A 72,089-nucleotide genomic window follows, 5' to 3' on the forward strand; every position below is an offset into this window, starting at 1 on the left:
TTGCTTTGAAACCTGTGTTTCCTTAACTTGTTTCTTTATGAACTGTTCTGTTTTGTCATGTTTAATCTTACCATCTTTAAGATAAAAAACAAGTTTGTAGAACAGATAAGCATATTAATAAGTTTTTGTTGGATCACTGAGGTGAACAGTTTGCACTGTCATTATTTGAATATCACTTTGTATGCTTTAATTTTGTAACTTGAACTTTTACTTCTAAGATGACAATATGTAACTAATCAACTAGTGATTTCTTATTGTTTATTTTTCAGAAATTCTGTATTATTTCTACACTTTTTGGTTTTTTTCTTTAAATAAAAATAATTCACAAAAATATAAAAATTAAGGTTTAAAGACAAAATATTAAGTACATAGACACTATCCATACTTGAAAGTGAAAAGCCCATTTCAGTTTACCATGTTTAATTACAAGATGTCATGTTGAAGCACAAAGACACTTTAAAAAATCTAAAGAGGTATAAGTGATTAACTGCAAACCATACAAAATATGTACTTGAGTAGAGCACCATTTCAGATTTGTCATTTCTGGAAAATTTGTGAAGAAATATTGACATCAAACTTCTGTATTGATTATTTCTTCAGGTTTACTTGGAATTTTTAAAGTAAACTTAGATTTAAACTGTCTGAAGTGTGCTGATTTTTCTATGTATTTAACAACAAACATGGATTGCCATATTTCTCACATTGTTAATGCCCATAGGATAAAGTGAGCTCTTTCAGATATGTAACAATGATCATGTGTGCTGAGAGTATTTTCATAACACATAGGATTTATCTCTTGTGTGAGCTTGTTCACGTATTTCACTTGCAATCTGGCTGCTGAAAGTGTCTCCACTTGCTTACGTAGCCAGTGGTTCTTCCCAGTGTGAATTCTTTCATGTGTTTTGCAATGACTGTGGTAAAAGCTTTGCCACATTGTTATATACATAGGTTTTTTCACCAGAGTGGAGTCATTTATGTATTTTACAAAATCCATGTGTGGTGAAAGCTTTCCCACATTCTTCACATAAACAGGGTTTCTCAACATTGTAAATTTTTTCATGTATTGGACAATGAGCATTTCTGCTGAAACCTTTCCCAAATTCCTTACATATATAAGTTTTCTGCCCAGTGTGAAGTTTTTCATGCATTATGCAATATGTACTTGTGCTCAAAAAATTCTCATGATGCTTATATACACTGGTTCTACCATTGCTTACATACAAAGGGTTTCTCTCCAGTGTGAATTCTTTCATGTATTTTACAGTTTGCCCGTGTGTTAAAAGCTTTCCCACATTGCTTACATACATAGGGTTTCTCTCCAGTGTGAATTCTTTCATGTATTTTACAATTTGCCCATGTGCTAAAAGCTTTCCCACATTGCTTACATACATATGGTTTCACTCCAGTGTGAATTCTTTCATGAACCCTACAATATGCACGTGCGTTAAAAGCTTTCCCACATTGCTCACATACATATGGTTTCTCTCCACTGTGAATTCTTTCATGTTGCTTACAAGCTCCATGTTGGGTAAAACCTTTCCCACATTGCTTACATATATAGGGTTTCTCTCCAGTGTGAATTCTTTCATGTATTTTACAGTTTGTCTGTGTGTTAAAAGCTTTCCCACATTGCTTACATACATAGGGTTTCTCTCCAGTGTGAATTCTTTCATGTATTTGACAATTTGCCCGTGTGTTAAAAGCTTTCCCACATTGCTTACATACATATGTTTTCTCTCCAGTTTGAATTCTTTCATGTTCCTTACAACATCCAGGTCTGGTAAAAGCTTTCCCACATTGCTTACATATATAGGGTTTGTCTCCAGTGTGAATCCTTTCATGTATTTTACAATTTGTCCGTGTGTTAAAAGCTTTCCCACATTTCTTACATACATATGGTTTCACTCCAGTGTGAATTATTTCATGTTGCTTACAATGTCGAGATTTGGTGAACCCTTTTCCACATTGCTGACATACATAGGATTTCTTCTCACTGCCATATTTTTCATGGATCTGAACATTGTGGTGTGTTTCTCCTTCTTTCATATTCACATTACCTTCTGGAGTACAAAGGAATACTTCTTTACACTGATTGCAAGATGTATGTCCATAGGATTTCCCTACCTTGTCATTTCTGTAAAAAAAAAAAAATCACATATCGGATTGATAAACATATTACTAAGTTTTTATTGGAGATTTGAACAAAATTGTTTGCAGTCTCGCTGTTTGAATCCCCACAACATATGTTTCACTTTTGTATTTTACAATTTGCCCATGTGCTATTTCATTAACTATTTCTATGAGCATCATATGTAATCACTGTCTTTAGATTTCTTACTGTTTATTTTCACTTTGAAAGTGGTATCATTTCTACTTATTTTGTTTTTTTAGTCTTTCCTTACATTAAATAAAAAAAGAAACGTTCACAGTGAAATGGGTCTCAGTTTAATGACTGCATTAATGTAAAGTTCTGTTTTTAAAGCCTGCTAAGAAACTCTGACCATGAAGTAACAGAATGGCCTTGTAAGACATGTTGAAAACAAACATTCCCAAAAGACTGGTACACATTTAGAAATCTTAAAATTTGGTACCTTTTGAAATGCAGAATCTTTATCTTCACTTTGGGCATGGGTACATATTTGTATCACATACAGATCATTATGATATGTTTCCCCATCACAATCTCCCTTCCGCCCTTAACCTGTAGTTCCCTTTTCCATATGGTCAGTCTTACTTTTCTCTATTAACACTTTCATTTCATTCCACAATTTATATTTTGGTTTTTCATCTAAGAGAAGCCCTGTGAACTTTTAGGTTTCATAGCTGAGCTATTTCACCGAAATGATGGGAGAAAGAACCACCTATTTCTCATGGCAAATGACATTACATTCTTTATTTTTTGACATTATATAATGCATTTTTTTCTTTTCCATGCTGGGAATGAACAACAGCTATTACCATAAAATCTATAGCTTTTTAAATGTGTTTTAAGAGGTTTTCACTGATCATTAAGCTGTGACATTTGAACTTGAATTTGCAATTCTGCAAATTCTGATTCCTAGTGTGCTGGATTTACAAGAATGCACAATCACAAAGAGTCTATTAAGATTTTCCTTCTCCACAAATCCAGTGATAGATAGCTAAGCTTCTTCAAGGCCTGATCTATTATAACTTGATCTGCTTTATATATGAGTAAGCATGTATCAGTATTTTATGTGAATTTTGAATTTTTAAAAATATATCCAGGAAAAGTATGAGGGGATCAATTTCTAGAGACAACTGCACACTGATATTCAGTATGAGTGCAATTAACATTCTACCAGCCTTCTAAGAATTTTAGTCAGAATGGCTGATTCTTCAGAGCATGGCTTGGAAACACAAAAACTCTGTTTTATTTCAAATTCTATTGCAATCTTAGCAATTTTTAGATGATGAATGTGTTATATTCACATATATATATGGGTAGAAAAACTGAAGAGAGAATGTCATAACTCAAAGTGTATGCCTTTCATACACATCTATATGCAATGCCATACATTTTCTTGATTAAATCCACTCATTATATATACCCTAGCTTATACGTCTTTGGAGAATATTACTGACAATAAATTGAATGGTGCCTCATTTATTTGGTGGTATTTTTCTGCTGACTCACTAATTACTCAGGAACATTCCTTCTCTTTATGAGTGCGAATTACCTTAAGTATCTCCAGTAAATTTTGCATTTGTTTTCAGCTTCCTGGATATCCCCAAGTCCTCCTGAATTGTAGACATAGAAATACCAGTGCTCATTAGAATAATACATACATATTAATAGATTTTGTTTAGAGTTATGATATAATGTGTCCAGGTCTGAGCTATTTTTAAAAATATTTTCACATTGTTTTTAATGAAACAGCGACATACAACATTCTGACAGCATGAATGACAAAAGTATTTTGTCCTTACCTATTGCAGTCATGTTCCTAAAGGTTTCGCCCATTACATCTCTGTAGAGGTTCTTTTGGGATGGACTCAGCAAAGTCCACTCCTCATTGCTGAAGTTCACGACCACATCCTCAAAGGTCACCACCTCCTAAAGGATCATACATATATTTCTCACATGAAGGTTGAGACACCAGGTTTGGGATATCGTAAATTCTCTCCTACAAATCTGAATCAAAAGCAAAGTGTTGTGGTATATATCTATAATGCCAGCACTCAAAATGCTGAGGCAGGATGGTTTCAGTGAGTTCAGGGCAATTCTAGGCTCCATAGGGTGTTAAAATTTAGCTGATGTACATATAGAAAGCTTGTCTCAATAAAACAAAACCAAACTAAACAAATACAACTAAACAAAACAGCTGAATGAAGACTGATTTCTTCAAATTTAAATCCATGTCTTGGTCATTAATTTTGTGTATATACACATTTTTGAAGATAGCAAATTTGATGATAGATTGCAACTCACTGCTAATGTAAGAGTGAAATAGGAGCACTGATTCTTGTGCTGAGTCACTGCAATAGTCCCTTTGTACTGTCTCTAATGCAGAGCTCACAGTGAGAAGCCTGCAGGACCAGCATCTACAAAGCACAGAGGCAGATAAATATCCCCTCAATCAACTGGGAAGCCAAGCAAGCACCTCCCTTCCCTGGTAAGTGGTGGCAGTGTGGTAGACTGTGGCCCATCCAGGGGGAAACCAGCAGCAGCTCCTGAGATCCATGCCATGCTGGAATATAGGACACTTGGAAGGCAAGCAAGCACCACTTCTCCCTGGTAAGTGGTGGAGGTCTGGCAGAATGCTTCCCTTCCAAAGGGAGAACCTGCAGCAGCTCCTGAGATCCATGTCTTGTGGGAACTTAGGATGCTGTTAAACAAAGCAAACGGCCTGTCTCCCTACTAAGCAATAGTGAACCTACTGATGAACGGCCTAGAATCAAACATCCCACTTTCCTACCCCTCTTCTCCTGTCACCCCCCCATTAGCAAATGTGAACCAGAAATCTGAGTGTCTCCTGGGAAGCAGACCATAACAAATAAGGGGGACTTCCTTCTACTATCTATTTGAAGGCAAATATATTTATGACTGTTTTGCTCTTTTTTGATTAATGGTATTGCTCTATTCAATATTCTGTTTTGATAAGTACTATAATGTTCTGTATTTCATCTCATTTTGATATACGTGTTTGAAAGAACAACTATTGGGGCTGGGGATTTAGCTCAGCGGCATAAGCACCTGCCTTGCAAGCAGACAGTCGTGGGCTCGATCCCTGGTAATGATAAAAAGGAAAAAGAAAAAAAAAATGAACAACTATTATAAAGATAATAAAATATACTGTGATACCTGTTACTGTTATTGCAGTGACCAGTTGTGAAGTTGTGTACCAATTTCACTGTATAATCTTAGTTGGCCTTATTCTGCCTTGTTCTGTTGTATTTTCCCACTTTCAAAATTTAAAAAAAGAAAAAAAAACTCATCAATCTCTTTGATAGGCTGCAGATAATGTCTCTTCAAATCTCATTTAGGCCAGTGAGAACTTTTTTCTTAATATACTTCAGCAGCATTTTGAAACATGAATTTGGTTTCATAGAACAAAACATAAATAACATCCAATATGGTACACAAATAATAACTCAAATGTTAGTGGAAAATGATGTTTTTAAAAAATAAGTATATAAAATGGAACCAGGCCCAAGCTGTAATTTATAGCTCACTGTCAGCAAGTGTTCACTTTCAATTCAGATATAAGGAATATATCTTGTGAGGCTGGTGAAGGACTTCTTCCTTGAATTTGGGGCTATCATAAGTTACAGAGCTGTCTAAAATAGAGAAACCCTGACTGTGACACCCCACAGACAAAGTGAAACTTGAAAAGAGACTGCATAAGACACCTTTGGTTTTTTTTTATAAATTATAGCCATATAATATGGAAAAATTCCAACAATATTCAACACTTTCTGGGAAACAACGTGGATATCTTCCATACAACAAAGAAAACACTTTCAGAGTTGTGTATTTAGCTCAGTGGCATGAATGCCTGCCTGGAAAGCATAGGTCATGAGTTCGATCCTTGGTACAAAAAAATCCACATTTTACCTTCATGACACTGGGGCATAATTAGAGATAATCCAAGTTAGATCTCAAGTATGGAACAGAAAATTCATGGGTTGACAAGGATGTGAAATACTGATTGTTGACAGAGCTGGTGTTGATCACCTCAAGGAAGCAATCAGAACCCAACTTTAACTTCAAACTTACTCTAAGATCTACCTGAATTTCAGTGAAGACCTTCTCTGTTGTATGTCCTGCTATTGGCTTCCTGCATTCTTTGAGTCACTTGCACATCCTTTCCACGCTCCTCTGATCCATCCTCAGCAGGAAATCCTTCATGCCTACCTATTGATATCACTGCAAAATTTCTGTTTAGAGCTTCTCCTTTACACCACTTAGTAAATTCCACTGCAGAGCATTTCCATATTTAAACTATGAACAACCAAGCCACTAAACCAGCTCTTATTTTCAGAAATGACACACCTGTTCCTTTCCATTCAGAAGGATATCACGTGTATATGTACATGCAAATGCCTAAATTTCAGCATTTTTCGATGAGAATTTAACAGGTAGCCCTTTCTGGAATTTGTCCTTCACAAATTTTTACCTCGTCGTTGATAACACTTTCATATTTGCTTCATTTTTCTCAGACTTCAAAACTCTATGGCTGTTCGCACAAACCTAGTCTGTGAGCAAGGGTGCCACCTAAATAATTAAGTGTGTTCAGAAATTGTTTTGCACTGATCTGTATAATACACAGGAGTTCACGAATTGTTTGGGAAGCCTTTTTCCACTGAGGCACACTACTACACATCTTTGCATTCTCAGGAAATTTGCCACTACCTGTCATGAGGTTGGAAATAGGAGAACATAGTATAAATTGAGGAGATCACTATAAATAAAACAAAGCCCAAGTTTAAGTTGAGCCATTGTGGCTATGAGGCCCTCCCTTACAGACATTAATAAACTCTGGACATTCTAGATCTGCTACTCTGAGGAAAGGGAGCAGAGACCTAGCTCATTACTGCTCTACAAGCTACAAAAAGCATCATAGTCAGGGTCTTCCCAAGCTCCTTCCAGTGCCTAAGATGGTAGAGTTACCAGGCTAGCAATGAATTTCAAAGATGATACTTGAGTCTACTGCTGTCATAGTGAAGCCAGGGTACTGGGGACCCCAAATCACCCTTGCCAACAGCAAGAGACAAAAGGGCCAGTGAATGACCCAAGGTCAATGCTTGAGGACCTCAGGAGCTGAAGCTAACTAAATACCTGGAGCTCCAGACACCAGAAGTACTCCTAAATACTTGTAACTGGTTTCACCGAATCCACCCTACTTCTGGGCACCCATCCACAAACTCACTATTCCATGGTTCCAGGATCTCTCAGGATCTTTGCTAATCAGGCCACAGGACATCAAAAGTACTAAATGAGATCCAGCAAGCATTTTGCTACCATTATTATACCCAGAACAGATAAATCATCCTGAGACACTGGAAGAGACAGAAGTCACAGCCAGCAATGGCCCACCTGATTGGACAGTTCATATAACCTGCCCTTTCATCACTGATTGACTCCTGCTCTACTGCCTTCCTCCTGAGTCAACAATAAACAGGGAAAGGAACCCCTTCCTGCAAGAGAGGATCCCAAATGATAGACTGTCTTGCAGAGACTTCTGGAGTTGCCATTCTTCTACAGTGGTGAACTGAGCTAGACAGAGGAGTGTTTGTACTGAAGAGCTTTACCTCAGGCTTTTAATTTTCAAATCCATTTTATTTCAAGGAAAGAAGAGCACATCAACTAAAATTGAATTTCAAAACATGTCAATCAGAGGGCAACACTGGTATATAAATTGCACATTGTCATCCCCAGATCACTCACCCAGAGCACAAGACATCTCTAATCAATTTTCAAAAAAGTACTGTTACAGGCACCTGAGTTACTTAAATACTCTTGACATGAACCAAGGCTAGGTCCTCCAAGGAGCTAATGCAGGAGACCAGATACCTTGCAACTATGGGGAAGACTGACACCTCATGCTCTGGGCCAAGGCTCAAGACAATGATAAACAAATTCATCCACATCCTAAGGATAGATATTCTAAATAGTTCCCTAGCACTCTGAGGAAGTTAGGAGACACCATTCAAAGAAATGTATCCTTATCCTAAAGACTGACATTCTAAATAGTTCCTATCATACTGAGGAACTCAGATATCACCCTCCCAAATCCCTAAGGGAAGAGTCACAGCTGCTTTCTATGTGACTCCCTTCCCCCTTTGCTCCCAATTTAATCAGCTATTCCTCAACTTAATAATCCTATTGGGTACCATAGCTCTGACCCATCTTATGCCCATCTGCATTGTGAGTTCCTAGTTTTCCCCACCTTAAACTCACTTCACCACATGATTTTACTCGATAAAGGTCCCTAGAAAGGACAGTGTTTAGCAACCTGCTCAGGACCCCTTATCACTCTCAGGCAGCTTTCTTTCTCTCAATAAGTACATTCATTATTTTGATTTCTTCATTCAAATCAAAGGATGTACTTCAAAGTGTTTTACCCTAGAAACAATTACAGGACCTCATGGTGGTAGTTCAAAGTGGAAGAAGGTGAAATCAGGGATGCTTACTCACATGGCCACTTCCTCTATTCTCCTTAATTACAACTTCCTCTTTCTTTCCCAGGGGCCTACTGAAAATTCCCATCAGCTCTCCCATGACATCAATCTCCCCTCAAGCACCACATCCAGTCAAAGGTCACATATACCCCATAACCACATAGTCAGTTGGGAAAAAAAAGCCAAACCCTTGGGGGCTGTGTGCTCCTCTCCACATTCTTTAAGTAAAAGGCCACTTTTACATTTCTTATATTCTGCTTCTCTACTGTGCTAAATTATCTCCTCAGTAACTTCAGTAATCTAATCCATTTTAAACCTATCTCACCACACGATTTTATTCTATAAAATTCCTAGAAAAGACAGAGTCCTTTGCTACCAGCTCAGAACCCCTTCTGTTTCTCCCAGACAGAAACTTTCTGATAGGATTTTTGGTGTAGTAAAGAAGAGAATATTAAGTCAAAATGGCCTTTATTCTAAGAATATGGAGAGAATCCCATGACTACTGGGTGTCTGGCTTTTTCTTCTGGAAAAGTGTGGGTGGCATACAAGTAGTTTTTGACTTGGTTGGTGGTTAAAGTTGTCATTGCTGATATGCAAGTAGCTGACTGAGATTCCTTCCTTGCCACAGGTACCTTGAATAGGGAAAAGGAAAGTCACTTCAAGGTAAAAGTCCCCTGGTTCCACCTCGACTTCCAAAATATACTATTTAGAGCAAAATATTATCACTTTCTTTCTCTCAATAAATATATTCTGCTCTTCAACTCTGTTGTTCCTAAAATTCATTCTTGTGTTTTACAGAACACAAGCTCATACCAGACATAGAAGGTCAGGAACTTCATTCCATTTTATCACGGTATGGCTGCCTGTATTTCTAACTAACTCAACTGCCTGTAACTTTAAGAATTGTTTATCAATTTGACTTGGAGCAATTGTAGCAAATAAAATGTTCTTAATGAATATAGGGAAATATATCATTAAATTGAAAAAAATGATTATCACAGTGTTTCTAGTTAGCATCAGCCAACATTTTCAACTTTCAAGTTTCTGGGAAAACAAAAAATAAAAACAATGCAGAAAATAGCAATCCTATAGGGGACAGTATATCATTCACGGTAGTTGCCATGTTATCTGCAGGTATTCCATAGATCACAAAAGAAACATTGAGCCAATTAAATACCAGGTATTAGTTTCAATAAATGTGCTCATAGCACTGCATCATTGACAACTGTGATTTTTTTTTTCTGTATGAGGGATTGAACTCATGACCTTGTGCTCTCCAGGCAGCTCCTTGTATCACTGAGCTCAATCCCCAGCCTCAACAACTTTAGATACTAAATATGACTATTAACAATGTTTAATTTGCCATTGACGTATTTAGTATAAATTTTGTAAACCTACATTTTCACAAATGCAATTATTTTCTCTCCTTGCAGTTTAAATTACTTTTTTTTTTTAGGTACTAGGGATCAAAGTTATAATCTACCACTATCCAGGCAGGCGTTTCTGCCTGCTGAGCTAAATCCCTTGTGTGTATTAATGAGTATTTCACTTTATTCATTCAAATAGTACTGTGATTTTAACAAAGGTTTTCAATGTAGACAGAAATTGATATACAATCAGAGAGGAACTGGAACCTCAAAGAGTCAATGCAAAACACTAAACACAAAAATCACTGCTACAGGCACAGGCGAAGAAAGCCAGACCTGAAAGTGAAGATGCAGTGACCATGTCTACATGCTCCTGAAAAGAAAAACAACAGCTTGAAATGTACTAAAGTTACCATCTCCTCCAGGAAGTTCAGATAGGCATCAATTACCATAATCAATGACCAAAACAACTGGACTATTGTTCGCACAAATGCCTTGGCTCTTTTCACATATCTTTTCTAGCTGACTTGTTCCCCTGATGAATAATATTAGTTAAGCACCTACAAGCTTATAGATTGATTGTAGTTTGAGACCTACAGTTTGCCCACATTGTGACTATCCTGTATAAATGACCCCTGACAATATGACTGTTGCCAAAACACTGAAGATCACTGCTGAAAATTCAGAGCTATTCTCTCTTTTTTTCTAAGACAATTTTTGAACTTCTTTTGGTTTGTGACTTCATTTCTCAGTGTTGTCAGCCATTAAATGATGCATTTGATATCAAGCAGGGCCGGGTTATATTTCTCTTATCTCAATTTAAATATGAAATGTCTGCTAAAGACATTGTTCCAAAGCCTGAATTTCAAGCTCTTTGTTTGCCCTGAGTTTAACATTTCCATGAGCTTTTAGAAGTCCTCATTCTAGGGAACTGCAAATGTATTGGAGGAAGGAGGTCACTGCTGTGCTGTAGCACAATAGGTGCCATTCCTAAGCCTGTGTTTGTCACTGCCTCCTGAATGCCACTGCATGCCACTACCTGGCCTTCTTTCCTCTGCCAGCATCATTCAATAATTCCCATTTTACATAAGTCAAATTTCACTCAGCTCTATTTTTGTTTGTTTTCAATAGTCTTTCTGTCTACTTTGTTGTTGTTTTTTTTCATTTTAGTTTTTTGATTTAAAGACATGGCCTCACTTTGGAGTTCTGGGCAGCCTTGCACTCACTATGCAGGTTAGGCTGTCATTGAACACAAGCCCATTCTCCTGTTTCAGCTTCTTCATTGTTTGGGAAAATAGGTGGGCATTATAGCACATAGAGTTTGTCTTCTTTCTCCTTTGTTTTTCACAATTATTCTTTCATTTCAGTGGCACTGTCATTTAATCCTGAGGTGTGCTTGTGTCAGTAAAGGTTTCTGCAGCTTGAGTTGACTTTGGGAACAATAATATAGGAAGCCAATATAGGAAGCCAATTGAGAAATGTGGAATTTCATAGCTGATCTCAGGACCACCTGTATACAGAACCCCCAACCCCATATCAGGATCTAAACAAGAGTCTCTGAACTGGAAAGTTACAGATGTTTTAAAAGATAGAATCACAAAAAGATCCTGTTGGAAATCATTTAGCTAGAATCTTATAATAATGGTTGGATGACAACTGTATTCTGCTTCTTTTGTTGAGCAGGTTAATTTTTTTCTTTGGGTACAGCTCATTTTGCTTTTCTCCTGGGACTTCAACACTGAGTAATTTTCCATTTTTCTGGGTGAAATACAGGGCACTAGTTAAATTCAAAGCTCAAGATGGCATCTATTATGCCAAGCTACAACACAGCTAAGTTACAAGCCTCAATATTTTCTAGGGTAAAAACAAACATATCTATAATCTGAACACTCAAGAGGCTGAGGCAGGAGTGCTGTTTTGATGTTAGGGCAATTCTGTTCTCCATATAGGGTCCAAATCTAGCTGATATACATAGAGAAAACTTTTCTCAATAAAACAAAACAAAACTAAACAAATAAAACCAAACAAAACAGCTGAATGGACACTGATTTCTTCCAATCTTAATTCCACGTCTTGGGGATTAATTTTTGGTATATACACATTTTTTGAGACAGCAAATTTAATGCTCTATTGCAACTCACAGCTAATGTAACAGCCAAATAGGAGCACTGATTCTTATACTGAGTCACTGCAAGAGTCCCTGCACACTGTCTCTAAAGCAAAGCTCATAGTGAGAGCCTGCATGACCAGCATCCATAAAGCACAGAGGCAGACAAATATCTCATGAATCACTTTGATGTATTAACAATGATATCTCTTCAGATCTCATTTAGGCCACTGAGTCCTTTGTTCTTAATATACTTAAGCAGCATTTTGATATTTAAATTTGGTTTCATAGAACAAAACATAACATCAAATATGATACATAAATAATAACTCAAATGTTCATGGAAAACTGCTGTATGTAAAAAATGTATAAACAATGAAACCAGGTACAAGTTTCAAATTATAGCTCAGTGTCACCAAGTGATCACTCTCCATTCAGATATAAGAAATATATCTTGGGAGGCTGATGCAGGAGAACTTCCTTGAGTTTGGGGATAGCCTAAGTTACAGAGCTGTCTGAAATAGAGAAACCCTGACTGAGACACCCCACAGACAATGTGAAACTTGAAAAGTGACTGCATAGGACACCTTTGGTTTGCTTTAAAAATTATATCCATATAATATAGAAAAATTCCACAATATTCAACATTTTCTGAGGAACAATGTTGATATCATACACAGTACACAGAATACAATTTCAAAGCTGGGTATTTAGCTCAGCAGCATGAACACCTACCTAGCAAGCTTGAGATCATGAGTTCGATCTCTGTTACAAAAAAATTCAAATTTCACCTTCATGACACTGGATCATAATTAGAGATAATCAAAATTAGATCTCAAGTGAAGAACACAGAATTCATGGGTTGACAAGGATGTGGAATACTGATTCTTACCAGAGCTTGTGTTTTTCACCTCAAGGAAGAAATCAGAAGACAACTTTAACTTCATGCTTACCCTAAGAACTACCTGACTTTCAGAGAAGACCCTCTCTGTTGTATGTCCTGCTATTGGCACACTGTGTCCTGCCAGTCACTTCCACATCCTTTCCATGCTCCTCTGATCCACCCTAAGCAGAAAACACTTCACGACTAAGCTATTGATATCCCTGCACAATTTCCATTTATGGCATCTCCTTTACACCACTTAGTAAAGTCCACTGCAGAGCATTTCCATGTTTAAACAATGTATATGATCAACCAAGCTATTAAATCACCTCTTCATTCAGAGATGACATCCATATTCCTTTCCATTCAGAAGGATATCACGCATATATATTCATGCAAATGACTAAATTTAGGCATTTTTCAAAGAGAATTTAACAGGCAGCCCTTTCTGGAATTTGTCCTTAGCAAACACACTTTACTCTGCCCTTGATGACACATTTATATCTGCTTCATTCTTCTCAAAATTTAAACCTCTATGTCTGTTCTCCCAAACATCGTCTATGAGCACATGTGTCACATAATGTATGTTCAGAAATTCTTTGCATTGTTCTTTATAATACACAGCAGTTCATCCAGTGTTTGGGAAGCCTTTCTCCACTGAGGCACATCACTACACATCTTTGGATTCTCAGAACCTTTGCCTCCACCTTTCATTTGCATGGAAATATGAGAACATAGTATAAATTTAGGCGATCACAAAATACATAACTGCATAAGTTTATGGAGAGCAGTTGTGGCTATGAGGTCTTGCAGCACAGACGTTTATAAACTTCTGGCTTCCAGATTTGTTGATGACAGGAATGAGGGCAGAGACCCAGCTTATTACACCTGCACCCAGCTTGAAACCACATTGGAATCAGGGTCTCCTCATGCCCCTTCCTGGGCCCAGACTGTTGGAGGAGCAAGGGCAGCAGGCGATTTCACAAATGGCATTGTGGCCTGGTGCTCTCACAGTGGCGACAGTGTTCTAGGGACCCAGAACTGTCCTGGCACCAGCAAGAGGTAAAAGGGACAGAGGATGACTCACTGCTAGCACTAGACGACCTCAGGATCTGAGGCTAAGCACACAGGCTCTAGACAGCACAACTGCTTCTCACCACTTCTTTTTTTTTTTTTCTTTTTTTTTTTTTTTTTTTTTTTTTGGTCTTTTTCCTTTTTATCGGTACCGGGGATCGAACTCATCACTGCCTGCTTTTAAGGCAGGCGCTCATGCCGCTGAGGTAAACACCCCCCCCCCCGCCCATTCTCACCACTTCTAACTAGTCTCAACCGGATTCCACCCCATTTCACTGCTCCCATCCCATAACATCACCATTGCGTAGTTTGGAGGTCTCCCAGGTTCTTTCTAAGCAGTCCACAGAGAATAGAAGCAAAAAATAATGGTCTAGCAAACATCTGGCGCTCTCTTTTTTGCCTTGGTCTTGCAATTGACGCCATGACACTGAAAGAGACCGCCTACCTTGGCCCGCCTGATTGGACAGTTCTTACAGCCAGTCTCTTCATCACTGATTGGCTCCTGCCCCCCTGCCTGTTTTCCCCACCAAGAATAATTACAGAAAATAAACCCACCCTGTAAGTGTGGGTCCCCAATGAAACATGGTGGAGGCTTCTGGAGCTGGCTATTTTCTGGAATGTTGACCTCAGCTCGTCTGATGAGTATTTGCACTGGAAGTCTTTACCTCAGTCCTTGTTTTATCTCCCAAACCCATTTTATTTGAAAGTTAAAAAGTTAAAAGTTAAAAAATACCACCAACAATGGATAAAGGTTGCTTTTCCCCCCACAACCCCTCCAGCATTCGTTATTGCTTGATTTCTTGACAGTGGGCATTTTTTCTGGGGCAAGGTGATATATCAGTGTTATTTAATTTGCAATTGTTAAATGACCAGTGATGCAGAACATTTTGTCACATATTTATTTGCTGTTTTTATTTCTTCATCTGAGAACTGTGTATTTCACCTCAGATGCACATTTTTGGATTGGGTCTTTAAATCTGGGAAGATTGAAAATTTTTAGTTTTCCGTGCTCTCAATAGTAATACTTAGTCTGAGAAACAGTTGGCAAACATTTTCTCCCACGTTGTGGGTTGTCTCTTCACTCTGTTAGTGATTTCTCTTGTTGTTAAAACGTTTTTCAGTAGGGTGAGATTCTCAATTAATTCTCTTTGATTTTTGCTGTTCACTCCATGTTTTCTTCATAAAGTCTTTGCTTAAATCAATGTCTTCAAGAGTTTTACTTACTCTATCTTGCAGCAGATTTAATGTTTCTGTTTTAATATAAGATCTTTCATCTATTCTGATCTTAGCTTAATACATGTTGAAAGATAATACTCAGAATGTATAGAGCCAGTTTTTGCAGCACCATTTAGTAAAGAGGCTGCTTTTTTTCCAATGACTCTGTTTGGCACCTTTGTCAAAGATAAGATGATTTAGTGGTCTGGGGTTGTTTCTCCATCTTCTAATTTGTTCTTTTGATCTTTGGGTCTGGTTTTGTTTGGTTTTTTGTCAGTACCACACCTTTTTTTTTAAATGACCACACCTTTATAGTACAATTTCAAGTAGGGATTTTGATGAACCCTGTCTTTTCTTTGTTGGCCAGGATCACCTTTGCTACTCTATGTCCCTTCTGGTTCCAGATGAATTTTAGGATTTATTTTGTGTAATTCTTTGAGGTATGCTATGGGGTTTTGATTGGAATTGCACTGAATCTGTACAATAGCTTTGGAAGTATGGTCATTTTCATTATATTGAATTTCCCTATCCAAGACTATGGGATAGTTCTTCATTTTAGAATATCTTCTTCAGTCTCCTTGTTGAAAGAACTGTAGTTTATAGTGTAGAGGTCATTTACATCCTTTGTTAGACTGATTCCTAAGTATTTCATTTTGTTGGATGCTATTGTAAAAGTTATTGTTTGCTTGATTTCTCTTTCCATGAGTTTTTTATGCTTGTTTATGAAGTCTATTGAATGTTGAGTATTGCCTTTGTAACCAGCTATATTACTGAATTTGCTTCTCAAACTAGAAGTCTTCTGGTGGAATTTTTAGGGTCTTCTAAGTAGAGTATCATGTATTCTGCAAATAATGATAGTTTAATATTTCCTTTCCTATCTTTATTCCTTTTATTTCTTTCTCTTGCCTAATTGCTCCAGCTAGTTTCCAGGACTACATTGAATAAGAGTGGAGATAGTAGACATCCTTGTTTTGTTCCTGATTTTAGAGTGAAAGCTTTCAGTTTTTGTCTACTTAGTATGAGGTTGACTGTTGGTTTGTAATAAAAGGCTTTTATCAGATTGAGATAAAGATCATCTCTCCCAATTTTTGTAGGTTTTTTATTATGAATAGGTGAGGGATTTGGCAAAATCTCTGCATGTATTGAAATGATCAAATGATTTTTGCTTTTGGATTTGTCAATACCATGTATTATATGTATGGTTTATGTTTGTTAAACCACCCCTGCATCCCAGGAAATAATTCCACTTGATTGTGGTGTAAAATCTTCTTAATGATATTCTGCAGTCTGTTTGCCAGTATCTTATTGAGGACTTTTGCTTCAATGTTCACTAGGCAGAATGGTCTGTAATTCTCTTTCTTATTTGTATTGTTCTCTGGTTTTGGTATCAGGGTAATGCTTGCTTCCAGGAATGAATTGAGAAGTACCATTTCCCATTCGATTTCATTAAATTTTGAGAAGTGGTGGTGTTAGCTCTTCTATAAATTTCTTATTTATGTCTGCCATTTCATGGCTACCCCTGCTTTATTTCAAGGATCAGTGGATTCTTTCCATAATGGGCTGCAAATGTTTTCAGGATTCAGGTTCAATCCTCCAGGAATAAAAAATCCACTGATGTCAGAAAAATATTCTGAGAACAGGCCAGGACAGGACACAATAGAACAGAAATTCAAAAGTCTGTGTTAGAGGCAGCAGACTTCATTTTCATGATTTTCACTCATTTCTATTAATTTTCCACCTAGAAACCCAGTATGTGAACACAAAAGGAGCACAGTTACTGTGTAAAGTGAAGACATTACTTTTAAATGATATTAATGGTCTGCAACAGAGTAAAGATGAAATAAAAGCAAGCATCAGTTCTCCAAGACAAGCTTGCTATTCATCCAGACTCATAAAAATGCTGAATTCTGAAAGTGATCATATTGCCCAGCATGGGGGTGACAATTATTGCTGAAATGGAACCAAATTCCTAATCCAATTAATCATTTCCTTCTGATGAGGCAGGGACACCGAGGACTTCACACTCTAAGTTCTCCTTGCCGAATAGTTCCTGTGTCACTAATTGCACTTAACTCTTCAGGATTTTAATATTACTAGAAGTCATATATTTCCTAAAGCCTGGTGATCCATTTGTTAACACCTTTTTGGCTGCAGAAATATGTAGGATATTACTAGGATCGCTTCTATATGTAGACACTGCATCCATGTGTGTTGGAACCCATGAACCAAATCTGGTTCCTGGATCCTTTCTCTCAGGTTCTGAAAATGCTCTCTGGCTCCTTGACCTCATAAAAAATTTACCTTTCCCTTTTAACTTTTTTGCAAGATATTTATGCTTTAGAAATAGTGAAAACAAAACTTCCCTCATGGAAACAATGAGATTAAGAATATATTTATATTAAATTCTGTAAGTCAGGTATTTTGTACCTGTATAACAGTAAAGAAATAAATATCTAATATAATTCAGCTAGCTGTATGTTCTGAATAATCTTCCAAATGCATCAACTCATTCTTCAACTAATTATGTAAATGAGTTTTTAATCTATGAAAACCCTGACAATTTTTTAGCATTTACCTGTTTCAGTTTGACTCGAGCAATTCTTTGGAGATCAAAACCACTTAATTTCCTGTACAATCCATTCTCTGCCAAGCAGGCATAACTGGCATCTGGTCAGGAATGCATGGTTAAAACAAATGAACTGCTAGAAACACCGAGATTCATGTTACATAGTACTTAGCAAGTGGATGGAGGCCTCCTTTATTATCTACCAATTTCACTTATAAGTACTGACTTAGAAAAGTTATGCAGAATAATCACAATGATGTATAGAGGTGTATAATCATGGTTTCTGAGAAACCACTATAATACTCCTCAATATGTTAATAAGGGAACATATGTTGATAAGTTAGCAATATATTTGTTGATAATAACCCTTCCATCTACAAGTAAAGAAAATTTACATGAAACAAAATTTTCAGGAAACTTACAGTTATCCTATCTGGAAGTTAATTTTCTGTTGGGGCCTATGCCTAAATATCTAGCCCCCCAAAAAGTGCATAGCAAAGGACCAAAACAATGAGAAAAGTGCCATTGTCTTGAGGGCAACATGAAGAGTGTAATCTTCTTTAGAACTCATAACTCTGCTAACCAGCCAGCCACCTGTCACTAGGCACCCCATATTTAATCAGAACAAGCAAGGAAGTGAGTGGATAATGGTAAAAACCTGAGCAGGCCCCTGGGAGAGGTTCAAGGAACCCACAGAGCAACAAAAGATTCTAATTAAGAAAAACTATCCAAGAAGTCTCCAGGTGGCCTTGGCTGTGGCCTATCTTGTTCCTTGCGGTGTCTCCTCATTCTCAATTCAATTGCCCAGGCCACACCACAGGCCTGCACATGTATTCATCTTCAACTCTTTCCAACAACTCTCTCTTATTTTGTTTTGTTGACTCCCAGGATGGGTAGCCAGCTTAAGGTGGGGAAGCATTGAGAACTCCAATTTAAACTCATCATAGTCCATCAGTTCATAACAGTAGTCATTTACCAGTATAGCCAGCAATTGTCAGAGGATGTTAGTGATCCTAGCTTCCCCCAGAGCCAAGTGTTTACTTTGCACTATATCTTCCAGAAGCCAGACTTTCCTATAGGCCATCCAAAGCCAAGCTAACATGAGACCTGCATTAACTACTGTCTTAGTTATTTTTTACTTGTTTCTGAGACAAAATACCTGAAGCCCAAATTGAGAAAGAAAAGGTGCATTTCTTCAGTTTATGGATGTTTCAGTCCACACTCAGTTGACTCCAAGGCAGGTGGGCATGGCTGGGCCTCAGTTCATGGCAGCTGCAAACAGCAATCAGGAACCAGCAAAAAGCAAGACACACTTTCTTCCTGCCATTATATTACATCCTGGCTCCACCCCTATGTGGGTGTAGCACTAACACCATCAATCCACGTACTACACAATGAACCATCACAAATGCACAATGCAAACTCATGAAGTCTGGGGGACACAGACATAAACAATGACATTCCACCCCTGGCCCCCAGGACTCATGTACATCCATTATACAAAAGACATTTAGTCTACTTCCAAGAGTTGCCAATGTCCTATGTTTCAGCATTGCTGAACAGTCCAATTCCCAAGTCTCCTCCAAGATCTAAGGCAAACTCTTAACTGTAACCCCTGTACAAATGAAACAAGGTCAAACATTTCTCAAATGCAAAGGCACAAGGTAAACACTACCATTTCAAAAGTTACAAGAAGGGGAATATAAAGCATTGGAAACAAAAGAAGTACAGCAGGGTGAACATTAAGTCCTCGAATTCAATGTTCAACATCAGAAGCAATATGGTTACAAACTCCAAAAGGCTTGGGTAGTTCCACCCCCATGACAATTCCAGTGATATTAACTCCCGCAGCTTTTCTCTTAAATCTTCTATGCACACTTTTTTCAGCTTCCCTTGGAGCATCCACATTCCTGCCTTTTCCAAACTTCTGCAGTCTCCACCACACCTTTGGCTTCACCCTTACGTCTTCACAAATTGCTGCTTCAGGGGCACACTTTTTGGCCTCCCAGGCACTTTGCAATTGAGGTGGATGCCATCTTGCCTCAGAATTTGTGCATTTTCCTTGCATCTAAAATCAGCACCTTGTGGATGCCACCAAGGTTTGCTGCTGACAGGAGCAGTACCTAGGATTTTCTGTCTTTTGGCTATAGGGGTCAGTTGCCTGGATTGCAGGCTCTGTTTACCTGATTGTGAGGAAAGCTTATCTAAGTTGCCACCGTTCTGGAAACTCAAGTGGCCTCTGTCACCATTCTGGAACATGGCACTCTGCAGCTTTTCCCTCTGAGCAAATTCTTTCACTTTTGCAGTGAGGCTGCACAGGGTGGGGACCGCCTTTCTATGATGTCCTGGGGCCATCTTCTTATCTCTCTGTTTCTCCTCAGGAATCAAAATCTCAACTCTGTCTTTGAAATCCACAGTCTTCCTGAAATTTTCCTTCTGGCCAAACTCACAGCATTGTACACTATCCTGCTGATCTCTTTGCTTTTGATATGCAACATAAATCTGGCTAAAAGCCCCCAAGAATAGTGATGCCACAACCTCGAGGTTTGACTGCTTTTTAATTTCTTTTTCAAGATTAATCAGTCCATTGCCCTTTGTCTCAGTCTCAGGAAATCTCTGGGCAGGAGCAAAATGCAGACAAACCTGCTGCCAAGCCAAAACACATATCACGTGGAGTCCAACAACCAATGAAGGCCTTCTTCCCAACAGAAACCTCCCAAGCCTGGTCTTTACTATCAGGCCCTCTATCAGCCTTCTGGTCTCCTGAGCTCTGAGCAGAATCTCCTCTACAGAAAAGCCTAATCTGTTCCAGCTCTACACATCCAGGCAACATGTCCAAACCTTTCCAAACTCTGCCCACAAGCCATTTCCAAAGCCTCTCGAAAAACATGGTCAAGTATAGTCACAGCAAATGACCCCACTCCTAGGTACCAAATTCTGTCTTCATTACTTTTTACTTGTTGTTGAGACAAAATACCTGAAGCCCAATTTGAGAAAGGAAAGGTTTATTTCTTACAGTTTTTGCAGGTTTCAGTTCACACTCAGTTGGCTCCAAGACAGGCAGGTATGTTTGGGCCACAGTTCATGGAGGCTGCAAAGAGCAAGCAGGAACCAGCAAAAAGCAAGACACACCTTCTTCCTGCCATTGAATTACATCCTGGCTCCACCCCAATGTGGGTTTAGAACTGACACCATCAGTCCAAGCACTAGACAATGAATCATCACAAATGCACAATGCAAACTTACAAGGCCTGAGGGACACATGCATAAACCATGACAACTACAGTCAGTTACTTACTTCCTACCAAGGTCACTTAGGTCTTCTCAGGAGTTATCTTAGAACCATACATAACACCTCATGGCTCTTCTGTCAGTGTCAGCCACTAAGAAGAGTCACAGCCATTGCTTGACCACATCGCTCTCTGTGAAAACTTGGGAGATTTTTCTCCTGGTGACTCTTCTTAGGCACACCTTGCATTGAAGGTGACTTTCTTTTGTGGTCTCATCATCTTCTTGATGAGACAACCAGGGATTCACTGAATATCTTAGGATGATGCAATCAGAGGTTATTTTATATACTGGGTCTCCACCACCCTTGAAGTGCTGGGGCAAATATATATTGGCTATACATTTAGCCCATCTGTTTCTCTAAGTTTTGGCTTCCAATCCTTAGCTGTCAAACATCCAAAAGAAGATTTTGTAACAATAGAGTATATTAGAGGCAGTAAGTTTAACATTACTATTTTATCTAAACAAGAAACAACTTAGAACATTAAATGAACCCTATTTTCTTTTTTCCATGGACATTTTAGCATGTGAATACCTACAGTATTAACAGTTGCATATTTTACATAATATATCAGGAATGAGAACCATACATAGTATGGCATCATGACAATCATGAGATTCTTGTAATAATCTAAATTTCTGTTTTGACATAAAATATCCCTTTTAATCAATCACCCTCATCTAATACACAACGAGTTTTTTATGTATTATTGAACAACTTATTGATCTTTAGTTGAATGTGAATCTCACAAGTCTTTGTGATCAGCAAAGGTGTGCACATGAGACAAAAATCTGTTACCATAAGTAATCCCCATTTTACAATCATAGAGTCTTATGCATCCAGAATTATGAATATATGCAATACATCATATAGTTTATTACAATCAAATGTCATAACCATGTGAAACATTTATACAAGCATCATCAAACCAAAAATATGTATTACTTCATTTGATAAATACCAATGTGAACATTTAGGAATGCATTTCATAAATTTATGTGAGGTGTCTCCTATAAGACTCTGGAGATCATTGAGTTCTCTAATCAATGGACAAAAACTGGTTAAAAATGTTACCAGACAGCTGCTTTCTTAGTTATCAATCAGAGCTTGTTCCACTAATCTCGCTGCTAAGGGACTTTGTTTATTTATTTATCTTTATAAATTTATTTTTATTTAAAGAAAGACAAAACAAAACAGAAAGCAGGCATAAATAGCACATACATTCAAAGAAAAGAATAAACAGTAATAAATCACTAGTTTATGTTTACATATTGTCCTCTGACAAATAATTGTTCAAGATACAAAAGTGGAACATATAAATAGGAATTCAAACAGGGAGACTGCAAATAGTTCTGTTCAACTATCTAATAAAAACTAAGTAATATGGCAATCAATCGTATACATTTAAACATCTATGTATTTATTCATATATTCATTTATGTTGAGTTTAAACAAACCAAAGCAGATTAAAATCACTCTAATTGAAGATTAATCATATTGCTTGATTTCACATCATGACACTATGGAATCAGCACTGGGTACTGTAGTCCCCTTTGTTCTCCTTCAAAGTATTTGTTCATTTCATCATGTGTCATAAGATCAGTTCTTGTAAATTGTTGATAGGTTTTATGGAAGCATGCATCTTAACATGTGTTACTATTCTTTCTATATTAGAGGGAGAAACAGAACAAAGCAGGACAGAGTGAAACATAATCCTAGAGATACATAAAACTAAAAAGACATATAAAACTGCTGTAAAAGGAGTTCTACCATGGTTACTGTGTTGTCTCTTGTTACCATCAATAAAAATGGCTACATCATCAGATAAAGTATAATTGAATATATCAGTGCATAACAGTATTAACAGAAATAGAACTTTGTAGACAGTGTAGAGCTACAAAAACACATATTAATCAAATCACAATGGGTATTATAGTGAATCATTGCTATTTTCAGTATAGTTGTCTACACTCTGATGATACTATCAACCTAACGGTTTTCAATAAAATAGTCAATAACAAGAAGCAGTCAAACAAATCAGATTTAACTAAAATCAGCAATGATATAACAGTATAAGTTATAGAGGGATCCAGTTTAAGTTAACAGGAAATTAAAGTTGTTACTGTGGTATATCCTGATATTTTTGGGATAGCTCTCTGTGCCCTAAGATCTAGTGCTTATATAAAAACTGGGAGGGAATAAGTTCTATCTAAGCAGAGTGGTACAAGTAATATGGGTTTTAATTCCCAATACACTTATAACAATATCTCCTTCTGTCTTTTTAAAGACTATTCTTCCTCTTTCACTCCCCAGGGTGTACTGTGTATTTTTGGGTCTCCCCAACACCCTTGGTTTTATATTGTGGGGGGCAACCTGCTATTTATCTAAATGTTTCTGAACTTTCTCATTCCTGGCCTGTCGATGTCCGCTCCCGGCCGGCAGGAAGGACACACGACATAGTCTGGTAGTGGACAACCTTTTCTTTTTATTTTCCTTCTCCGTACAGCCTGCCCTGGGTTCTCCCAGCTGAAGCCTCCTTTGGTCCGCTCCCCGCGGCTCCTTTTGTGCTTCAGTCTGCCCCAAAGCCTCTACTGGTCCGCTCTCCGCGGCTCCTCTACTTCCGGGCTTCTACCTGGCTTCTACTTCCTCCCAGGGGTGGCACCGGTATATATACGGGTACAGTGTCCAATCATGTTAAAGTAAGCAAGGCAAGCTGATTGGCTAACATCATCAGTTGCCAGGCAGACTATATTGTTGAGCGGGTTGTTTACGCGGTAAGCAGGAAACTAACATATTCGATGGGAGGGGTAATCTACCTCAGGCTTCACTCTTTACTACAGGCCGCACGTCCGCCAAGTAAGGCGACCGGGCTCGGGGCTGCGGCTCCCAACATCTCCCCCTTTTTTATTTTTTATGAATGTGCGCATCGTAGCCCTTCCTGGACTGGGTGCAGAGGCTTATGCCCTATGCGTAGGCCCACCGTAGGTCCTTGGCTTAGACCCTGGTCGGCCGTCCCATGGTCTGCCAAGGCCCTGAGGCCCTCGTCCTTTTTCTAGGGCCAGGCACAAACTGGACGGAACCTGGATGCACACAAGCTTGCACTCATTTCCTCTCCGTAAAGAAATCCCCTCGGAGAGAAATTTAGACCTGGGCAGCATCTAACAGTCCAGCGGCTTACGTGCAGGATGGGGTAGGGCCTGGCTTAGGTCGAGTCGTGCTGGGGAGGCACGCTCTTACCCGTCATTGACTCACCTACCCTGCTGTGTATTGTCACCTTATGGAGGAGAATGAGGGATGCCCGCCATATCTAGACTCGGTCGTGGGCCAATCGAGCAAGCCATGCATATGCCTGAGGATCTTCTTGTCCATTTCGGGCTACCGCTATTTCTATTCATCTTGTTGGTTGGTCTGTGATGGATCTCCAGTAGGGCAGGTCTGATCTTCAGTCGAGGGCTTTGTTGCCCGTGTCAGTCTCTCCGGTATCCACAGTGGTTCTCGTCCCGATTCCTGCAGAAAAACACAAACCGCGCCTCGGTTCCAGCTGATTACCGGATCCGGGCCCATCCATTGTCCTGTCATAGATAACCGCGCCTTTGGAGGCAGGCCTTGGCTTACTCCCCCTTTTTGTTTTTGTAAAATTTCTTTGAGGCTTCTATGAGCCCTCTCAATGATCCCTTGACCTTGGGGATTGTATGGAATACCATGTTTTAATTGAACCTCCATCATTTTGCAGAACTCATTGAAGGCTTTGCCTATATAGGCTGGTCCATTATCAGTTTTTAATATTTTTGGTTTGCCCCATGCGGCCCAAGCTGCCAGGCAATGATTGATCACATTAGACACTTTTTCACCTGTTTCTGCTGTTGCAAATATGACGCGAGAACAGGTGTCTGTGGAAACATGAACATATTTAAGAGTCCCAAACTCCTGTATATGTGTGATGTCCATCTGCCAAACATCACCAGGGATCAAACCTCAAGGGTTTACTCCCATCGGTATGGCAGGTTTGTATGTGGCACAGGAGTCACATAGTCGCACGATATCTCGTGCATCTGCTCTGGAAACATGGAAATGGTTTGCTAGTGTCCTGGCATTGACATGAAACTTATCATGGAAGGCACGGGCTCGCTCGATTGGTGTTAGTAAGGTAAAAATCCATAACGGGCGAGTGGCAGTGTCAGCAGCCGCATTCCCCTGTGCCATAGGCCCTGGCAGGGATGTATGTGCTCTTATGTGGGTGGTGAAGACCTTATGGTGTCTGTTCTGAAGCAATGTCTGGATAGACAGGAACAGCCCAGCCACTGTGGAAGTGGATCTAATTAAACCGGCAGTCTCAAGCATTTGCATAGCATTGACCACATACCTAGAATCGGAGACAATGTTAATGGCCTCTGAGAACCGTTCAAGAATCATTTTAACGATCTGCAGTTCCACCACCTGAGGCTGATCTGGTTCAAATTGTATGGTAACCGGGGCCTTGCCTAGGATCACATAGGCGCCTATCCCCGTCTTGGAGCCATCTGTATATATTGTAGTTGCTGGGACTAATGGCTCAGAGGCAGTAACCTTTGGAAAAATTATAGGGTGCTGAGTGACAAATGACAAGATGAACACCCATATAAGTCTGGAGACGACACTGAGGTCCACACCTGCTGACCCAGGGGTGGCCCTTGTTGAAGGCTGCCACCCTGAGCTGTCCTGTCTCTGGGGCGGGGGCCCGCCTGGGAAGGGGGCCCCCTCTGGCCGTTTTTTGGCTCTCTAGCATCTTGTCCACAAATACGGTTGCCCTGAGCATCAAAGACCGACCTACACTCCTCAGCTCTGTGTGATCCCTTCTTGCATCGCCCACAAACATATGGTTCTTCATTCCTAGGACGAGGCCTAGCATCTGCATTGTTTGGGCAGTGACGTTTAATGTGTCCTGGCTCCCCGCAGGCAAAACACCCTTTAGCCTTACATTCCCCTCCTGACCCGCGAGGTCCCCTCTGCTGTACAGCCGCGGCCAGGAGAGCAGCCACTCCCGGATCAGAAAATATCTTATCGGCAGCATCTTGCATTCGGGCCACAAAGTCAACAAATGGCTCTGTGGTACCCTGAATTATTTTTGAAAGACACAAGGAGGCTGTTCCGGCACCACTTACTTGCTTCCAGGCGCGGAGCCCTATGGCATTAATTTGTTCATAGACAGCGCCGGGGAACTGAGTCTGGTCATCAGCGTGCCGACCTTCTCCCATAAGCATTTCTTTGTTCCACCCCCGGTTTCCCCGATTGGCGTTTCTCTCAGCCTGCTCTGCAGAGAACTCTGCATACCAGGCTCGCCAATCCAGGTAACTGCCCGAGGGCAGACACGCCTTTGCCAGCTGAATCCAGTCCGCGGGGGTGAGGGGCCCAGAAGACAGATTCTCCAGCATGGCAATGGTGTAAGGCGCAGTCGGCCCAAAGGTTGTAACTGCATTTTTAAGTTCTCTAATCTGCTTTATCTCAAAAGGCTCCCATGCATTACGTCCCTGGCCCATAGCTACTTGTACAGGAAATATCTCGTAGGGGCCACTATCTATCCCAGGTGGTGGGTGTACCTCATGAAACAAATGTCCCCCCTGCCAAAGCCGCCTGTAAAAATACCGACCCGCCGGCGGTGGAGCATAAGACGGCGGCCGTGATTGGGCGGAAAATGGGGGCCCGTGCATCACTTCCTGTTCTGGCGAAAGGGGAGGGAGCTCCCAGGCGGCCGCCTCGTGGCGAGGAATCGCCTCCGGGAACGGCCCCCAGGGTGGGGCGGAAGGCTTCGCCTCCCTCCCGCGCCGGGAAGCGTTCAGGAGCTCTCTACTCCTCCGCAGACCAGGTTGAGCAGAGCGCAATTCGCGGGGCAACGCTGGAAAAGAACCCTGCGACTCCTTATTGAGCGACTTAGGCTCCTGACAGCTGGTCTCTTTGGCCTCCCTGCCATTCAACTTTCCCTCGTCCTCGGAGTCAGACGACTCCGAGGCTAGAGCCCCGTCCTCCTCCTTAGCATCCTTGTTCCCCTTGACAGGCTCCTCTCGGGAGCTCCCTGACTGGGCCTGCTCAGAAACCCTGCGTACTTTTGTAAGCTCTTGAGAGCTTTCTCCACAACCACCCTCGCTCTTAGTGTTGCTACCTAGCATGTTTCCCATTTTTTAATATGTTACTCACCGCGTGAGGCCCAAGGAATCCGCCACTTACGCGTGAGCCTGAGGGGAGTCTAAAAGCCCTGTAGGTGCGCGCCACCCAGAGCCCAGGCTTATCCCCAACTCACCTGTCTCGCAGCTCTGTACTGGAGCGTTGTCCACTTCCACGTCTCGGGGGTGATCAGTCCCCGGGCGGGCCTCCAAATGTCGATGTGCGCTCCCGGCCGGCAGGAAGGACACACGACATAGTCTGGTAGTGGACAACCTTTTCTTTTTATTTTCCTTCTCCGTACAGCCTGCCCTGGGTTCTCCCAGCTGAAGCCTCCTTTGGTCCGCTCCCCGCGGCTCCTTTTGTGCTTCAGTCTGCCCCAAAGCCTCTACCGGTCCGCTCTCCGCGGCTCCTCTACTTCCGGGCTTCTACCTGGCTTCTACTTCCTCCCAGGGGTGGCACCGGTATATATACGGGTACAGTGTCCAATCATGTTAAAGTAAGCAAGGCAAGCTGATTGGCTAACATCATCAGTTGCCAGGCAGACTATATTGTTGAGCGGGTTGTTTACGCGGTAAGCAGGAAACTAACATATTCGATGGGAGGGGTAATCTACCTCAGGCTTCACTCTTTACTACAGGCCGCACGTCCGCCAAGTAAGGCGACCGGGCTCGGGGCTGCGGCTCCCAACATCTCCCCCTTTTTTATTTTTTATGAATGTGCGCATCGTAGCCCTTCCTGGACTGGGTGCAGAGGCTTATGCCCTATGCGTAGGCCCACCGTAGGTCCTTGGCTTAGACCCTGGTCGGCCGTCCCATGGTCTGCCAAGGCCCTGAGGCCCTCGTCCTTTTTCTAGGGCCAGGCACAAACTGGACGGAACCTGGATGCACACAAGCTTGCACTCATTTCCTCTCCGTAAAGAAATCCCCTCGGAGAGAAATTTAGACCTGGGCAGCATCTAACAGTCCAGCGGCTTACGTGCAGGATGGGGTAGGGCCTGGCTTAGGTCGAGTCGTGCTGGGGAGGCACGCTCTTACCCGTCATTGACTCACCTACCCTGCTGTGTATTGTCACCTTATGGAGGAGAATGAGGGATGCCCGCCATATCTAGACTCGGTCGTGGGCCAATCGAGCAAGCCATGCATATGCCTGAGGATCTTCTTGTCCATTTCGGGCTACCGCTATTTCTATTCATCTTGTTGGTTGGTCTGTGATGGATCTCCAGTAGGGCAGGTCTGATCTTCAGTCGAGGGCTTTGTTGCCCGTGTCAGTCTCTCCGGTATCCACAGTGGTTCTCGTCCCGATTCCTGCAGAAAAACACAAACCGCGCCTCGGTTCCAGCTGATTACCGGATCCGGGCCCATCCATTGTCCTGTCATAGATAACCGCGCCTTTGGAGGCAGGCCTTGGCTTACTCCCCCTTTTTGTTTTTGTAAAATTTCTTTGAGGCTTCTATGAGCCCTCTCAATGATCCCTTGACCTTGGGGATTGTATGGAATACCATGTTTTAATTGAACCTCCATCATTTTGCAGAACTCATTGAAGGCTTTGCCTATATAGGCTGGTCCATTATCAGTTTTTAATATTTTTGGTTTGCCCCATGCGGCCCAAGCTGCCAGGCAATGATTGATCACATTAGACACTTTTTCACCTGTTTCTGCTGTTGCAAATATGACGCGAGAACAGGTGTCTGTGGAAACATGAACATATTTAAGAGTCCCAAACTCCTGTATATGTGTGATGTCCATCTGCCAAACATCACCAGGGATCAAACCTCAAGGGTTTACTCCCATCGGTATGGCAGGTTTGTATGTGGCACAGGAGTCACATAGTCGCACGATATCTCGTGCATCTGCTCTGGAAACATGGAAATGGTTTGCTAGTGTCCTGGCATTGACATGAAACTTATCATGGAAGGCACGGGCTCGCTCGATTGGTGTTAGTAAGGTAAAAATCCATAACGGGCGAGTGGCAGTGTCAGCAGCCGCATTCCCCTGTGCCATAGGCCCTGGCAGGGATGTATGTGCTCTTATGTGGGTGGTGAAGACCTTATGGTGTCTGTTCTGAAGCAATGTCTGGATAGACAGGAACAGCCCAGCCACTGTGGAAGTGGATCTAATTAAACCGGCAGTCTCAAGCATTTGCATAGCATTGACCACATACCTAGAATCGGAGACAATGTTAATGGCCTCTGAGAACCGTTCAAGAATCATTTTAACGATCTGCAGTTCCACCACCTGAGGCTGATCTGGTTCAAATTGTATGGTAACCGGGGCCTTGCCTAGGATCACATAGGCGCCTATCCCCGTCTTGGAGCCATCTGTATATATTGTAGTTGCTGGGACTAATGGCTCAGAGGCAGTAACCTTTGGAAAAATTATAGGGTGCTGAGTGACAAATGACAAGATGAACACCCATATAAGTCTGGAGACGACACTGAGGTCCACACCTGCTGACCCAGGGGTGGCCCTTGTTGAAGGCTGCCACCCTGAGCTGTCCTGTCTCTGGGGCGGGGGCCCGCCTGGGAAGGGGGCCCCCTCTGGCCGTTTTTTGGCTCTCTAGCATCTTGTCCACAAATACGGTTGCCCTGAGCATCAAAGACCGACCTACACTCCTCAGCTCTGTGTGATCCCTTCTTGCATCGCCCACAAACATATGGTTCTTCATTCCTAGGACGAGGCCTAGCATCTGCATTGTTTGGGCAGTGACGTTTAATGTGTCCTGGCTCCCCGCAGGCAAAACACCCTTTAGCCTTACATTCCCCTCCTGACCCGCGAGGTCCCCTCTGCTGTACAGCCGCGGCCAGGAGAGCAGCCACTCCCGGATCAGAAAATATCTTATCGGCAGCATCTTGCATTCGGGCCACAAAGTCAACAAATGGCTCTGTGGTACCCTGAATTATTTTTGAAAGACACAAGGAGGCTGTTCCGGCACCACTTACTTGCTTCCAGGCGCGGAGCCCTATGGCATTAATTTGTTCATAGACAGCGCCGGGGAACTGAGTCTGGTCATCAGCGTGCCGACCTTCTCCCATAAGCATTTCTTTGTTCCACCCCCGGTTTCCCCGATTGGCGTTTCTCTCAGCCTGCTCTGCAGAGAACTCTGCATACCAGGCTCGCCAATCCAGGTAACTGCCCGAGGGCAGACACGCCTTTGCCAGCTGAATCCAGTCCGCGGGGGTGAGGGGCCCAGAAGACAGATTCTCCAGCATGGCAATGGTGTAAGGCGCAGTCGGCCCAAAGGTTGTAACTGCATTTTTAAGTTCTCTAATCTGCTTTATCTCAAAAGGCTCCCATGCATTACGTCCCTGGCCCATAGCTACTTGTACAGGAAATATCTCGTAGGGGCCACTATCTATCCCAGGTGGTGGGTGTACCTCATGAAACAAATGTCCCCCCTGCCAAAGCCGCCTGTAAAAATACCGACCCGCCGGCGGTGGAGCATAAGACGGCGGCCGTGATTGGGCGGAAAATGGGGGCCCGTGCATCACTTCCTGTTCTGGCGAAAGGGGAGGGAGCTCCCAGGCGGCCGCCTCGTGGCGAGGAATCGCCTCCGGGAACGGCCCCCAGGGTGGGGCGGAAGGCTTCGCCTCCCTCCCACGCCGGGAAGCGTTCAGGAGCTCTCTACTCCTCCGCAGAGCGCAATTCGCGGGGCAACGCTGGAAAAGAACCCTGCGACTCCTTATTGAGCGACTTAGGCTCCTGACAGCTGGTCTCTTTGGCCTCCCTGCCATTCAACTTTCCCTCGTCCTCGGAGTCAGACGACTCCGAGGCTAGAGCCCCGTCCTCCTCCTTAGCATCCTTGTTCCCCTTGACAGGCTCCTCTCGGGAGCTCCCTGACTGGGCCTGCTCAGAAACCCTGCGTACTTTTGTAAGCTCTTGAGAGCTTTCTCCACAACCACCCTCGCTCTTAGTGTTGCTACCTAGCATGTTTCCCATTTTTTAATATGTTACTCACCGCGTGAGGCCCAAGGAATCCGCCACTTACGCGTGAGCCTGAGGGGAGTCTAAAAGCCCTGTAGGTGCGCGCCACCCAGAGCCCAGGCTTATCCCCAACTCACCTGTCTCGCAGCTCTGTACTGGAGCGTTGTCCACTTCCACGTCTCGGGGGTGATCAGTCCCCGGGCGGGCCTCCAAATGTCGATGTGCGCTCCCGGCCGGCAGGAAGGACACACGACATAGTCTGGTAGTGGACAACCTTTTCTTTTTATTTTCCTTCTCCGTACAGCCTGCCCTGGGTTCTCCCAGCTGAAGCCTCCTTTGGTCCGCTCCCCGCGGCTCCTTTTGTGCTTCAGTCTGCCCCAAAGCCTCTACCGGTCCACTCTCCGCGGCTCCTCTACTTCCGGGCTTCTACCTGGCTTCTACTTCCTCCCAGGGGTGGCACCGGTATATATACGGGTACAGTGTCCAATCATGTTAAAGTAAGCAAGGCAAGCTGATTGGCTAACATCATCAGTTGCCAGGCAGACTATATTGTTGAGCGGGTTGTTTACGCGGTAAGCAGGAAACTAACATATTCGATGGGAGGGGTAATCTACCTCAGGCTTCACTCTTTACTACAGGCCGCACGTCCGCCAAGTAAGGCGACCGGGCTCGGGGCTGCGGCTCCCAACACTGGCCTTGATCTCTAGTTGTATTTCTTTACTTACTAAAGCCTGTGTTTCCAACCTACCCATAAATACTGGACCAGTTGCCCCTATTACTCTCTCATTCCCTATCACATTGAGTTCTATTTTCTTATATTCAATTTTGGTCCAAATATCCTTCTTCAGGTCAATTATAGTTCTTATAAAGAGCATCTCAGTTGGCCCTATTTTTTGATCCACTCTGCCTGTGATTTTCTCTTTTTTCCCTTAATTTAGTGTATATAGAACATCTGCATTAGAAATTATATCCAACTTGCCCTGTCTCATTTCTGTTGTTCTCTTTTTCTGTCATCAGTTGTCTATTTGTCTTCTTCACTTTGCTTTTTGCTCCATTCATTGTGGCCTCTCTACCACTGTTCCTGAAATCCTGGTGATTTTCTTTCTCTTTAGAATGTCCTATAGTATTCTCTGTAGGGTTGGATTGATGGTTGTGAATTCTCCCAGTTCCTCTTTATCTCAGAAGCATCTTGTTTCTCCATTAATTTCTAGGAAAATTTTTCAGGATACATTAATCTGGGCCATAGGTTATTTTCTTTCACAACTTGGAATGATTCACTCCATTTTCTTCTCGATTTGACAGTTTGTGCCGAGAAGTCTGATGTAATTCTGATGGACTTTCCTTATAAATGATCTGTTTCTTGTCTCTGACAGCTTTTAATATTCTGTTCTTTCATTGGATTTCTGGGATCTTGATTATTATATGCCTATGTGTAGTTCTGTTTTGGTTTAGGTGGCTGGAGTTCTGTACACCTCATACACCAGAGTATCTTTTCCTTTTCCAATGCTTGGGATGTTTTCCTTATTTTTGTTAATAGCCTTTGTAGTTCCTTTGTTTGTACTCCTGCTTCTTCATTTACATTCGTTATGCTTAAGTTATACATACTTTTGTCATCATCTAGCCTTTGTATTTTTACTACTTGTTTCCTTGTTATTTTTAAGAAATTTTTCCTTTCATGGTCCCACAGGGCAAACCTGTCCTCTAGTTTGGATAATCTATCCTTAGTTTCTTGCAATCAATTTTGCCAGCTTTCAAAGGAGCTTTTAAATTCATGGTTGTCTTTTTGAACCAACTTCCTTTCTTCTATCCTTTCTCTATTTTCCGCATGAAACAATTCTCTCCTTTTTGTTTTCTTCCCTTTTTACATGTTTTTTCTTGAGAGGTGCTTAGCATTTTTAAAATTATTCTATTTATATCTTGCTTTTCTTGGTTAAATACTTCACCTTTCAAATTAGCTATGCGTTCCTGAATATATTGCTTTATGTTTACTGGGCCCATGTCTGATATTGCATGCTTACTGTTCTCATTCTCCTTTGCTGGATCCATGTTCTCATGATTGGGGAATGGGAACCCTTTCTTGTTGCTTCCTCTTATTATTTTTTGTTCCTTCCATATAGGTGTATATGGGAGGTCCAGGTTCTTTATTTGTTGGTTACAGGTTGTCTGAAGTGCTGATTGTATGTTCCCACCCAGTGCAGTGTACTATGTAGATACAGACCAGGGATGTCTATGCTGGGCCCACCCCTCTGGATTAATCAGCCTGGTGAAGGCTTCACGGCATTAGGGTGAACTGACAGGCATCAGGACTGGTATGGGCTAGCCTATTGGTCTCAGCCTGAGGCATGACACAGGTCAGGTCCTCCCCATCAATCCCACTTGAGAAGGGAGAAGCTGACTGAAGTCACTTCAGCCCCTTGTTCTGGCCAATTTGCCCCATCCCAGAATGTCATCTCTTGGAGCTCTATGGAAGGGGCTTATTCCCGTCACTCACCACAGGTCGATGCAGGGTTCCCTGCCATCTCAGCTTGTCATTTAAGATCACCGGCTCCCACCTTAGTGCAAATGCATCTCCAGTAAGATTAAAATGATGAGCTTTTGTGTAGTTCCATAAATCTTGGCTGCATGAGATCAATTGTAGGAGTGGCAGCAAGTTCAAGTGGCAGCACCGAGACTGTAGCTGTTTCAGGAGAAGCACTAGGACTGTATTTTTAAATGGTTTCTCTCAGCTTAATTTATTCCAGGCTTGGGAGGGTCTGTCTCCCTCTGCCTGGGTCTCACTATGCTGTATTATTTTTGGAATCTAAGTTAACATCTCAGAGAGTCTCTGTAGCCTGCTGTTACCTATCCACCATCTTTTCTCCTCCAGGACTTTGTTTATTCATCGTAATAATATAATTTCTAAATAATGAGACTATAAATCAGTGTTGAATAACAACATATTGCATTCATATACCCAGTCTTTGTGACATTTCGAGCAGCTGGCAACCAATGTGAATCCATGCCTCATAAATTCACAACCCAAATATGTCTTTGATCAAACAATGCAAACCTGGAAAAAGAGAAAAGTTACTGAGCTTAAAATGAAAGTAACAGCTGTTTGCAGAGTGGACAAAGGGACAAACAGACAGATGATCAATGTGGATTCAAACAAGCACAGAAATCAGCACACAACTTGTCGGGGTCTGTGAGAATATTTAAGTTCCCCAAAGCCCATTTATGTACTTGTACCATGCCTTTTCGTTACACTAGCTGCCCTCTTAAACCCCATGCTCCCAGTGCTGGAACACCTGTTCACCTCAAGCATTCCATGCCCTCAGCATGTTTCCCAGATGTTCTGTGCCTGTATGGGTATTTTTGCTTTCTGCTTTACAGCTATGAACAATGACTAGCTCAGCAATTCCCAGCAACTGCTTAAAAAGGGACTGGACAAACAGGCAACTGATATATGGACAGATTGATAAACATCTTATGAAATTGGAGTGCACTCAAGCATATCCTTAATCAAGCCAAATTACAATACCTTCTTACAAATTTCAAATCTACAACTATGAATCAACCAAGTGGATTTGCTTTAGACCAACTAGTAGAGATCTTATGAAAAGGATCAAAGGCCTGATTCAGGGAGATTTGAAATGGTGGAATTGCATTTTGTAGCCTGTGATGCCAACTCATTCCATACAGGGCAAACAAAAGTAGCAGAAATCCACACAAGACCTTAGCAAAAACACAGAGGATGTCCCTTCCCCAGATCAACAGAGGCATCAGCTCTAGCCTACATTGGCCTTGGGGAGTTTTGTATCATACAAAAGCGTTTGTCAGAGGTATATACTGGCAAGAATGTATTTGAATCAGAGAAGAAAACAGCCTCATTGAGACAGACAACTGACCTAAAGTAAATAGCACCATGAAGAGAATAGTAAAACCAGTGCATGAAGTGCATTTTTCTTTTTTAATTGTTTAAAGAGAGGAGATATTCTTTTCTTATTTTTTATTTAAAATAGACTAAACAAAACAGAAAACAGGTAGAAAAGATATACGCTTTGAAAGACAAACTAAACTATAAGAAATCACTGGTTGATGTTTACATATTGTCCTCTTACAAATAAGTGTTCAAGCTACAAGAGTGGATTATATAAAATGGGGATTCACATGATTCCACATTATGTGGCCTTGAAGCCTTACAAAATTTTCACTTATTAATTGGAATGGCTTTATTCTGGGATGCTTGATATGGAAATATTTGAAGCTATAGTATATTAAATTATATTCAAATATTTCAAGGAAAAAGACAGACACTATGGTAACTACTATTAAGTCAGGTTATTTGTGTGAAGCACTAGGTTGCTGAAATTGTCATGCTTTGACCTGTATTGTTATGTTGTTATGTTCTCTTTTATCTCAATCTCTCCCTTATTCATTAAAAATATTATTTAGTTATTTTTTAAGATTTTCAATTCAGGTGAACTATTAAAAGAAATTAGCAGGATATATTATAGTAATTTTTGGATTTCCTATTAACTTGACTTGAAGTCCTGTAATATTCCCACTATCTTGTTTTGACTGATTAGACTCTGTTCCGTTCTGTATGATAGTATCAAGTTTAAGAGTATAGGCAACTACTTAGAAGGCAATAAGATTCATTAAGATGCCCATTCTGATTTGACTATTATCTCCTTTGGAACTTATGTAATGTTTACAATGTTTAGGTTTTATTGGTCTTATTCTCTACTGTTTAGTTCAACTTTGTAATACCTAATGAGATAGACAATTCTTTTTAAGGAAGCAAGAGGCATTATGGTAACAATTTTTGATAAGCTTTTACTCTGTTTTTACATCATGTGCTATGTCTATCCTTGGTTTTGACTGACAGCTTTGTTTTGCTATATTTGACTTTATTCTCTTCCAAAAAAAAAGTAATAAGAACTAAGGAGTAATAAAACCCAAATTGTGTAAATTGTGTTGTAAAAAGAGAGGGAAAAAAGTGGTCTAAAGGATACAACTGCAAGTGTGTTCAGGGATGTTAAATAGATGACCGTATTAATATTTTTGGTTGGGTCATTGAAGACAACTGTTTACAGTCTCACTGTTTGAATGTCCACTTTGTATGCTTTGATACTGTGACATGTGCAACTATCTCTAAGATTATAATATATAATCTATTAACTGGTGATTTCTTAAAGTTTTTTTTTTAGTCTGTATTACTTGTACACTTACAACACTTTGTTTTGTTTTGTTTTTTTCTCTTTTTCCTTTTAAATAAAATTTTTTAAAAAGTGGGGATTCAAAGAGCAATGGATTAAAATCATGACTGTGCACTTGCAAGGCAGGCATTAATGCCACTAAGCTAATTCTACAGACCTGTGTTTGCAATTGGAACAGCAGAGGACAGCCAAAAGGAATAGTAAGCCTTGGTAAGTGGCAAGATAGTAGTGATTAAATCAATTCTAAGGACTATAGGTGTTCCAGTACATCTCAAGAGATGAGAGGGAATAGCATTGACAATGGAAATAAAATATCACCAAGTTAGTGAAGTAAAAGAGAAACATCAGCTCCAGTAGCAAACTTGAAAAGGAAAGGTGGTCAATAGTTAAAGAGAGGCTTTGGCATGCATCTCCTATGGGAATAGCATCAGACACCAAATTGCAGTCAAATCCTTGATTTCCACAAATAACATGACAAGCTCTAGAGGAGACATATGACAAGACAGTTGAGCTACAGATTCAGAAACATTTAGCTGAATGGGTAAGAGAGATCACAACTGAATCAACAATATGCCTGTATAAGCATCAATGACATCAGGAATCACAAGAGTGGCTGATTTTGATGCATGTGAACAGGAAACAACCAGGCCAGCTGTCGCAGGAGGTAGGGAATCATGAAAAGTAGTAGGGACCTTATAAAACTTACCAGGGATTTCCAAAGTAGTGTCAGGTTTCATAGAAACATCTTTCAAAGCATTTTTGTAGTCTGGGTTTGCATTTTGTATGTTAATTGAGTTCAGATAGGTATATACTGTTATCATAATTATTTTTGGGAACTTAGGTTGTGCATTCTACATTTTTCTTCACATCAGAACATCAGTAAAAGACTTGAGAGACTTTCAAATTATTTTCCAATGAAAAATTACTGCCTCTGTGAGTGCATCCTTTAGTGACAGTTTAGGTACACAGAGGCCAGACAGTATAGGTTGCAAAGGCTCATGTTCTGGTGACTGGCAGCACCATGCAGGTTCCTAACACACCTATTTCTTGCCCATGCAACACACAATGTAATGGCTTGATAGTGCTGGAGAAGCTATCAACAGTCCTGAAAATCAAGCTATTGATATAGCTGGGTTTCTCTTCAAGAGAAAAATGGCATATAACATTAGGTAACTAAAGAAATTTCTCCTGTCTCAAAAATGTCACATCATATCCTTTCCCATCTGTTATATTCAGGGTTTGCGAGGAAAGAAACTTAACATGGAATTTATAATTAATAAGATAATTTAAAAATATTTATCCCAGAATGTCAGATTTAGAGAGATGTAGAGCTTTTCAGATTCTAGAGACCAAAAAATCCAACTGAGTACTTGAAGGCTATGACAATATCCAGCACAAGTACAGCTGAAAAAATTGATCCCATGGCAAGGACAATCAAATATTTACCTTGGAGACTTAGCGGCACTTACAATGTGTCATGAAAGTCTCTATTAAGGTAGTGCACTAGGAAGGCTCAAAGTTCAGTGTTGGTAGCTAGAAACTCTGTTCCTTTGGTCATAGAATCTATGCCACAAAGTTGAGTGATCATTCCTGGAGCCAAGGCATGAAGCTCAAGGTAAAAACCAGAGATCTGCAAAAGAGGATAGTAGCCATGCACAGCAATAATGAGGACCTGAGCTTCTTTGATGATGATGATGATGGCTGAGATCATATCTGGAAAACCAGTGCTACCTGCTTCTCCATGAGAATCAACATCCCACCTCCTTTCCCTCTATTTCTCCTTTAATGCTCTTTTAAACAACCCATCAATGGATATTCTGTCCCCAAACCATGAAGACTTCATTCACTGGGTAATCCAATTTGACCATTACTAAGCAGGCCACAGCACCAGAGCAGTTCTTTAGATACTTAAAATCCAAACAGGCTTTATATCACTTCATATATTAAAGTGATCATCTGGTCTGCTTCACATAAACAACAGTGAGAAAACCTGAGGCTCATTCTAATGAAATAATCAGGAACACAAACCTTCACAAAGTATTTTTTACATCTTCTTTGACAAACCTCTCCCTGGAAATATGTGATATGTTTCTATCTGTGTGTCCTACACACTACATAACTGGGGCATTTGAATGAAACTATAGTCAGGGTAATTGACCCTCTGATTATCCATGGAAATTTTAAAAATCTTTTCTAAGGAATGTATAAAAAGAAACAGTTATGTATGCCTATGTTTCACTGCACTACACTGACAGCACTGAACCCAGGAGAGAATGTCACAAGGCTGGTGGTATGCACATTACCACCTCAACAAGGCCGAGGTTTCTCCAGATGCTGGAGGTAAAATAGTGGAAATACTTTAACAACAAAAACAATTGAAGTAAAATATACTGAATACACTGAATATATCAAATCTAAACTAGGCCTGGTGGCACATGCATGGAGCCCATTAGTTGAGACACTGAGGGAGGAGACTTCTTGAGACCACTCTGGTTTACAAAGTGATCTCAAAGCCAGCCTGGACTTCATAGCAACATGCTTACTCAAAAAGATAAATATATCAAATCTAAGGAACATAATAGTGTACTAGTGATTGCCTTGTGACATTAGCATGACTATCATGTTTATACTGACCTATTGCCTACTAGGAAACCCTAACTTACAGCCCATTTCACAATAAAATATCACACCATTTACCAAATGGAGTACACTGGTGAGTATTTATTGTTCATCGTTGATATTTGGTGGTGATGGAGCAGTGCTTGCTGCTGCTCTCCACAGAAAAATGACTATTGCTGCAGTAACAGGAATCTGCATGCATCACTGCAATATGTCCTTAACTCTTTGGGGAAGAGACCCACTAAAGGAACCACTGCACTAATGAGAATTACTAATTTTAGTCTTTTGAATACTTTAAAAACTGACTTCGGTAGTAATTGAACTACTTACCTACACTTCCACCAACAAAGTTAAATAGTTGCTTTACTCCTGCAGTCTCATGTATGTTCCTTCGATATTGTGGTGATTTGTTTTCTATGCAATGAGATGATGTCCCTATTTGAATTTCTCTATTGGGCAAAAATGCTCAATAGTTAGTCAGGTATTTCTTGGCTAGTTGTACATATGCTGATAAATGTGTGTTCCTTTCAGGTTCCTATTGGTTTTACATGTTAGATATCAGGGTGTAACAGGTAAAATTTCTTTCATTCTGTAGTTTATTTCATCATTTTGTTTGACTTTTTGTGGCTTCTATGTTTATGCAGCAGAATTAAAACCTTACAAAGTCCTTTTGCTTGCTTTGTCACCCTATCTTATTTTCTACACAAAACAGCAGCAATAGCATTAAAAAAATGTTTTTTAATACCTCTATGTTCAGAACATGGAGTGTCTGGCTATTTCATGTTTCACTATGTTTTACTCTAATAGAGGCATATTTGAAATTGCTACACAAATTTCAATAAAAAGTATGCTTCCTGAGTGAAAGTAAAATCAAAATTAGAAGTAGTGATTCTTTTGTTCTATCATACATTTATATTCTTGACCTCAAAATTCTTGTTTCCTTAATCTTCAAATGCAAGGATTAAAACAACTGCTTCACACTCTGCCAAATCATCTAGCAGTTGCCTCCCAAAGTCAGCTTCTAAGCCATGATTATCCCATCTCATTCTCTCCTGATGCTGGGACTAAAGAAGTCTCCATTAGCCAAACTTTATAGGTAACTCCTTACCAATGAAATTATTTAAATACAAAATGATCCAAAACTGCGTACATTTTGTTAGTTTTTATAAAATAACAAGGAACATAAAAGTGACAATTCTACTGTTTTCAGTACAAGAATGGGTTAAATTCACAACTGCCCCAATGATGCTCAGGATGGTCACTACATAAACAAATGTGCTTCCCAAGTGATTCTTGGGGATAACTGCTAGGTGGCCAAGTGATAAAAGGACAACTATTGATATGTAATTGTGAGTATTAAAAAATGTTGATGCTGCACAGGAAAGGGAAGAGTACTAAAGCTTTTAGCTACATCTGCAGAACTTGAAAATATATTTTGAGACAGGGTCACACTAATTGTGTAGGTTGGACTCAAATTCCTCTTCCACTAACTTAAGCCCCCTGAGGTGCTAGGATTACAAGCATGCATCAAAAGGACCAGCAAGATTTACTTTCATGATAAAATGAGAAAGTGCATGTACTCAGTATATATGTATTATAGATTCAGTCTTCTATTATTAGCTGTAATATAAACTCCAAATTTTCCCACTGATGTAAGCAGAAATGTGCTGCAGGAAATCTGGCTACCTGCTGTAGTGCATAGAGGCTAATAACGTACTTCAAAATGTCTTTTACTTTGTGAAGTATGTCAGGAACTTCAGGTACAAAATAGATATAGTTTTAGTGGTGATTACCCAACAGGTGAGCAATGTATTCTTCCAAGGATAATTGAGATTTGGGCAAGTTATCTTCACTGGATAGGGGTATTTAATGCAATGCTCACATGTGTTTTCATGACACAACAGGTTTTAATAAAATAATTACATTGGAACTTAAGCAGATGTTGTATTCAACAACACGCATTAAACACTTTACAAATTACTTGAATGTTAAAATGGAAGTGAAAACCACAGGCCACAGGAAACCAACTGGGACTCATGGCCCAGGGTATGTGTTTAAAAATACTCGGCACACACCACAAACATCAGGCACTGGTCCTTATAAAGAGATATACCATTGTATACACTCACAATTCAGTAAAACAGAACACAATCTGAATCTTAATTTAGCAAATGTATTTTTACTGTGTTTACAGCTCAAAATTTAGGTTTCCCTTCATGCCATTACTTCAGTGTTTTAGGAAAAAGCAGTAATAATTACAAAATATATAATGCATTCACAGCATCAAGGAATAAAATAAAGACATTTGCATGATACATCCAACAACAATATTTTCCCCCCAAAAAAACTCCAGATTTAAGAAAAATTCATTTCAAAGTATGGTTACTCATAAATCATGCCGAATTTTATAATTTCTGGAGATATTAATATATTTTGTGATGTGCCATTGGAGACAAGTTGTGGTTCTGTCAGTATGGGGCAATCAGAAATTCACAGTAGTATGGTTTACTTTTGGTACATGTGGGGATACAATACTAGCAAAGTAAAGATGCAATAAAAACATAACAGGTAAAATTCTGATGGTTAGAAAAACAATGGTGTATTTAAATGACAAATATTGGCACCACTGAGAAAGAAAATCAGGCACCATAATGTACATGGTATGATATCCAGTGATGCTAGCAAATCAGCATGTATCTTATCTCAGCACAACATAGAAAACATAACATTCATTAATGTACAAGTTATGTGAAAAGAACACAACTTTGTCAAAACCACACGCTCCAAGCCTCTATAAATGTATATCTTAATGCCAAATATTGCATCAACTTCAGAAACATCATTTATGAAAGAGAAAAAGAAGTGTGTGCATTAAAAGATTAAAGCAAATGTAATTTTAAAATTACAATTCACCAAAAAATAAGAGACTTAATATTATTGCTCGATTTTATATCACAATGCTACAGAATTTGCATTGGGTTTCTTAGTGTCTCTTCTTCAGAGTATCTGTTCATTACATCATGTATTATATAATTTGCTCCCATAAATAGTTTAGAAATTCTTCCCATGTGTTATTTTCTATGTTTATATCTATCCTTTCTGTATTATGGGGAAAAATAGATCAAAACAAGATAACAAAACAAATTCCTAGAAAATCATGATATGAAAAAGACATATAAGACCACAATATTAGGTAGTGTAAAGTACTTACTATGCTTTCTCTTGTTATTATCAAGAGAATTGTCCACATCATCAGACATTATATAGTTAAGCATAACATTGCATAGCTATTTTTATAAAAACACAACTTTGAAGATATTGTAGGATGTGAAAGCAGTTAATAATCAAACCTGAAATGGATATCTTTTATTCATTTATGTTTGTGGTACTGGGGATCAAACTCAAGACCTCACACTTGCCAGGCAGGTGCTTAATCCACTGAGCTAAATCCCCAGGCCCCCAATACTTATCTTTTACATCTTGTCATCTTCAGAGTAGTTGCCTCTACTCTTAGACTTGAGACCAGCAAGCTTACCAAATGTGAATAAAATCAGTCAAGGCCAAATAGCATTCAGACAAAACAGCTTCAAAAAAGATCAGTCATAGTAAGACAATATAAGTATCACAGGGCTTCAGTTTAAGTTAATAGGAAATTAAGGATAGTTACCATGGTATAACCTGATATTTTTGGGTTATATCTCTGTGCTCTCAAATGTATTATGAGTGGACAGACCCGGAACAAAATATAATCAAACTAAACAGAGCAATAAGGCTACTATAGCTTTTAAATCTTGACACACTTTTAACAATGTCCTCTGCCTTCTTTTTTTAGGCAATTCCTCCCCTTTCTCCTTCTGCGTATACTATTATTCACTCTTCAGAGTGATATTAGTCTAGTCTCTTATGTTCAAATTCAGCGTACATAAACATAAAGATGGCTACTATGAAGAGAATGGAAGACATTATTGTATTTATTATGAACTTCCCCAAAATCAGTTCTTGAAGGTCAAAAAGCCTTCATCATCCTGTAATTATTTGATTAGTTCTATAATATTCAGTATATATTCAATGCATGTGAAAACAGGAACAACTAATTGGAAGAAAACTAGAGACAATAAGATAGACAGTGAACATCTCCAGTATACTTGCTTTGAAATCTGTGTTTCCTTAACTTGTTTTCTTATGAATTGTTCTGTACTGATTTGTCATGTTTAATTTTACCCTCTTTAAGATCAAAAATAAGGGTGTAGGACAGATAAGCATATTAATAAGTTTTTGTTGGGTCACTGAGCAGAACTGTTCACAGTGTCATTATTTGAATGCCACTTTGTATGCTTTAATTTTTTAACTTGAATGGTTCAACATACACAAATCAATAAATGTAATCCACCATATCAATAAAGCCAAAAATAAGAATCACATGATCATTTCTATAGATGCAGAAAAAGCCTTTGATAAGGTCCAACATTTATTCATGATAAGAACTTTACAGAAAATTGGAATAGATAGTCTTTACCTCAATATAATAAAGGCCATTTATGAAAAACCAACAGCCAACATCATACTAAATGGCCAAAAATTGAAAGCCTTTACTTTAAAATCAGGCACAAGACAAGGATGTCCTTTAACACCACTCCTATTTAATAAAGTACTGGAAGTACTAGCCAGAGCAATTAGGCAAGAAAGAGAAATAAAAGGGGTAAAGATAGGAAAAGAAGAAGTTAAATTATCATTGTTTGCAAATGACATGATACTCTACATAGAAGACCCCCTAAACTCCATTGAAAGACTCTTAGATACAATAAATAAATTCAGTAATGTGCCTGGATACACAATCAATACTCAGAAATCAATAGCATTCCTATACACGAACAACAAAATCACAGAGAGGGAAATAAGAGAAACAACACTCTTCACATTAGTAAGCAAAAAATGAAATATTTAGGAATTACTCTTATGAAAGAAGTGAAAGACTTATACAGTGAAAATTATAATACACTGAAAAAGGAAATTGAGGATGATCTCAGAAAATGGAAACACATCCCTTGCTCATGGATAGGAAGAACAAACATTGTGAAGATGGCCATTCTCCCAAAACTGTTATACAGATTCAATGCAATCCCAATAGAAATACCATCAACATAGCTTATAGATCTAGAGAAATCACTCCTAAACTTCATCTGGAACCAGAAGAGACCGAGAATAGCAAAGGCAATTCTAAGCAGCAAAGACAAAGCAGGAGGCATCACAATCCCTGACTTGAAGTTATACTACAAAGCAACAGTAGTAAAATCAACATGGTATTGGAATCAAAACAGAGCCGAAGATCAATGGAATAGATTAGAAGATACAACCACAACTACAAACACACTCAACCACCTTATCTTTGATAAAGGAGCCAAGAAGGTTCATTGGAAGAACGACAGTCTCTTTAATAAATGGTGCTGGAAAAACTGGCTCTCCATTTGCTGAAAACTAAAGCTAGACCCATGTCTTTCACCATGTACTAAATTAAAATCTAAATGGGTCAAAGATCTGAATATTAAAACAGAAACACTAAATCTATTGGAAGACAAATTGGGTAGAAACCTTGGAGACATAGGAGCAGGTAGAGAATTCATGAACAGGACACAAACCGCACAGGAAATACTTCCCAGAATCAATAACTGGGACCACTTCTTATTAAAAAGTTTCTGCATGTCAAAAGAAATCTCCAGCATAGTGAAAAGAAAACCCACAAACTGGGAAAAGATTTTAGTGAACTCTCTCTCAGACAAGGGACTCTTGTCTAAAACATATAAAAAATTTAAAAAAACTCAGACCTCCAAAATTCAAAGATCCAATCCAAAAATGGGCATCTGAGATGAATACGAAATTCTCAGATGAAGAAATGCAAACGGCAAATAGGAAGTTGACCATAGCAAATACGGGGGACTTCCTTCTACTATCTCTATGAAGGCAAATATTTTTAGTACTGTTTTTCTCTATTCTGACTAATGGTACTGCCCTATTCAATATTCTGTTTTGATAAGTTCTATAATGTTCTGTATTTCATCTCATTTTGATATACATGATGAAAAGAACAACTATTATAAAGATAATGAAATATACTGTGATACCTATTACTTTTATCCCAGTAACTTGTTGTGAAGTTGTGTAACAATTTCACTGTACAATCTTCGTTGGCCTTATTCTGCTTTGTTCTGTTATGTTTTACCACTTTCAAAATTAAAAAAAAAAGAAAAAAAATCTCATCAATCACTTTGATAGACTACAGATGATGTCTATTCAAATCTCATTTAAGCCAGTGAGTACTTTGATCTTAATATACTTAAGTAACATTTTGAAATATGAATTTGGTTTCATAGAACAAAACATAAATAAAATCAAATATGGTACATAAATAATAAAATGTTATTGGAAAACAGCTGTATTTTAAAAATATGTATATAAAATAAAACCAGGCCCAAGCTCTAAATTATAATTCACTGTCACCAAGTGATCACTTTCAATTCAGATATAAGAAATATATCTTGGGAGGCTTGTGAAAGAGTTCTTCCTTGAATTTGGGGCTATCCTAAGTTACAGAGCTGTCTAAAATGGAGAAACCCTGAGTAAAACACCCCACAGACAAAGTGAAACTTCAAAAGGGATTGCATAAGACACCTTTGGTTTGTTTCAAAAAATTCTAGCCATAAAATACAGAAAAATTCCAACAATATTCAACACTTTCTGAGAAACAATGTGGATATCTTCCATACAACAAAGAAAACACTCACAATTGGGTATTTAGCTTAGTGGCATGAATGCCTGCCTGGAAAGCATAGGTCATGAGTATGATCGTTGGTACAAAAAAAAAAATCAAATTTCACCTTCATGACACTCAGGCATAATTAGAGATAATCTATATTAGATCTCAAGCATGGAACACAAAATTCATTGGTTGAGAGGAATGTGGAATACTGATTATTGCCAGAGCTTGATGTTCATCACATCAAGGAAGCAATCAGAACCTAGCTTTAACTTCATACTTACTCTAAGAACTACCTGAATTTCAGTGAAGACCCTCGCTTTTATGTCCTGCTATTGGCTCCCAGCATCCTGTCAGTCACTACCACATCCTTTCCACAATCCTCTGATCCATCCTAAGCAGAAAACCCTTCATTCCTAACTACTGATATCACTACAAAATTTCTATGTAGGGCTTCTCCTTTACACCACTTAGTAAGCCCATTGCAGAGGATTTCCATATATAAACTGAACAATCATGCTACTAAATCAGCTCTTAATTCGGAGATGACACCCCTATTCCTTTCCATTCAGAAGGATATCATGTGTCCATGCAAATACCTAAATTTTGGCATTTTTCTATGAGAATTTAACAGGTAGCCCTTTCTGGAATTTGTCCTTCACAGATTTTTACCCTGTGCTTGATAACACTTTCATATTTGCTTCATTTTTCTAAGACTTCAAAACTCTATGGCTGTTCTCACAAACCTAGTCGGTGAGCAGGTGTGCCACCTAAATAATTAAGTATGTTCAGCAATTATTTTGCACTGATCTGTATAATACACAGGATTTCACGAGCTGTTTGGGAAGCCTTTCTCCACTGAGGCACATTAGTACACATCTCTGAATTCTCAGGACCTTTGCCACTACCTGTCATGAGGATGGAAATATGAGAATATACTATAAATATAGGAGATCACTATAAACACTAAAAAGCCCAAGATTAAGTTGAGCAATTGTGGGTATGAGACACCACAGATCTGCTACGCTGAGGAAAGAGAGCAGAGACCTAGCTCATTACTGCTCTACAAGATACAAAAAGCATTATAGTCAGGATCTTCTCAAGCTCCTTCCAATGCCTAAGATTGTGGAGTTACCAGGCCTGCAGTGAATTTCAAAGATGATACTTGAGTCTGCTGCTGTCATAGTGAAGCCAGGGTTCTTGGGATCCCAAATCACCCTTGCCAACAGCAAAAGGCAAAATGGAGAGTGAGTCAGCCATGGCCAATGCTGGAGGACCTCAGGAGCTGAAGCTAATGAAAAACCTGAGGCTCCAGACACAAGAACTACTCCTAAAATCCCATAACTCGTTTCAAACAATCCAACCTATTTCTGGGCTCCCATCCACAACCTCACCATTCCATGGCTCCAGGATCTCTCAGATTCTTTGTTAATCAGGTCACAGGACATCGAAAGTACTAAATGAGATCCAGCAAGCGTTTTGCTACCAGTATTGTACTCAGAACAGGTAAATCATGCTGAGACACTGGAAGAGACAGAAGTCACAGCCAGCAATGTCACGCCTGATCGGACAGTTCATATAGCCTACCCCTTCATCACTGATTGACTCCTGCTCTACTGCCCTCCTTCTGAGTCAAGAATAAACAGGGAAAGGAATCCCTCCCTGCAAGGGAGGATCCCAAATGATAGACATAGTGCAGAGACTTGTGGAGCTGCTTTCTTCAACAGTGGTGAACTCAGCTTGACACAGGAGTGTTTGTACTGAAGAGCTTTACCACAGGCTTTTAATTTTAAATCCATTTTATTTCAAGGAAAAAAGAACAAATCAGCTAAAATTAAAATTTCAAAACATGTCAATCAAGTGGCAGCACTGGTATATACATTGCACATTGTCATCCCCAGATCATTTACCCAAGAGCACAAGACATCTGTAATCAATTCTCCAAACAGTACTATTATAGCCACCTGAGTTATTGAAATACTATTGGCATGAGACAGGGCTAGATCCTCCAAGCCCATGCCAGAGACCAGATACCTTGCAAATATGGGGAAGACTGACACCTCATGCTATGGGCCAAGGTTCAACACAAATGATAAGCAAACTCATCCATATCCTAAGGACTGATGTTCTACATAATTTCCTAGCACTCTGAGGAAGTCAGGTGTCACCATTCAAAGAAGTGTATCCTTATCCTAAAGACTAACATTCTAAATAGTTCGTAGCATCCTGATGAACTCAGGAGTCACCCTCCCAAACCCCTAAGGGAAGAGTCACAGCTGCCTAAGAATGCTTGCTTTCTATGTGACTCCCTTCCTCCTTTGTTCCCAATTTAATCAACATTAACTGACTATTAATCTTATTGGCTACCATAGCTCTGTTTCATCTTATGCCCATCTGCATTGTGAATTCCTAGTTTTCCTCACCTTAAACTCATTTCACCACATTATTTTACTCTATAAACGTCCCTAGAAAGGACAGTGTTTGGCAACCTGATCAGGACCCCTTCTCTCTCTCAGGTAGCTTTCTTTCTCTCAATAAGTGTATTCTTCTCTTAATATCTGTTGTTCCTAAAATTCATTCTTTGACTTTAGACAACAAAAAACTCATATTAGACATAGTAGACCAGGAGATTTATTCCGCTATAGCAATATCAGAATAAACTTTTCTCTTTCTTGAAGTCAGATAAATCAGTAGTAGTTTGTATCACCCAATGTTGATCTCACCTTGCCAGGGATACTTGCATTGAAGGCCTTTATCCCTGCCTTTAAGTGCTGCTTCTTTTTCTGAACGTGAACTGATCTATAATTTTGGTTTTGGTATGGACAATGCATTAAGGAAATGACTGAAAATATTTCTTATGAATGGTTTACCAACAGCCGTGGAGGAAGACAGATAGCAAAAATTCTTTGTTTTGATTTCCTCATTCAAATCGAAGGATGTACTTCAAAGTGTTTTACCCTAGAAACAATTACAGGACCTCATGGTGGTAGTTCAAAGTGGAAGAAGGGGAAATCAGGGATGCTTACACATATGGCCACTTCCTCCTTTCTCCTTAATTACAACTTCATCTTTCTTTCCCAAGGGCCTAAAGAAAATTCCCATCAGCTCTTGGCATGACATCAATGTCCCCTCCAAGCACCACATCCAGTCAAAAGTCACATATACCCCATATCTCCATAGTCAGTCGGAAAAAAAAAAAGGCAAACCCTTGGGGGCTGTGGGCTCCTCTCCACATTCTTTAAGTTAAAGGCCACTTTTACATTGCTTATATTCTGCTTCTCTACTGTGCTAATTTATCTCCTCAGTAACCTCAATAATCTAACCCACTTTAAACCTATCTCATGACATGATTTTATTCTATAAAATCCCTAAAAAAGATAGTCCTTTGCTACCAGCTCTGAACCCCTCCTGTTTCTCCCAGACAGAAGCTTTCTGATAGGATTTTTGGTTTAGTAAAGAGGAGAATATAAAATCAAAATGGCCTTTATTCTAAGATGATGGAGAGAACCCCATGAAGACTGGGGTCTGGCTTTTTCTTCTGGAAATGTGTGGGAGGCATACATATAGGTTTTGACTTGGGTGGTGCTTAAAGGTGGCATTGCTGATATGCAAGTAGCTGATTGAGATTCTTTTCTGGCCAAAGGTAGGTTGAATAGGGGAGAGGAAAGTGACTTCAAGGTAAAAGTCACCTATTTCCACCTCATATTTCCAAAATGTCCTATTTAGAGCAAAATACTTTCACTTTTTTCTCTCAATAAATATATTCTGCTCTTCAACTCTGTTGTTCCTAAAATTCATTCTTGCACTTTAGAGAACACAAACTCATACCAGACATATAAGGTCAGGAGTTTCATTCCACTATATCATGGTGTGGCTGCCTGTATTTCTAACTAACTCAGCTGTCTGTAACTTTAAGAATTGTTTATCAATTTGACTTGGAGTAATTGTAGCAAATAAAATTTTCTTAGTGGTTATAGAGAAATATATCATTAAATTGAAAAAATGATTATCACAGTGTTTCTAGCTAGCATCAGACAACATTTTCAACTTTCAAGTATGTGGGAAAACAAAAAATAAAAACAACTCAGAAAATAGCAATCCTAAAGGGGACAGTATATCATTCACTGTAATTGCTATGTTATCTGCAGGTATTTCATAGATCACAAAAGAAATATTGAGCCTATTAAATACCAAGTATCAGTTTCAATAAATGTGCTCATAGCACTGCATCGTTGACAACTGTGATTTTTTTTTCTGTATGAGGGATTGAACTCATGACCTTGTACTCTCCAGGCAGCTCCTTGCATCATTGTGCTCAATCCCCAGCCCCAACAAATTTAGATACTAAATATGACTATTAGCAATGTTTAATTTGCCATTGACATATTTAGTGATAAATTTTGTAAACCTACATTTTCACAAATGAAATTATTTTCTTTCCTTGCCATTTAAATTACTTTTTTTTTTTAGGTACCAGGGATCAAAGTTACAACCTAGCACTTTCCAGGCATGTGTTTCTGCCTGCTGACCTAAATTCCTGGCCTGCATTAATGAATATTTTTAAATGTTTAAACGTCACCTTATCCATTCAAATAATATTGTGATTTTAGCAAAAAATGTCAATGTACACAGAAATTGATATACAATCAGAGAAGAACTGGAACTTCAAAAAGTCAATGCAAAAAACTAAATACAACAATCATTGCTACAGGCACAGCTGAAGAAAGCCAGACTTGAAGGTGAATATACAGTGACCATGTCTACGTGCTCCTGAAAAGATAAACAACAGCTTGAAATGTACTAAAGTTACCACCACCTCCCCCAGAAAGTTCAGATAAGCCTCAATTACCATACTCAATGACCAGATCAACTGGGCTATTGTTCCCACAAAATGCCTTGGCTCTTTCCACATAGCTTTTCTGGATGACTTGTCCCCTGATGAATAATATTTGTAAGCAGCTATAAGCTTATAGGTTGATTATAGTTTGAGACCCAAACTGTACCCACATTGTGACTATCCTGTATAAATGACACCTGACAATAGGTCTGTGGCCAAAACTCAGAAGACCACTCCTGAAAATTCAGGGCTATTCTCTGTTTTTCAAAGAAAATTTTTGATCTTCTTTTGTTTGTGACTTCATTTCTCAATGTTGTGAGCCATTAAACTTGGTGCATTTGACATCAATCAGGGCAGTACTATATTTCTCTTATTTCAATTTAAATATGAAATGTCTGCTAAAGGCCATGTTCCAAAGTCTGCATTTCAAGCTGCTTGTTTGCCATGAGTTTCAAATTTCCATGAGCTTTTAGAAGTCCTCAGTCTAGTGAACTGCAAATGTATTGGAGGAAAGAGATCACTGCTGTGCTGTAGCACAATAGGTGCCATTCCTAAGCCTGTTTGTCACTGCCTCCTGTATGCCTCTACATGGCCTTCGTTTCTCTACAGAATCATTCAATAATTCCCATTTTACTTAAGTCAAATTTTACTCAGCTCTATTGTTGTTTTTTTTATTTTTTAATAGTTTTTCTGTCTCCTTCATTATTTATTTTTTTCATTTTAGTTTTTTGATTTAAAGACATAGTCTCACTTTGGCGTTCTGCCCAGCCTTACACTCACTATGTAGGTTAGGCTGTCCTTGAGTATATGGTCATTCTCCTGTTTCAGCCTCTTTATTGCTGGGGACAATTGGTGGGCATTACAACACATGGCATTTGTCTTTTTCCTCCTCTCCTTTTCACTATTATTATTATGTGGTGCAGAGCAGAACTTTGACCCGCAGCTCCCAACAGAGCTATTCACAGGAGTCCCTGGACCATGCAGGGCTAAGAACAGAGATTTCTCCCAGAGAGATACTTGCACAACTTTTCAAGATTTCTGTTCAAGAGTTTGAGTCACAGTACTGTTTGAAGCAGGAAGGAACTGGGACCCTCCTTAGCCTCCATGTAGAGGGTGCACAGGAGAGCTGCCTGGAGGGTGCTGTGCATGGATGCTGGAAGGAACTCTGCCCTGACCCCAGGGCCACAGAGGTGCAGATCTAGGGGTGACAATCTCATGGCAACACAAGGCTTTCCAAGGGCCAGCCAGTGCATAGGGAGTTTCTACTGCAATCCAATGCTTCCCAAAACCAGGACCAGCATGGGGCAAGGACATTTTGATTTCAGTGTGGCCAGTTAGTTAATGAGCAGCCCTGCCTGATACAGCTGTGCAAAGAGTGTCCCCTCTGGGGACACTTGAGCAGGTCCAACTCACTGCCTTTTTCAGATCTGGCAGCAAGGATGTCAAACGAAAGCACGGCAGCTCGAAGTTTGCTCAAACTAAATTGTTTAGTTTCCTTTGAAGAAATGATTGAAAATGCACAAGTCTGGAGAAACACGGCTGAGAAAAGTGCTCTGCATGTTGTGTAAATAAACTGGCCCTTGACAAGACATGGGAATAATGCCCATGAATGGGTCTGCACTGCAGAGGCATAAAATCTTGTGCATGCAGATTCCATAAATGCAAAAGAAAAATGTAAAATAAATGCTATATGTACATGATTTTCCTTTGACATTGCATTGCAGGGAGGGAAATCCCTGTAGCAACCTGGATTTACCCAGTCACATAAGTATACCCAGGGCAAAACCTACCACACCATTCCATCACCCAACTGTGAAAGCTTAGCTGCTCTGCTCCATGCTTGTTGCTGCAGCTAGTGGACTATTTCTGGTGTTTCTATCTGCACAAACCATCTGCCCTTCTCTCAGCTTATGGCTGCCATGGTGTGGGTTGGACTATGTGTTTACATAAAATCCTATCATTATTTCAGGATGGGTGGCAGCATCTTGTCTAGTGGAAATTATTTTTCAAGTTTGCGCATAAGAAATCTTAGACAATGTGCTTATCCAATTGAGGGGAAATGAGATTGCTTGAAATAAATGCAAGTAACTCATTTTGTCAGTGGCAGATTCAGTTGGTACAGAAGCCCATATTTTGGAGGTAAAACACAGGAGTCAGGGTTTTCTTGTCAAGATGCTACAAGGCAAAGAAATATCCTCAAATACAGTTTCTGCTTTGGTTCCCCCATGCTACGAAGCTGCAGAGTGGATTCTGAGCATTCAAGCACATGGGTTTGAACTGCAGTAGAAATTTGTAAGAACTTCACGTAAGTGGGGCATGAAAAGACAAAGAAAGATTTTTTGCAAAATACAATTCTAAATATATGTTTTAATAAATAAAGAAACCAGAAAAAAAGAACAAAAAGAAAAAGTAATGACATTTTGTCTTTTGTTCCAATGCCATAGCCTCAGTCAGAAAGGAGAGGAGCAAAATTTGCAGACTGGAAAGGTGAATATGGTCAGTGATCTTGGTGCATGTGGGGCTGAGAGTGTACCCCAACCACTCTGCCAGCAGAATGCATGGAAGCACCTGAAGCCTGGTTGAGGCTGAGGCCAGGACTCAGGAACTGAGGACCCTGGGGCTGAGGAGGCAGAGCCTTGGCTGCACCCTGGCAGGGCTGCAGCATGGATACGGTGGGGGAAAGGGGTGTGAGGCAGGCAGTGCTGGGCTCCTCTGCATGCTGCTCACTCCCTGGGCTGCCTGGCAGCAGGAAGATTCAGGACTTCTTTGCTGGAAAAATAAACACTGAACCAAATCTCTTGCTGTCTTCTGGCATTAGCAGGCACAGATGCGCACGGTGGCTTCTATGGTGGCTTCTAGCACCACTGCACCATGGAAGGGCTCTGCATAACCTGATGTGTTAGAGATAGCGATAAACAGAATGTTGCCTTTCTGAATATCAAGACTCCTTTACACACACACACACACACACACACACACACACACACACATAGATAGATAGATATTCAAAGTATGTACTGTGCATTTCATTATATATAATGTAATTAAATCATCCATTTTCACTTACCTATTCAAGAAATTAGCCACTATTTATTGTTAACTAAACTGAATAGAAGTAATATTGAATAGAGCACTATGATTAATTCAATGGAATAAAAAAATGGACAAAAAAGAAATAGGCATCCCCCCAGGATCATGGTCTGCCATCGATGAGCCCCTCTCTCCTATCCTCACCTGCTGCGTGGGCCTCTGTGTCTTCACTGCTGGGTAGAGAGAGGGCCAGACCATAAACTCTCTGTCATCTCAGGTAACACTGGGGACATGGCATGAGACATGGCCTTCTTGCCACAATTTCAGTGACTGTAATTTTATAATTGATGTAGTAGCTCTGCTGTGGTACATTCAGTGGTTTCTAACTATTCACAGCCAAGCTGAATAAGATGAGAATATGGGTGTCATCAACCTCATTCTTCATAATGAAGCCTTAGATGTTGAATTTACAGGTTAAGTGTATAAATGTTGAGTTTCGTACTCACAAATTTCACACCTGAAGTTTATGCATAGAGTTGCAGCCTGGAAGGGGAAGCCCAAAGCTGTGCAGATCTCTGTTGAGATCTGAAGGTGGGGAAGATGGATCAGGCAAAGGTGCTGGACACCATGACACCTAGCAAGAACCATGGCAAGAAAGTCCCAGATTCAGGCCTGCTGATCCATGAGTCAGCTTCTCAGCAAAGCAGCACAGCTTGCAGGCTGGACAGGAGATGGCTGGAATGGTCCTGCTGCCAGAGCTCCTCCCTGCAGGCCTGTAGCCCCTATCTCACTCAGGGGACCTCTGTTCAAGAAGGTCATCCTGTTACAGAGCCCATTTTGACTGAATGTCTTCCACTCCGGTGCAGATCTCAACTGCTGCATGTGGACTCACCACAGCTGTGGAGCAGGACAGTTACTCACAGGGAGCAGTTCAGAAAGTGGGGACACTGCAGGCTGGTCAAGGTATGGAGCCTGAAATAAGAGATGGCTCAGGACTGCTACAGTTTCGTTCAGTAGAAGCAGCATGATGAGTATATTTTGCTTCAAAAACTAAATAACAAAGTAGTTACTCATAAGAATATACACTGTAGGTTTAGTTTGAGGATACCAAAGAGAATGGCTGCATCCCTGAGTAAAATGAAATATGACCCTTAATGGGTGTGTGGTTTCCTTTGGTATAACTGACCCACAGACATCAGAGACAGACACACTGATGAACAGAGCAAAAAACAGAAACAAAAATCAATATCCAAAAACCAAAACAAACCCTTGGAAAGTAAAACTTCAGGGAAAATAATGTTTTACCCTGGCCTGGCCTTCTGGAGGGCAGTATGCCCCAAGTAGCTTTAACTTTCACACCTTTCTGGGGGTCTGAATTCAAACAATCATCAAATTCTGGAAGGGGTTAAATAAAAAGAGAATGTGCTTCAAGGACACAAAACCTCAGTCCCAGTGCAGAAGGCAATTGGAGTGATGCTCTGAAGTGCATGCTGACCCCAGTTAAAAATCAGAGAATCTAAAACAGTGTTAATGGGATTTTCAGTCTTACTCTCTGTGAAAGAAACTGCAGACTAGGAAGGTATCAGATAGCTTAAATAGATTGACTCTTTCTGCAAAGTGTCTAAAAACTGAAGCTGAACATTTTATTCCATGAATACACAACATTGCTATCAATTGCCAATGCAGGATAATGTACACCTGTAATCCCAGCACTCTGGGAGGGTGAGGAAGAATGAGGAAAGATTTAAGCCTAGCCTGGGAAACTTGGAAAATTAGTGAGACCATATGTTAAAATTTGTAAATAATTTTACAAATGTATGAAAATATCAATCATTTAGAAATCCCAGTGCAAGGTACATTAACCACTATTAATCTATAATTATTTTTACCATTTTATAGACACAGAAAGTGTATCTTTACATGATTCTTATTATTATTTCAAACAAGATATAATCCCTTGATCCAATTCTCATTCAAAATAAAAATTTAGGACAGAGAAAATAGGAATGATCAAATTCTCTTTATACTGAGCTACTCATATCTTAACAGGGTATATTCAGTAGCATATCTGCAATGATTTCAGTAAAAACTTTAAAAAATTAAATAAATGCAAATACCAGGCAGAACATCAATGCCTACATGATGGTAAATCTGATGCTAGTTGTGTTGACTAAAGTACATATTCAAGAAAACCTCACAAAGATTTGCTTTCTCAATTGACAGGTGACTTGACTTTTCATTTTAATATTATTTTTGTCTTTCATTCATTCATTCATTCATTCTTTTTTCATTCTATTTTTAGAAAGGGTTTCACTATGCAGTTCAGGCTGGTCTTCATCTTACTTTGTAGCCCAGACTGACCTCAAACTCACTACAATCCCCCTGCCTCAACCTTCTGAGTACTGGAATGACAGGTGTGCACCAACATCCCTGACTGGGTTTTCCTTTTTAAATTTTCTCCAAAGCAAAATTAGTCAGATTATGTTATATTCTTATATTTTCTCAGCTTGGTTATTCAAAGTCAAATCAGAAAGCACTGCAAACATGCTGAAGGAGTTTCAAAATCCTAACCAACACATAACATAGTGGAACATAACATAGCATGGCATAGTATAGCATAATAAAACAAAACAAAACAAAAACCAACCATTTAACTCTGCTTGAATCAACTGCTTCCAAAGATACTTTAAGAATATCTAAGGTAGCCATACAACAGAAATATGATCCAGTAATTTCACATTCAAGCACTTTTCTATGAAATAAAAGTGTATATACACACAAGAACATGAATAAAAATGGCTGTGGTACCCTGCTTTCAAGAATCAAGCCATAAACAGAACAAATGCCCATCAGCACATAGATGACACATGCATGAACAAGTTGCAGTTGTTTGGTTCATCCCCATAATAGCAGGTAGTGACAGCATAGGAGGAGCCCAGCATGGAGACACTGCTTGAAGTATACCAAGCAAAGAGCATTGCCACTAAACAGGCTCAGCACCATCACCTACAGGAAAGGCAAATTACCCAGGAGGGACACAAAGCTCATGGACTGTTTGGGATGGGAGGACAGGAGTGATAGCAGCTGCTAGCAGACAAGTTCCCCAGGAGTGACACACGTGTGTCCTTCATCCACATGGGGCAATGATGTTCATGGACTTGCAAAGTCTTCCCTTGCTCTCACCACCTGCTGTCCCCCCTCACAGGCTGTCAGAGTATGGAGAACTACAGAGTGTGGCTGAGGTAAACATCCAAGGACTCATAAGTAATCATTCATAGGCATGGGAGAGGAAAACTTGCTAGGAATCCTCCTCCCCCGGACATGCGGAAGTTTTAACATGAAACATTCACGTCCTTCAAGGAAAAATATTATGGGCAGTCTGGGAACATCTCCATGCTCCCTAATGGAATTGAAATGAAACCATATGCCCAGGAAAGGAGGTCACTTGAAAATGTGACATATCTGTAAGTGAAGACACTAAACACCTCATCTTCAGAGACAAGGGACCCTTTGGATGGAATTGTGTGATTGGCACAATGCCTGCCACATCTTAAGCATCTACATGTTTGCTGCATTTAAATTTTCAAAGTGTAGCAAAGTGTAAAACCACACTCAGTTTTCCAGTTTTTCACCTGCTCTTTCTATGGAGAACAGATTTATAAAATAAATTGGGCATTAGAGGTGACAGCCCAGCTATGGACCCTAGCGTATGACCTCATTTGCTTGGCAACAGATCTAAACAGAACTCTGAAGGATCTGGTCACCAAGCACCTTGGTCTGGTGACAGTTTGCCTTCACAGGCACTTGGCTAGAGAGAGTGATCAGTCAATATGTTATGCTGCTTTCCCAGGCCTCAAAACCCCAGCCTCAGGACTCGCCATGGGAAGAATACCTGGGAACAAGTGAGAGGATGGTTCATTCAGCCAAGATACTTCAGGATGCTCACCGGGAACTGCCCAACCATCAAAGGCAGCACAGGACAGGATTCACCAGGCCCAGTGCCCAGGCACCCAGACAGAAGAGGGAGCATAGGCCAGATGTCCCTAGCCTCTGCCACCAGCCACTCAGAGACACAGACTCAAGGACAAGGATATTTAGGCCTGGCCAACACTGTAAGACTGCATAAACAATTCCCTCCCTAGGTCATCAGTGTGAGGGGGTCTGAGGGCAGGCACTGAGGGCAGATGCTCCTGGGCAGGGACAGGGAAACTGAGCCTGGGCCACTGTCATGTTCACATTCCCATCTAGGACAGGGCTGGCAGGAGGAGAAGGGCAGTGGCCATGTTTATCCACAGCCTCCAGAGTCATCTCCTGTCCTCCTGGGTAGAAGTCTGGGATAGTGCTTTTTGTCTTTGAGGAACATAAGTGTATGTTGTTTAACAAAGTAAATCCTGTGGTTTCTCAGAGCCTCAGGCTTTCTCCATGCTTCAGGGCTCTGGCCCAACAGAGCTGTACACAGGACATGGGCATGGAGCTGGCCCCTGGGCCCTGTGTGACATGTCCCTGCTAAAGACATGGTACCCAGAATAACAACAGATATATGCTCTGGTGCAGGGTGTGTCAGCAGAAGGGACTGTATAGCAGCCCATAGAGTACTGAGGGGAATTTAGGGTCAGATTAACGCTTTAAGCACATCCATCCAGGACTTGTCAAACACTGCGCCTGTGTTCCTGCTCTCAAGGAATCTAGACTCCATACCAAGGAATCTAGACTTCAAATACCATATGCTCTCTACTCAGTGTCTACCTTGTCACAGGTAAGGTCATTGTACACACATTGGTGGAGAAGGGGAAATGGGACACAAACACAAAGTCACTTCATTTTTTGGCATGATTGTATTCTGCACTTGTATCTCATTTTCAGCCCTAGGCCTGGTGTCCATGGACCATTAGCTGGCTGCCTCTCCATCCTATCCCCAGCTCTTACACATCATCAACTCACCAGAGATGTGCTCACCTCAAATGTCAGTTCACTCTGTGCATTTCTCTGGTGCTTGTCTTACAGGAATTTTTCAGGCACTGCATTTCCTTTCATAGAAGCCTCAGGGCTAAATGAGTACAAGAAAAGAACAGTTAACACAGCTGCTCACCTTCCATGGCTATAGAAGAGTAGCTTAGTTCCTTCCTGTGGACATTCTATTAGGAAACTGGGGAACATTCTGTGGGGCCTCATTAATGGATCTGGACATCTAGAATGATCCTCCATTTTCTCATCTCTAAAACTAGAGGCCATCTTAAAACTCATATGTTTTGTTAATGAATAGACTTCTTTTCTGCCTCTCCTCTATCAAGGTGATGTGAGCATGGTAGTATTCCTTAGTGAGCCCTGTAGCACAAGCCTCTGTGGACAATTTAGAGTGTGGGCTTTGCTTCAGCTCCAACCCTTCTGAGAAGTCATGTGCACGACACCAATTCCATGTCTCCCCACTGTCTCATCACAGATTGGAAGTCAACCAGCAGAGAGCCTGGCAGATGTCTGTACAGCAAGCCAGGTGCAAGCAGATGGACCTCACAGCCTGAAGGAGACTCTGGACTTAGCCTTCCTGGACAGCTGCCCCAGGTCCGGCCATTCCACTCTGGCTTCCTCCATGGCTGACATCTCAGACCTGTAGGCACCAAAGCTGAGAATGTGAGTTCTTAACTTAGCAGCCCAGGGAGACTTGGCCACCTGCAGATTCAAGTAGTAGACATGTGCAATTTGATCACTCAACCCCAGTTTACAATGCTGAATGATGAGGTGCTGAGTGCATTGAGAACTCAGGGTCACTGGGGATGAAATGGGGGCTCCATGCAAAGTGGTTAGCTGTGGCATGGCCCCATGAAGACCTACAGTAGAGGCCGTGCTGATTCCCGTGAATGATCTTCCATCCCCTTTACTGACCAATACTTGGGAGAAGCTTTCTATTCTTTGGAAAGGAGATTGGAGTGTCACTATATGGGCCTCAGGGTTTATTCAACACAGGAAACCCTGAGTACAGCAAAGAATCCATGACTGTCAGATATCATGGAAGAGCAAATAGGTTTAATTATGCTACAAATACACATAAAGACACACTGTGTGCAGACACATTTCTGGGTTTTGGCCGTGACCTTGTAAGCAGAGCAGATGCAACTCCTGCCCTTTTGAGTTACAGTGTTCTTTGGAGGCCACAGAGTCACCATTTGCAGCAGAAAAAATATTGCTCACCTAAAAGCCATTTTTCTAGACCCCAGGCCTCCCTCAGGGTGGGTACAAACCATGCATAAGTGGGTAAGCAATGGATCACTGCCTAAGCTAGAGACTGCAGAGAGGCAAGACAGATACCAACTGACCTCTCACTTCTCAAATATTCGTGGAGCAGCAGCCCTGATCCATTGAGTGCAATGAAATGGAATATAGCAGTCACTGCCTTCACCAAGCTTACTGCAATGGGGAGGGGCAAGGAGAGGTGTCAGAAAGTACAAGTGTGATACAACTATGCAAGGTCTCCCTCTCTCAGAGATTTCTTCAGCCTCTAATGGCTCCTTGGGCCCAAAGTGCTCCACTGTGGGTGGGAGAGGCTGTGGCTGGATGCTGTTACAGACTGGGCAAAAAGCTTACACCCCTCCCACAGATGAGTTCCCCAGGTATATCAGGCCTCTCACTCAGCTGGCTCCCTTTTGCCCCAGACCCACATCTTCTATGCTTGAGTCTTCATTTGAACTGTACTTCCATGTAGATCCCAAGGCTAAGCTTCTTCAGGAACAGGTAAAGCACCCTGAACCTCCCAGGCCTGAGCTCCAGAATTTATGGGCTTGTGGGAAGGGGATATGCATTGGAACTCAGCAAAGTGCCTAAATGCTGTGGAACCCAGCATGAGATCCTCAGCAGTCAATGTGGGGATGTAGTCTGGGAGGCTTTGCTAGGGCTGAGCTGGTGCACACAGCTGCCTCTGACAGGCAGTGGGAATGGTTTGCCACAAGAAATCCATGGACAGTTGGTGATATTTTCTCTTCCTGAAATTACAGGGCCAGTTTCAGTCCATGCATAAGTTGCACCTCCTGACCTTGTGCCAGCTCCACCTGCAGCTCCCTCACCAGCTCTGGCCCCACAGCAAGAGCCAGTACCTGGATCCCCTTGTCCATCAGCTGCAGAGCTGGACCTCCTGGGTGCTCCACAGCAGAAGTCATCTCTTGAGTTCTACCTGTGGGCAGCTCTTGACCCACACCTGCCATTCCCCTCTCTTCCAGTTGTATTTATCATTGTATTCATCACTACTCTTATTTCTCAGATTTGTTAGTGACAGAACAAAATAAATAAAATTTAACATTTTAATGAAGTTTAAAGTAATCAGCTTGCTGGCATTCAGTGTATTCTCAATGTTGTGAGGATTTCCCCACTGTCCAATTCCAGAACGCTCTTCAAATTTTTACACAATGCTTTTTTTTTTACTTTCCTTTGCTGCTCCACCCCAGCCACTAGTGATCTTATGTCCTTATAATTAACTTATGTTACATTTCCCACATCAATGCCATCAAGTTTTCTTTCCCCAGAGAATGCTGGTAGTGACTTTTTAGGGTTAATTAGATTTGGGGTTCAGGTTAGAGTTAGGTTTAGGGCTGGACTTAGCTTCCAAATATTGCATCATACCCACTGCAATGATCATAAAGAAAGAACAATCCATACAAAGCAGTGCTTTGTGCTGGCAATGGCTTGACCCTGGACTAGATTCTCAATGCCCGCAACATTGAGAACAGTCAGGAGTTGATGGACTGCACCATTGTGCACAAGGTAGGGCCAAAATTCCATTCTATGCATCACATGTGCCATGGACCTAATGAAAAACATAACCAGTACACACTGTAAGTAAGTAGTAATAAAAATATGATAATTTATAAGTAAAACACAAAGCAAGAAATCCACTTCTGATATGTGGGTATAAAAGCACAACTGATGAAAAACCTCGTACAGGAAGGACACACTCTACCTGGCCAGCACTGAGTCCTTCATGCACATGCAACCTGACAATCAAAGCATCAGCTGTCCTCAAACTAAGACCTCACTAATGGAATTTTGGGGCCAACCTTACTATCATGGAAACTGCACTTTTATACTTTGCTCTGTGCAAAACCTAACAGAGACACATAGAGATCTCACTGTGTGCTGCCTACCCAAGATCCCCAGAAGCAGCTCACTTGGGAACACACGTGAACTCACACTGCCACAGCTGGTGATGACTAAGTCATGGAACAGAAAGTGAAAACAAAATGCAGGCAAATCTTCTGGAGGTTCCCTCAGTTGGGCTCTCAAGTCCAGCCTTTGTAGCTCTGTTTCGACTCCTGATTTCTAGCAAAGAGATCAAAATAGCTGTCTCCTCTCTGGTCTCAGGATACAGGCACAGAAGTGGGTGTAACACAGCTTGACGGGCCCCTTGTCCTTCTATATTTTCTGTCTTGGCAGAGAAAGCCCCTTGTCTTCCTCTACTTTCCTGCCCTGCCTGCGCAATGGAGGTTCAAAACCTGAGGACTGTTTTTGTTGCATTCCATAGGTTACAGTATGTTGTATTTGTGTTTTCATTGTATTGTAAGTATTGTTTTGTTTGCCCTTTAATTTCATCTGTAACACACTGGTTATTCAGAAAGTTGTTATTTAATTTTCATGTATTTGAAGGCTTTGTACTTTTTTGCCATTGATTTCCAATTTTATTGAGATATGGTCTGATATTATGCATGGGATAATTGTGTGCCTTTTGCATTTAGTTAAGCATGTCGTATTGGTTAATATATGATCTATTTTGGAGAAGGTCCAATGTAGAGCTAAGAAGAATGTGTATTCCAATATAACTTATGATGTGGTTTGGTGGAACACTCTGTAAATATCCTTCAAGTCCATTTACTCACAGGTATTATTCAGTGCTGTTATTTCTTTGCTGACTTTTTGTCTTGTTGGTCTATCTGTAACAGTGAGGTGTTAAAGTCTCCTATTGCAATTATGTACTTGTGTTTGGTTTTTCATGTGCATTAGTATTTGCCTTATATAGTTGGGTGCTCCTGTATTTGGTGCATATATATTTGTAATTCTTCCTTTTGCAGTATCTCACTTACACATATGTAGTTGCCTTCTTTATCTCCTTTAAACATTTTAGGTTTAAAGTTCACATGTTCCACAAACACAATAGCTACCCTGCTTTTTCTGGGTTCCTGTTTCATGGAAAATTGTTTTCCATCCTTTGTCTTTTAATCTATGAATTTTGAGTAGGATGTGTTTGTTGTATACAGCATATTGTGGGGTCCTGTTTCTTGATCCATTCTGTCAACCTGTTTCTTTTTATAGGTGAGTTATGCCCATCTACCTTTATGGATATCACTGATATGTACTGGCTTGACATTGTCAGGTTGTATTCCTGTTGTTGATTTCCTGCTTTTCTCCCTTGTTCAATTTCTTGCCCAGCCTGGTCATTTCTTTCTGTTGTTCTGGAGATTGTGGTCCTTTTTATCTCTATCTAGCATGTCTTTCAGTAAGCCTTCTAGGGTTGGTTTGGTGGACATGAATTTCTTCAGTTGGTCTTTGTCATTGAAGTATCTTGTTTCTCCATTAAATTTGAAAGACACTTTTTCTTGGTACATCAGTCTAGGTTAAAAGTTGTTTTCTGTTAGGGCTTGAAATTGTTCACTCCAAGCTCATCTTAACCTGAAGGTTTGTGCTGAAAGATTGCCTTAATAGTAATCATAGTACTGTCCTGGACAGGTGAGTTGTGTCTTTTCTTTAACAGTTTTAGTATTCTCTTTTTAAGCTGTATGTCTGGGATCTTAATTATTATATGTTTGACCATAGACTTATGTTTGTTGTGACTGTTTTGCACTTTGTGTGTCTCACTTTTTTGTATATCAGAATTTTCTTCATGTTTGGAAATTTTTCTGTTATTTTTTATGTGAATAGCTTAGTTATGTCATTTGCATTGACTCCTGCATCTTCACTGATGTCTATTAGTCTTACATTGCTTCTCTTTGCATCATGTTGAAGCTGTTGGATTGTCATTTCATGATGCTTTGCTATTTTTATATGTTCTACACTTTCATGATCACTCCCTGCAATACTGTCCTCAAATTATGAAATTCTATCCTCCGATTCATTTAAATGGTTTTGCCAGCTTTCAATTTTTTTAATTGCTTGAATATCTCTTTGCATATGTTTCATAGATTCTGCTTGTTTTCTAAGTTGTTCACTCATAGTTTCAATTTACCATGCTCCTGTATTTTTTGTTTTATCTGTTTCTTCTCTAGCTCTGTTGAGAAACATGTTTCCTATAGTTGTTACATCTGTTATTTCTTTACATGAGACATTATTTCTAGTTTGATGTCCTTGATAGCTTCATGGATCTGTTTCTTTACTTCATTTGCTATCTTTTGAAATTTCTGATTTATGCCTTTTAAAGTCCTCTATTTCAATGTCTGTTGGTCTTGCTCCTGATGGAGTAGATGTTTGAGATTGCATTTTGCCTTTTCTTATTGTCATTTTCCAATAGGTATAACATCCATGGTGGGACTGTTTCACTGACATTTTGCTTTAGCTCTTTCGGCCGCTCCCATATTCCAAAGCTGCCTAGATTGTACACATGTATTATGAGTAGAGAGAAACAGTCGCCTGAGTCCTTCTGCTTGGGCTAGGGGCTCCTCTATCGCCATCTTCTGTCAAGTCATAGGCCTGTCACACAATACCAGTCAACTCTCACAAGAACTGTCCTAGTCATGGGGCCTTAACTTCAGGAGAAGTCAATACTCCCTGGGTCATGCAGTGTGACTTCCACAGGAGCCAGCTGTGATTCCAAGTCCCCCAGTGGACTCACAATTCTATCACTTCTAAGGCCTTCAACATGCCCTTGGCCATCACATGAACACTTTCCAGTTTCTACATGCCTCCTATCATTGTCAATTATCAGGTAAGTGAATATTCATCCCACAAGAGAAACCCTGTTGATGTTTTGAAGAGCACAAAGGAGACTTTCATTTTTGTTCAAAACACACTGGTATTGGTGAGGAAGTGCACGAAGGAAATTTCTTCTGTCTTGCTTGTGGTACATTCACTTCAGATACCATTTTGGCAGTTAATTTCAGGTTAACTCATCTGACTATCTTAGGATTCTGTGCGTACAATCCTCTACGTCAGGAAGAGAACTTTTGTTTCCAACAACTGAAAACTGCAATGTGAATATCCAATAACATTTGAATGAATAAACAAACCACAGCAAACCATGAAGTGAGAACCTACTAAAGAAAATCCATAGCAAAACACTGTAGAGTATTCTCACTGTACATAATCCTTAATGATTATGATTGGTGAAAGAAGGCCGAGAGGTTAAATTCTGTCCACTCATTACATACATGTTCAAAATATGACAAGACACATGTGATAGAAGGCAGGTCAGATATATAAGAGATATACTCTGTTCTCTCAGAGTTGCTGTGTATCAGGAATCCAGGAGGTTTCACTGGGTCTGCTACCATCATATCTCTGTGAAGAAAGGCTCAGGAGAGATGGCACAAGGGCAAAATTTGCTCTCAGGCTCTGTCCCTTGTTACAGGCAGGACCCAAGGCAAAAGCCTGATTCCTTTTGGACTGTTTTACCTTCTCTCACTCAAAGCTCATCAGCCTCTCCTCTTGCAAGCTTCAGAGACAGCAGTGACTTCCCCATAGCCAGAGATCCAGAGAGGGAGAAAAATAAATACTAAAATATAAGAGAGAACATAAGAGGGAAAGAACAGAAGATGTATAACAGTTATTTTAATGCGTGAACCTTAGTATTTGCATCACATGATGTCTGCCATTGTCAGTTATTTAACAGTGAGTCAGGAGCTGGGGAGAGAGGTCAGCATAGTGTACTTGCTTACCATGCATGAGGCCCTGGGCTCAATTTCAGCACTGTTAATGCAAAATAACAACACTAATGATAGTAATAATAAAAAGAATCCACTAAGTGAGGCCCATAATGTAGAGAATGGGATACTCAACTTTTTGCACCAGAAGGTCAGCTGTCACCTATTGAGTAGGAGTCAGGTCAAGGGAGTGCTAATTTACAAAGGTGTGAGAGTAGAAGCAATGCCAGAAGATTTGGGGTGCAACTCCATCCATAGTGTATGCATAGCCTGTGTGAGTTCCTGACTCAAGGCCATAGCACCAGTACATAGCAGAGATTGTGAAGCTTAGGGAATATAAAGATGATTGAATTGAAGAACGTCTGCCCCCTCACAATACCACCAGGGAATATGTCCAGGAGGTCAGTGTCATTTCTACCACCAGGCATCACTGTATTCCACGTTCATTGCACCCACTCCTGGATTTAACCTCTAATTCTGTATACTATGTACACAAGACACCAGCTAACAGGCATTACAATTGTCATCTAAGAATGGTGATAATGTCCCTATGAAGTAGATGCCAGGATGACCTCTATAGTGCACGGGGACACTCTGTGAAAGACCTGAGGGAGGGTGTCTTGTCTAGGTTTATGTAGGAAGACAGGAGGAGGATTTGGGTCTAAACTCAGATCTTTCTCCTCAGAGCTGTGACCCTGTCAGCACTGCTGGTTTTTCTTAGCCTTGGTGAAGCCTTGCCTTCTACCATGGATCTGTCACTTGGATGAAGCTGTTCTCTTCATTGTGAAGGACAGCGTAGAGTCGTTCCATGGGCTTCCAAGGTATCCACAGCAGGAATCTCTGGGTGATACCATAGGATACAGGTTCACACAGACATCATAAAAGGAGCTGGTGTGTGCCTTTAACCAACAATTTACTAGACTGTGACCATGATGCAATGACCAGTCCAAATGTAGCCACTGTTCTCTTGTGATTCCATGTTATCCAGGAAACAAGTCCCTCTAAAGAACAGATCAGGTTCTACCCACATTACTGTGAATTAGCCTAACTTCCTGGCCTCTGTATATGTGAACACATAATAGGGGTAGGGGTGTCCCCAGAAGGCACACAGAATGGAAGGATGCATCCCGATATGAAGTGAAGAGGAACGAATAGCAGGGAGAAAACACTCCCTCTGATCACTCACTTCACAGATATTTACAGTGCACCAACCCTGTAGAGTAAGCACAAGTAGAGTAACACTGCAGACACCATTCTCTTTCTCACAGAGACAACACCACGAGGGTGGGAAAGGAAGATGGATTTCATGCTTTCCTAAAGAATGGAGGACAGGTGGTCGCAGCACTTTTAGGGACTACGATCAGCAGGGGAAGGCTTCTTGGACCAGCACTGTCCCATTCAAGGCAGAGATAAGGCTGGGCTTAACTCTCTGCAATTGGAACATGAGGCTGGTTTCAAATTCTACAAGATGTCCCAGCTGAATTGGACAATCCTGAGATCACTGAAAATAAGCACTGTCTTCAGAAGACTTTGGCTTTGGCCTGTGAGCCTTTGGGGAGTGCATGGAACACTTGACAAGGAAAAAGACTGCCAGTATTGGGACATCCTGCAACCCTGAGGCATGCAGAAATGAGTTGGTCAAAGCTGAATGAGAAACTTTACTGGGGTGGATTTGTGCACAGAGTTGTCTGTGACAGGCATTGCAAAGTTCTGGGGCCTGCAAGGAGCAAGGACAGTTGGTGATTATTGTCCTTCTGCTGATGGAGGGCTGGTACCTGACTAACCTCAAGTCCAAATTGCAAAGCTTTGGTCATCTGCACCTGCAGTGACTTCACTAGCTATGGGATCAAAGTGAAAACTAAGGTCAGGCACCCTGTTAAGGAATTCCATAACTGGCACTTTTACCACACCATGACAGGTATCTTGAACTCTACTTAGGGGCAAGTCCTGCAAAGCACCTCCTTTTCCCTTCCCATCCCCTTGAAACCCCTTCCCTTGTATTTCTTTCAGTTTTGATGTTTACTCCTATGTCTATAATAATTCTCAACATGAAATTCCAAGGTAATTTTAATTAAAAGTTAAGATATCATGCATTTCAACATATTCAATTCAGTAGCACATCATCACATCACTAATTTGTACAATTTCCACATCCATTGAGTTCCAGCACTGTGCTCAGTTTGGGAACTTCCATATCCTTGTTCTCTCTTGCTACTCCCCACCCACTCTGACATTTTTGCCCTCTAATTTAGTACTGTGGGTCTTTAATATTCATACATCAGATTATGTTTGGTCAAATATTCCTAGAGGAGACTGGCTGCTATTGCTCTTCAATAGAAGAGAAAATCCCAGATAGACCAAAGTGTACAGATAAAATGTGAAGACTATTGTTTATCTACTCATTTTTTCATGTTGGAAAAGGTTTCCCATGATCTCAGGGGTACAAGGGAGAGAGAAAGATCTGATTCTTTACATTTGAAAAACAGAACCAAGAATAATGTAGAATCCACAATAAGAAATCTTTGCTTACAAGCAGCAGGCAGATAAATAGTTTGTATTAGAAGTGACAAAGAGGTGTCATGAGTCCATTCTGTGAGAGATGAAAAATTCTTGTAATTCAAAAGAGAATCACCACATGTAAACAAATGTAGAAAATGCTGAGCTTCCCAAAGCTGATTAATGCAAGCACACATCCCTGACATGTGCTGTATCCCCATCTGATTGGCAGGTTTTAAGGCAAATGCTGAACATCACTAGGGAGAACATGGTGTGCAGAGAAGAGCCCTGTCCAGTAGCTCCCATCACAGCTCTACACAGGTGTCCCCAGACCTTGCAATGCTCACAATAGAGATTTATCCCACACAGAGATCCACATAACTTTTCAAGCTTTCTGTTTAAGACTGTGGTTCACAGCACTGATTGAAGCAGGAGGAAACTGGGAGCCTTGCTACACTCCACATAGAGAGTTCAAAGCATCAGAGTGGGTCACAAGAACCAGGGAAAGCTGCAGGGATGCTGAGCTCAGTCTCTCTCTGCCCACAAGGGAAGAGGAAAAGGAATCTGATCACGAAGTAATACACTGATGAGAGAAGGTTGTGTGCATGGAAGATCTTGGTTTTGAAAGTGAGATGTCTCTGACATCAATGTGTGTTGACACACAGACATGTAAGAATCTATGGCCAAGATTGGTGTCTCAGCAGTGTACTTACTTATGCAAACCCTGACTCAAAATAAAAAAGAAATTTGAAAACAGAATTTACTGTAGTTCAGTGCACGGGCTTGCATTCAATTCCCAGAATTGAGTTAAGGAAAAAAATTGGGAGCAAGATGAAGGGCTGCAGAACACCATCACCTGGTCTTTCTGGAGAGTAGTGTGCCCCAAGCAGCTTCAGCCTCCACATCTTTCTTGGGCACTTTGATTTTCAATAATGATCAGTTCCATGAGGGATGGGGAAAGCAGGATTTTCATCCATGAATACAAAGTCTCACTAACAATGGAGACGAAATTTTCAATGATAACTAAACTGCACGGTGACCACAGTTAATAAGAAGGATAGCTTTCAAAACTGCTAAACAATGGGATTTGCAGTTGTAGTCACTGTGAAAGTATTTGTAGGTGAGTAATGTGGTAGACACGTGGTAGACACATTACCTGGATTGATTCTTTCTACAAAGGAGACATAGATCAAAAGCACATGTTACCCCACAAACATTCATAATTATTGTGAATTACCAAAGGAAGATATCCTATACCTGTACTCCCAGCACTCAGGGAGAGTAAGGAAGGAGGACCACAAGTTTAAACCCAACTTGGAGAGCTGAGTAAATTATTTAGAGATTATCTCAAAAATTTAAAAAAAAAGTTTTAAAGTGCATGGGCATATAGCTCATACAGAAATCCCTGGGATCATTGAACACAGTGTATTAACCACTATTCTGTTATGAAAAAAATTAATCTATTTATAAAAGTGTTTTCATACTTTATTAATATCTACCTGTGCTACATTAAAATAAAAAAGAAGAAAAAAATTGTTTGTTTGTTTTATTTTCCTTTGAGACAAGGTATTCCTATGTACTGCAGGCTGACCTTGATTCAACAAGTATTTCAGGCTAGCCTTGAACTCCCTGAGATCCTGGAGTCTAACCCTCCCATGTGCTGGGATTACAGGCATGCACCACCATGCCTTGCAAGAAAGTGTTTTTTTTAATTGTCAAGAGGATAAAACCAAATGAAATAAAACAGAATAGAGTGAATCAAAACAAAAGGATGATCATGGTACATCAGTTAAAAATAAAATCTGTGTGGCCTCTCAGCTGGCACAGAAAATGAGTCAACACCTTGCTGAACTCCAAATTTCTCCAGATAATTGGGCAAATACCTAAATTTTGCAAGGTGTCTATTGTTAACATGTCTTGTCTAAGAAGAAATTCATATCAAGTACCAGGGAAAGAACACAGAACTTTGATTTACAATTTCCAATGTCTGGAATTTATCCCAAGAAAAAAAGATATATGCTCAATGCAGTTTTTCTAAGAGGAACTAGACTTGTGTACATGGTCAATAACAGGATAACTAAGTAAAACTCTACTTATGCATATAATATAAATATTCAACACTATGCAAATACATAAATGATGTGAGCAGAACTGGGGAGTATGGTTAGAGACAGCCGATTAAGGACAAGATGGGTATTCTGCAGCAGGTTCAACAATGTGGGTGAACTGGTTTTTTTGTGGATTTAAATTTTTAAACTGCTGATCACACTTTCTCATCCCTCAAAGCCCCATGCCACATTCAGACTCCTCACAAAGCTTAAACACCCAAGAGACACCAATATTAAAACAAGCTGAAAGCCCTTATGAATGGAATGGACTGGAGACAAAGCATGTGCAGGTAGAATAATAACTGCTGTCTTAGTATAACATCTAGGTCCTGTCTCAGTCTGCAGGGAGGAGCTCCAAGTGGAATAAAATCATCCTATTGGGGTAAATGTCCGCAGCTCAGGAGGGCCAGGCTCACTGAGAGCAGAGGCCATGTGAGACCCCCAGCCGCCCTGCCACAGGTCCCACACCAGGGCTGGGCTCCCAACAGCACCTGGAGGGGGGGGGGCAAGGATCCCGGGCCCCGTGCCAGACGGACCCCGACAGAAAGGAGGGAGGAAAGGAGGGCCCTGAAGACCTGAGGCTAGGTCGCCCCAGTGCCGCACCCGCCGCCTCCCCGGACCCCCGACCAAGGGCACCTGTGCAGCTAACATCGGGGCCACCGGCTTGAGCCTCCACTCAACACAGGCTGCCGCCCGCCTACCTGGCCCAGACCCCAGTCCCAGGCCAGCCACAGCCTAGGCCGAGGAAGGAAGAGTCCTCAGGTCTCCAGAAGGGGTCGCTAGCGGCAAAATGGCCACTCCGTTGCATCCAGTGTGAAGAAGGCCGGGGCGGGGCGGGACTGAGTGGGATGAGGAGGCCAGTGGCTAGGGACCGACCCTGGGCGCGGGCTGCCCAGGTTTGGCTGGGTGGAGTGTAATCTTAGCTCTAGGCCAGGGGGTGGGGCCAAGCGATGTGAGGGGCGGGGCCAGAAGCTGGGAGCCAGGAGGTGCAGAGCCCTCCAGGAGGCAAGAATAAGGCAAGAATGAGGCAATGGGCGTGGCAGTGGGGGTAGGGTTTCTCTGACGCTGGGTGTGGCTGCAGGTTGAGCTTCTGGGAGACTGAGCCCCAGGCCTGCTGTGAGAGGAAGCAGAGGAGTGGACTGAGTCTGAGGCTTGGAATTTATAGATGTCTGGACTCAAATCTTCCCGGGCCTGACACCTTAGGTACATTGCTTCTCCTCTGGGAGCCTCAATTTAAACTATTCTTATTCTCGTATTATTTTGCTTTGAAATATTGTGTGTTTTTTTTCTATTAAAAAAAACAAACTGTGATGAATGGCAATACTCATCTCTTGGCACTGTTGTGAAGATCCAACAAAAACCCTGCAGAGCTCTTCCCATGGTCCCTACAATATAGCAAGTGCTCAGATGCCATTGTTATTTGCGTTGTTGCCCTTCTTTTATTAAAGAGAAATGAGTGCTTTCGGTGTCCGTCATCTGATGTCTTCATAACTTAAAAATATGTTTACATGTTAATATAGCACAGTAACAAGCATATGTAACACTTACAGGTGTAAGGTCAGGGCCTCCCTGAGGTGCTTTACATATGTTAATTCTTACAAGAGTAGGGGTTAGGAATTATTTTTATTTTCATAGCTGAGTGAGCCGAGACACCAACATTTAATACCTTTTCCAATGACAAACGTGTGGACAGAATTTTAACCCAGTGGGCCTCATACCAACACCTCCGTTAACTAACCCATACTTTGCACAGCAATGTTATAGTTCTTCTTTGGATTTTTCACATGAGTGAGTCATGAAATTGTTCATGGGAGGTTGCACAGGTAGCAAGAGGCAGGTTGTATCAGGGTTCACTAGAGGATCAGATTTAATTTGTGAGAGAGAGAGAGAGAGAGAGAGAGAGAGAGAGAGAGTGTGTGTGTGTGTGTGACACATAATGGATTTATAAAGTAGGATTAGAATGGCCTTCTGCAGACTCATGGGGAGAACACAAAAGGGCCTTTTTCTCCTTGAA

Source organism: Cavia porcellus, unplaced genomic scaffold (assembly GCF_034190915.1).
Source record: "Cavia porcellus strain 051 isolate PalLab524CR breed Dunkin Hartley unplaced genomic scaffold, mCavPor4.1 scaffold_46, whole genome shotgun sequence".
Lineage (NCBI taxonomy): Eukaryota > Metazoa > Chordata > Mammalia > Rodentia > Caviidae > Cavia > Cavia porcellus.